General features: G+C 33.3%; 5 protein-coding genes across 6 annotated transcripts; 1 reads left to right on the forward strand and 4 right to left on the reverse strand.

The window, feature by feature from the left end:
• Positions 1-17785: 17785 nt before the first annotated feature.
• On the reverse strand, positions 17786-18553 carry LOC145600509 (protein FAR1-RELATED SEQUENCE 1-like). Its single transcript, XM_081656394.1, has one exon. It carries the CDS (start codon positions 18551-18553, stop codon positions 17786-17788), a length of 768 nt encoding a protein of 255 aa, XP_081512520.1.
• Positions 18554-22402: 3849 nt separating this feature from the next.
• Positions 22403-27998, reverse strand: LOC145602807 (uncharacterized). Its single transcript, XM_081658960.1, has 7 exons — positions 27162-27998; positions 26074-26337; positions 24746-25262; positions 24373-24572; positions 24152-24264; positions 22734-22874; positions 22403-22647 (listed from the first exon to the last, which is right to left on the reverse strand). Exons 1-7 carry the CDS (start codon positions 27723-27725, stop codon positions 22578-22580), a joined length of 1869 nt encoding a protein of 622 aa, XP_081515086.1. The 5' UTR covers positions 27726-27998; the 3' UTR covers positions 22403-22577.
• A 1619-nt stretch (positions 27999-29617) lies between these two features.
• Positions 29618-32435, reverse strand: LOC145602870 (protein C2-DOMAIN ABA-RELATED 7-like). The gene is made up of 3 exons (XM_081659024.1): positions 32325-32435; positions 30694-30789; positions 29618-29990 (listed from the first exon to the last, which is right to left on the reverse strand). Exons 1-3 carry the CDS (start codon positions 32433-32435, stop codon positions 29691-29693), a joined length of 507 nt encoding a protein of 168 aa, XP_081515150.1. The 3' UTR covers positions 29618-29690.
• Positions 32436-33264: 829 nt separating this feature from the next.
• Positions 33265-50369, reverse strand: LOC145603090 (protein C2-DOMAIN ABA-RELATED 7-like). Of its 2 annotated transcripts, none has more exons than XM_081659208.1 (3): positions 50092-50369; positions 34181-34276; positions 33265-33815 (listed from the first exon to the last, which is right to left on the reverse strand). In XM_081659208.1, the coding sequence occupies exons 1-3, from the start codon at positions 50200-50202 to the stop codon at positions 33534-33536; spliced, it is 489 nt and encodes a 162-aa protein (XP_081515334.1). In that variant the 5' UTR covers positions 50203-50369; the 3' UTR covers positions 33265-33533. The 2 variants fall into 2 exon arrangements, with proteins under 2 accessions (XP_081515334.1, XP_081515335.1); XM_081659209.1 differs by lacking the exon at positions 50092-50369 and adding an exon at positions 36756-37801.
• Positions 50370-53392: 3023 nt separating this feature from the next.
• On the forward strand, positions 53393-56056 carry LOC145601641 (uncharacterized protein At4g22758-like). Its single transcript, XM_081657692.1, has 2 exons — positions 53393-54313; positions 55525-56056. The coding sequence occupies exons 1-2, from the start codon at positions 54091-54093 to the stop codon at positions 55737-55739; spliced, it is 438 nt and encodes a 145-aa protein (XP_081513818.1). The 5' UTR covers positions 53393-54090; the 3' UTR covers positions 55740-56056.
• The last annotated feature ends 16033 nt before the right edge of the window (positions 56057-72089 follow it).

The following is a 72089-nucleotide window of genomic DNA, read 5'->3' on the forward strand; positions in this document are numbered from 1 at the left end:
TGGAGTGGCTGTGTTATGGAGGGGCGATGTGTTATGCGCTGAAAAGAGGAATGTGCATTCTCCTTTTGCCAAAGCTGACATATTTTTCAAGGTAACTATTCAATAGTACTCATAACATTTTTCCCATTTTTAGTCCACTATACCTTTTACAAGTTTGTTATTTACAAGTCCAAATTCACTGTCCTGCTCTTAAATCAGGGTCATCCAGTGGCAAGGCGTTCTTTGTTTTGAAGATTATGAAGGTTGTTGTTGAACTAATCAAGGACTCGATGCTGTTGCTATGGTCCCCATATGTGTTTGCTATAAGAAAATGTTTTCCTAATTCTGTTTTTAAGTTTGGATTTGCTTTTTAACTATGTTGTAATTTTTTAAAGTATGCTGCTTGTTTCTTGTAATTCATAATCCATCCCTGTTGTAAGGAATGTGACATTATGTTAGTTTTTGTAATGTTAAGGTGTACTAGCTGCTTTAAATATGTATGATATTTAATTTATGTACTCTCGTATTAGTAGCACTCTATTATACAACTGCTAAATTATTGTGGGAAGTAATTATTGTCCCAGGGTCGTTAGTTGGCTTACTATTAACAAAAGGACACTTAATCTTTATTCATATTGAACACTAGACCAATACATTTACAAATTTGGATTGTAAACTACTTGCGGAAATAAAATTGGATTACACTGCTACTAAAGTCGATATTACAGCACAAAACTTTAAACAGATACACACTTAACTATCATTAAGACCTTAAATTAAAGGATTAGCAACACTAGCATCACAATTACACACAAAAGCACACAAAGCCATTTGAACTGATTGTTGACTTTATTGTACTCGAGATGCATCCTCTCAAGGTCCCTAACAAAGGATTCAATCTCCCTTGTTAATTGAACATTTTCTTTAGACAGGGCTATGTTGTCCCTTATGAGTACTGCAATTCTCTCTTGAGCATCGATCATGTTACGAGTTACATCATCTTCCCATCTAAAAAACCCACAATCTTGTGTTCTATCCTGCAAAGTACCATCTTAATATTAGTTTCTCCATCAAAAACCAGTTGCATATATGAAATAAAATCTAAGTAAATGAGTTTTGGAAACTATTTATTAATTACCTTCCAGTAAGGACACCCAAAGAATCGTCTACCGCTATTAGGACCACGACGAACAATAGATATCTTAGCTTGGATGCCATGTCCGCAACTTACATGAGTTCCGTATGCCGGCGACGAGCTAGAGTGTGAACTCATTACACCTATCTATGTTCCTAAAACAATATGTTTTTTTATTTAACAATAGGAAACATGATAGTATGACCCGAAAGCAATCCTATAAATAATATAAGAATTACTGTGTAGGTATACAAAAAAAAAAATAAACAAATTGAAAGGGGAAAAAAATCATTTAATAAAGAATTTATAACTCCACCATATTTTTTTCTAATCAGACTCTTATTGAACAAGCAATGGTCCTGTACTCAATCCAACAATTGCAGTGTAGCCTCCAAGTAAAAACACTCTTAGTCTTGAATGACATATATCTAATCATGTATAGTGTGTCACAACTTTTGATAATTACTAACTTACCAATATAAAAAATTACTTAACTCACTAACTTAAACTATATATGAAATCTAGGCTGTCTTTATATAAGCAAAACGCTTATTAATTACTTTATTGTACACCTTATTAATAATTACAAACACAAACCTTAATTAGTGATCGTCATTTTAAAACCTTGTTTAATTCATCAACATATCACAAACCTTTGATTGTGGAATTTGGTGCAAAATTATTTTGGTAAAATAACCTTATGAAGACACACTCGTTTTAGCTATCTTAATGAAGATATACTTTGGAATCTATATTTGCGAGACGACTGTAACAATATATTGATACACGTTAGCACAGAATGGAACCAATACATTGCATCAATGCGCCATTGATCACTTCAATCGAGTTTTTCTTTCCTACTAGAGTCAATAGTTAACAAATTGGACAACACAAGTAATTTGACATGCTAAAGTAATATATGACTCATGTCAAATCATATCAAAAAATTCTGACTCCTATTTTGTTTTATTGCGGATTTATTACTCCAAACCATTAATATCTTTCCTGCCCTCCTATTTTTTTTCCCTCTTTTCACAATATAATTCTCTAACTCACAACAATTATACTTTCAGCTAACGTGTGGTTGATGGTTATGGTTATGGCGCTTTTGTTCTATGGGTGCGTATGAAACACAATATTTGGTGTGTCGTCTTAGTCCAAGTTATGCTTACATTTTTTGGATAATTTACACTTATGATTCTTTATTTCTTAGACTGAGATTTACGATCGACCATGTAAATTTAAATCACGAATACATAAACTATAATGTACAAGATGAATGTTTTTGAAATAGCTGTAGAATTATAAAACAAAGTTATGAATTCAACTTTCATCGGAATTATTCCTGATAGCTTTTATTACACATTTACATGGTCGTACAAAGTATTCAGGAGCGCAAATTAGATATTAATAGGCTAATAGGGTATACACGAAGTGTCATTAAAATCCCTTATTTGACAATTAAGCTCTTATTGTATTTAGGTTTAAGGTTACTCATTAACTTAATCAACATCCATATGTTGAAAATTCATCCGTTGTTAATGCTATTGAACTAAACGTGCTGGAAATGTAATAGCTATTATTAGTATCTTATAGATCCACATTTATTGATCATTTGATGATACCTTGATTACTATTGCGGAGAACATTTTATGAAACTTGATTATTGGTTTGACATCATATCACAACTCAAAGTAATTCTGCATTACTGTTGTCTTATAGTAAATCAATCAACATTGTAACATTCTATAATTTTTTTCAGGAGAAAATTGCAAAAATTATGTGCAACGCTTATTAGTCAATCCCAAAAATGTTGACCAACGCTTATTAGTCAATCTATGAAATTCATCTATAAAACAAGACTTAGTAGTAAGATATATTCAACATATTGTACATTTTGTGATCTTGTTACTTATTAAACCACTATCTATGTTGCTGATAAAAGCTTTACAAAAACTTCTTGAACATTTTTTTACTAGAATGGGTTCTTTTTCATCGCCTTGGTTTCAATGCATGATATCGAATTCTACTCGTCAGCGCTTGGTAATAGTCCTATACCTTTTACTAAATATTACGATACTTGTCACAAACACTTACTTATCATCGATTAATCTTTATTTGTATTGTCCAGTTTGTACCGGATAGGATTATGAACCCAATTAGTTATAGGGGTGACAAGTTCCATTTGTTTAGATGTTACTGTGGAAAAGCGTTTCCAATTATGATCAACTTAATCAAGATTGGAAGGAAGTCTGGCTACTGCATTGAGGATGGTTGGAAAATGTTTCTAGTTGCTAATGACATTAGGAATGGAGATGTAGTTGAAATGTATTATGTTGGTAATCATTGTTTTAGAACTAGGGTTTTTCGTGCAGGATGGCAAATCCTTACTAATATTCCTAAAATTAATGTTCTGCCTACTCCATGGGAGATTGGGGGGCCTAAAACCCTCGGTGGTGAGCCTTTATGTGAGCTCGGGGGATCTAAAAACCTCGAAAATGACCCTCCAAAGTTCTTTGCTAGATTTACAAAACCTTACATTAAAGTAGGAAGACTGGTAAGTTATTCATATTCATTTGTATCTTTATATTGCAGTGCACTATATACATTGATATATGCATAATCTGTATTCAATACAGTATGTTCCAGTTGAATTTGCAAGGGAGACCATGAATGGTTATCCTTAGTCATCACCTGTGCAATTGTTTACGTCAAACCGCATGTGGAAGGCAGTGATGAGGATAAAGTACAATCTGGATACAACAATTCAGACTTGTACAATTGATGAGGGAATAATCGCGTCGTCAAACGACTATCCCTCGATCAAATACAATTTATACAACCTAAACAAACCTAATACGAGTATAAGGCAAGCATAGGGGTCGAACCACAGAGAACGATTAAACACTACCAAATGCTATCAACAATTAAGCTAGTCCGGAATAAGGGAAGGTAAACTAAAGGTCTAAACAAACTAAAACTAGAGATAAAACATTAAGGGAAATGGTTTAGGTATAGCATTCACTTGAACATAAACAAAAGCATAGAAGTTGAATTAATTATGAACTAAACATGCTCAAATATCGAAATAAAAGATCCAATCTAGCCGCCTTCCGGGGTCAATTGGCTTCTCCTAACATAGCCTCTATGTTTCCACATTAGAACCATATACTAGGAGGTACTATTAAATAACAATCGATACTAATGAACCTTAACTAAGTCAACTTCCGTTCCTTGTTAGCAAAGATTCACCTTTAATCAACTAACAACATGCATTTTGCAAGTAGATTAAAGAATATCAAGCATATAAAGACTTTAATCACAAATAAATCAACTCTAAACCTAGAACATGCTCAAGATCCAACTACACCACAACCATCCCCTCAATGGGGAAAATTACTCACTAATCATGATAATAACAAGATTAATCAACAAATAATCAAGAATCAACATGATCAACAAGCAATGAAGGAAAATCAAAATAAGCAATTAAAACTAAATACAAAAACAAAGAAAGAGAGTAAGAGATTGCTCATTAATTAAAGATGAAGATTTGCAAAGATTCAATCAAGCTCCTTCTTCAATATCCAAGTTCATCAATGGAAAAACCCTTACTTTCTCTCTCTAAACTACTCTAATTCTAATCTAAACCTAGAGAGAGAAGCTCTCCTAAAACTAATTAGAGAGTAGAATAAAGGATAATAACCTAAACACTACCCCTAGGAGTGACATAAATATCACTTATCAACAATCAAACGAGGTGTTAAGGTAGTGATGAAAAGGGAAGACATAAAAGAAGGGCAACAAGTGCAAGTTGAGTTTTTTGGTGATGTTAATCCACCCATATTCTCGATGGTGCTAGTTGGGTGATGATAATGTGAAGGGGATTGGTCTCCTGTTTGAATTTTTAATTTTCTATTTTGGACCAATTGAACTGCTTAATTTTAAAATATCTAGTGTTTAAGTTTTTTAGTATTCATGGAAATGTGATTTATATTTCGAACAACCAGTATTTCCGCGTAAATTGCAAATAGTTTATGCAAATTAGTTAGAATATCAGTGTACCGTGTTTTCATCAATTACCAACGGACCCTATGTGAGATTTAAAATGATTTGTACCAAAAGATATCTAGGGAAGCCAAGTAAATAGACTAATTCGCTAAACAAGAGGTCATAGTAAGGATCTAAGTTTTTCGAAGTAACTGTAAACACTTATTTACCATGAAATTCCCAATTGCAATAAAACATTAAAAAATAATTCTCTGTCACTCAAAATATCTATTACGCATAGCCTCAAAGACAGATAATAGTTACATCCATATTGTAGCCTTATGTTAAGATTGATACTCAATTGCTTGCCCTTCTCATTAATTATGATCAATATTTATACAAGTGATCTCTTTGAGAAATAAGGAAGATAATATCAAAGATAAAATTAAACTAGGAAACTAATTATCCTAGCCTAAGATAATAACATAAATAGAGCAAGGAATTATATCTTGCCTAACCATAAGATCTTGAAAATATTCAATCATATCTTTCCTAACACCTTATCTTTGCACTATTTGCATATTTTGTACATCCAAACGAAATGGTTCTATGTTGTCATTAAAAAGTAATCAGACAATACATGAAAGGACTGCAATATTATTTGTAAAGGCTTTTTTATTTTTATTTTTTTTTTGTGGAGAAAATCAATGCAAATTAACATAGACTGCAATATTAGTTGCAAATAGACATTATGCTTGTAATTTTTGATAACATACCGAACGCTTAGGTAATGATTATTTCAGTGGAGGTGCCTAATAATTAAATTGTTTGATCATAATACAAATAATTCATAAAAATATGCAAAATTCGTTAAAATTGAAAAAATTGCTTGATGGACACAATAAGATAAATAAAAAAATATATATAATAATTTACAAATTGACCTCTAAATATCATTTATTACCATGATAGGACAGCATGCATAAAAATTGTATTAGGAATTTAATATTTTTGGTAACAAATTTGACGTGTACATTGAAATTCCGACCCTATATTGCTCTTGCAGTTCCTCTGTTGAAACAGCTAAATTTGACTCTATACAAATACATTTGAGATAGAAATTTTCAGGTTTCACTGAAACTTTCTTTTAATTATTTAATAAACTCTAATAACATTAAAAAATAAAACACTTCATATCAACAGCATAGGAATTTAGGGAGTTGCACAGACGGTAGTGGACCATCTGAATATGATATGACAGTACATCTCTGTCTGTTAAAAAAGAGAAAAATTATTACGACTTTACAAAATCCACCGCTGATATAAACTTTTAGGACAGAAACTAGTACTACAAAAAGCCAGTCAAGGACGATTGTCAGTAATAACCTTTTTTGTATGGGATTTTATTCTTGAATTGCTTATTGTTCCTTAGTTACTTTCCTGCACAAAATAGACTATTCATCAAGTGAAACCTCGTTAGGGTTAGGTTTTTTTTTTTTAAGTTGAGAGTGAGTGATTGTAAAACCCAGTGAAATGTACTACAGGCTAATTATGGGACATGTGTTTTAACAACTTTAGTAATCAAATCGTACATTACCTAAATACGACTAATATATATTTATAGTTATTATTAATCCTTACAAGGTGATCAATAATAGTTGTTCCAAATTTAAGCGGAACGCGTTAACATGTAACCAAAATAGGGCTTTACACCCTAGAGCAAAAGTAATGTAATCTTGTATATAGTATGGCCTAAATCGTTGTTTAAGGATATTTCATGATTGTTTAATTTTTTGCATAGTAATTCTTTTTGATAGATTGTTAGATTACAGTGTTAATTCTGTATAATTCCTATACTAAACGTGGTTACTCTTACAATTGAGTTACGAGATAATCAAGTATAATATGATTATTAATGAATGATTGTAAATACACTTTACACCTTAAAAAACCCTATGTACAATCAACCTTACCACTCTAGACTCCCATAAAAAAAACAAGGAAAACAAGGGTAAAGGAAAAAAAAAATAATAATCCATGTTAGAGGATTTCATTTTCATTTATTTACGACTGCTGTTTATAAATCCAAATTTAAGTATTACGAATTTTTTATGATATTCATCCAAAAAAAAATATTAATATAAAAATAGTGAACTATTACACACGTTATATAAAAAGATCGATTCTTAGGTTGCGAATTGACTGCAGGACGTTGGTGAATCATTAATTTTGGTAATTGATGACTATATCCAAGGGAGTATATTATTTGCCACCTTTAAAAAAACTTCTTATAGTGAGATGTCATACGTATTATATTATGAGATTGGTTACAAAATCAACCAACGATCTCAATTAATAGTATTATATTATGATAATTAGATAACAAGTCCTTTGGATAAAATATGTGAAAGGAATGGTGTCCTTCGAACAAGTGTATTATTCTGATAGCGGGTTCAGAATTATTAGAAAAGCTAATATATTCAGTAAGGTCAAGTGATCGGAATGCCTGGGTGGAGGCCGCTTCCGATCAGTAATATTAATATAATTAATATTACAGCTTAATCTTGACTGAACCCTTCGGGTCACACCCAAGCAAATATATGCGAACCAACTCGACGAATTAATTCGGAAGAAATTAATTCGTCGCCTGAGTGTTAAATATTTAGACGTCGGTAATTCGAGCTTAGAGCGTCGAAACCGATCGTCGGAAGTCGAGTCTAAATGATAAAAGACGAGATGCGCAAAATAATAATAAATCGACCATATTCCCGAAAATACCCCTAGCATCGGAGTGCCCCGGGCATCCGAATGTTAGGGGCAAGACGAGCTAGCACACCGTGCTAGCAGCCACGGCCAGCCGCGGCTAGGCACAGCAGCAGTCGCGCCGCGCCACGGCAGCAGCCGCACCAAGCCACAGCAGCAGCTGGTGCGGGCTGGTGCGGGCCGGGCTCGGGCTTGGCTCGTGGCTTGGCTCGGGCCATAGGGTCGTGAATAAGGGGAAGCTTGGATTATGGGAGTAAGTGGGAGAGGACATGTGGCACAAGGAGAGTATTGAGTGGGGAGCAAGTATGGTCCCCTACTCTCCATGTGGTCCTCACCAACCCATCTCACATGGTAATGCCACTTGTAGATTTATTATTAGTTTGCAATTTTAATTTAATTTAGCTTTAAATTAATTTGTGGAATTTCATGATCCCACATTGATGGGATAGAAATTCCCACTCATACTTTCCTCTATAAATACTAACCTTGGGATTTGGAGTAAAGTGCTTGAGTGGGAGTTAAAAAGAGCATTCCATAATTTTTGGGAAAACTCTTAAACTCACATAACACTCGGGTTTAGGTCGGACCTTGCTAACCCCAAGGTAATAGACCTTAAAGTTGTGTTCGCCCATTTGTGGGTGGATACCGTCGGAGGCGCGGCGCTTGACGTGCTAGTAGCTTTCAAGTAAGAGCCCCAGGTTTTGGGCGAAGCTCGCTTCGAGGGTAAGATTCGTTATCTTTTCTTTGTGAATATTTATTTATGCTTTGTGATTTTAATTATTGCGAGTGGTTCCTCGGGTGGGGGTTGTTTCCGCGGTGAGTGGGACTCATCAAACCCCAACAATATGGTAATTGAATTGAACAATATACACATTATTGTCTATCTTTTCAATCGGGTTTAAGTTTAAACTGCATGTATTGTCGTCCATAAAAGGCATGGTCTAAATGCGTATGTCTTAAGTAAATACATTAGGATTATGTTGGTTTCATTAGGTTAAATCCAAAACCTGTTTTGGTGGGCTTTATAAAATTAACTAGGCATAATGTACAAATTTCACTTATAACTAGATTTATGTGGAATGTACTGACTGCAACTTGATGACATTACTGCCATGAACAAATTTTATAACTTATATAATGCATTTACTACATGTCACTTGGTGATTACAAATCAAATAAGTTAATTACTAATACCTAATGATGATTTATGTTGTAATTTAATGTTACATTTTAATTATATCTTCAATAAATGATTTTTTTTGAATGATTTCGTATGTAACTACTATTATGAAATGAAACGAGTACATACACGTTACTAATTTCGGATAACTTTAACAAAAGCATATACAACAAATGGCCTAATAGTGTACAATAGATTTAGTATAACTTAATTATCCTAATTAAGTCAAATCGTGTTACATTGATCAATTGACGAGAGATATGATAAGGGACCACATTGCATGTGTTTAAGGACATGTTCCTTCCCTTTACCTACACTTCCCTTTTATAAGTAGTATTCCTATGTGAGAAGCCATCCTTGCCAATTGAAGCTCATCCCATTTCCAAAAAGAATTTCATTATTAGAACAACCTTGGAAAATATGTCTTCTTCATCATCCCCGGTATCCTTTACAACCCCAAGAGCAGTTCGACCTTCGTCATCTGCTCTTCAAGTTAAGCAACGAAGAACCTACATTCTCGAAAGCATCCAAGAACTAAGACATCCTTTCTACTTGGCAAAACTGTAGAAAGGCAAATCTTTCTACAACCACTAAACAATAACATCAAGCCCATTAACCAAAACTTTCTACTTCTTTTTTTTTAAAAAAAAACCCATACAACTAAAAATTTGAGTACTATGTAACTAGGCAAATCTCACAACCAAAACTTTCTACTTCTTTTATTAAAAAAAACCCCTTACAACTAAAAATTGGTCAAAATAATATGTCCTCTTCAACTCCTATTAGCCACAAAGCAGTTCGACCTTCGTCCTCTGCTGCCGTGAACCACAAACGATACTGTTCTATTGATTTACTAGATTTAGAGTACATTGACCCACAAATTGAGAAACTTTCACAAATGCCTGAAATAGAAAATCAGCCACCACTTAATTTACCAAGGCCTCATGGTGGTTTTTCCATGATAAAAGTTATTCCTCCATCTCAATTCCAGGATCCTGATATGCCTCCTATTGAGAAATGGAATCGTAGTTGAAATAGATGATGGTCCCTTGATGCCACTATACACTATCCATTTGTCAAGCCTAGATGATGATGATGTCGGTGTCACATACTACCTACGCGGCAATGAGACCTTCGAAAGGGTCTATAAGGACTACGCGCAAAAGTGCGATCACTTTGTTACTTATTTTGTGATTGATAGAATGGGGACTATGATCGAACAGGAGCATACACCCATTGCCCTCAATCTCAATCCTTTTGAGAGAGTTGTTGCTCGTAGTGAGGTAAGTATGTTAATATATACTCATTTAAAAGTTTTATTTTGTATTAGTATTTGTATTTAAAGGGTTTTAACATTTTAATTATAACCTTACAAGAAATTGTTAACTGATATATATAAATTTGTTTATTTTCACATTAACTTGCTTGGGGGTCTGTATAACTAATATTATTCTTGATTTATAGAACCATGCCTTCAACTTGAAAACACGTGTAAAAGTGTTCTATGTTAGGGAGCACGTCACTAGTCCAACGCGGGTGAAGGTACGTTGTGAACTTGAGGCTCAAATGAGGGGTTTGTATGATCTATGGGGGTTGTACAATGGACATGACCCGTCAAGGCTCGTAATGACTTGCATGAATAAGTTCATATCTAAGTATGAGACCCTTGCCAAATCACCAATAAGAAATGAGGACGAAGTTTACATGTTGCCGGATATTTAACAACGGAGATTGTTAAATGTGGAGACTTGAATATCATCAGTTTTCCTTTATAATGGATAAAAGCTAATATGTGACGGCTATGGTTTAGATTAATTTATCATCGCATATTTATTTTTTTTAAAATTTGGACGCATGTGTGCGTGAACCTATAAAATGTATTGTAAGATATTGTCTTGTAATCAAGTAAGTTTGAGGGCCCTTCTAGGCTCCTATTAATGTAATTTAAGTTCGTATTAAACTAGTTGCAAACTAATGATGTAGTAGATTTATATAAATATTTTTTTACTTAAGTGACGTGATTACAAGTCATCTAAATCAATTATTATAGTAATGGAAAATTGATTGAGTAATATCATCCCCTTGTTCACCGCAATTGATTACTTTAAAAAATCATTAACTTGTAACAAGCAAAAAAGGTACCAAACAAAGAAAGGAGATGACCTCACCTTTTTCTGATGTTGTTTGACAATAACTATATTGTGTCCAAAACCTAATTAGTAAAGTTGTATTGGTTAAATTCATGTAATAAAATTAGGAGAAGTGTATAAAGTCACAAATATTTTGCCATTGTATTTAAAAATAAAAGATGAATACAACTAGGATTATTACATATTAACTAAAGGTAACTTAAAAAATAAAATAAAAAAAAAAAACAAAACAAAAATGTGTAAAATGCAAAAACGTGATTAGTTGGCAGATGAGATGATGAACTACTTCAAATTACTGGCAAAAATTATAATAGTCGCTTTATTTAATTTTTTTCTTTTTTTTTAGTATTTGTTTGGATGAATTTTAGTTTTCCCTATCAGTTTTTTTTTTCCCAAAAACTAAATAGTAGAGATTATAGAGAGGAAGGCCAATCTATATTGCACGCGTGCAGTTGTTAGATTCAAAGCAGAAGAAATCTAGAATAGTTAAATGTGTAACCTATTTTTTTCGTTTTTCTCTTTTAGTTGAATCATTTGAATGTGTTACTTAAAAATAAAGCATTTAAATTTTCTAAATGAATTAAAAACATACACATGAATTGATAATGAGAAGTGTACCGAGTAGATTTAATACTTGGAATGGCTCCAAGGGTAAATGTAAGTGTCACAAAATTAACTTACGTGATTACTAATTGAGTGGTATTTTTTAGTATATATGAAGCAATCCATGAATAACGCAATCCATGCGTATGATAATCTAATTGATTATTCAGTAAAAAATACTATTCAAGAACAAGAAATTAATAAATTGTAGAGTAGATAAGTTATATTTTAAAGGTTAACCATATTTTTTTTGTTTATCTATGTACAATCATGTTAAAAAAATTAAAATAAAATGACTTAGGTGTTCATTGTGTACTCCTTTTTACTTGACAAAAACACTTCAAGAGTTTTTTACATAAGTCCACCAGTAGCACCACATAAAAGAATTCTTAATAATAATAAGTGGGGCCCTAAGAATAGTTGACCCTAAAAAATGACACAAAGAGTCATTGCCATTATTATTAAAGTAGAGAAAGGAGGCCAACTTTATATTTTCTTACTACAGAAACTTATAACTCAACAAGAAATTCTCTCCCCTTTTGCAAACTTTATTTCAATATTAAAATCTTGAATCCTTAAACAATGGAAACTCTTTGTGGTGCAACCAAACACCTAAACGAGCATGGGGATTCATCTTCCATGGAGGTGGAAGATGGGTTATCTTCTACAATTGAAAGAGATCCTAGCTTTACATTTTCGATATTATATCCGACTGTTTTTTCTAGCCCCGGTTTAAGGGGGATCATGCTTACTCCACCTCACTCTTGTTGTGGCTCAGAGGTTGAAGAAGAGAGCACTACGTTGATGGAGTACATTTGGCTTGAGGCATACCTTGAAGAACGGGTTGGAAGGAAAACACCGAAGGCATCAATGGAGACCGGGGTGTTGCTAGTTACTGATATGGACAAGGAGGAGGTTGTTCATGGTGTTGGGGGGAAAAGGAAGATTAGTTTCTTTTGAAAACTAGCCATGAAGCTAAGTTGCTTCGTGTTCCCCGAGGAGGCAAATTAGCATTTTATGTTAGTCTTTCTCATGAACTCCACGACCTTTAGAACAAAAGTATTTTATTTATGTCTCCCTAAAACCACAGTTACACACACACACACATATATGTGTGTGTGTGTGTGTGTGTGTGTGTGTGTGTGGGGTTTTATGTGTGGCTTAGTAATATTTTATCCGAATGATTAAGGTAATGTAGTAAGATCTACAATGTCGAAAAAGTGTTTCATGTCTACTATTATTTCTTTTTTTGTTAATGTTTAACTGATCACATGAAGTTTGATTGTAGAGAAATATTGTAATGCGAAATGGGAATATTAGTTAAGAATCGCCAGGAATATACCATTATATTATAATATAAATTCGTATCACAGTGTATGTGTAAAAATCATTCTATAGTTCAAAACTATTTATTGATATAGTTTTACATAAAAAGAAGGAAAATATTTTTTTAAAAAAAGAGAGTAGATGTGAACGAATGGTGGTAATTTCAGTTCATGTAATGTGTTGGAGTGAGAAAGGTTGTAATTACTTTATTGTAAAAATGAGATTGAAAATATACCAATTCTCAAATTATTGACAGTTATTAGATCAAAGTGTAGATCAAATCATATATAAATGGCTAGTAATTAGATGTACAAACACATTTAAAGGGACTAAAAAAAACAACTTTTGTGGAGGTAGAAAATTGATTTATTTTAATTTTAAGATACACTGTGGTGGAACAGGCTTAAAATTGGAAAGAATGCTGATGGTTGTTTTATTATTAGTGTTGTACTAACAATATGAAGGGAAAATTATAAAAAAAAAAATGAATGCTATGAGTAGGGTTCGAGTCCACATGACCATGTTCTAGTTCGTATAAAGGTCCTGAATTAGGACCACTGATATTGTAACAATGGCTTAAACACCCTCGGGTTGCAAATTTAAATAATGAATTTCACTCAAAGAATTGAGTATTTCGGTTTGACACTTACATACTAGCTTGTTAATAGTGAAACAAGTCGTACTTATGGAGTTGGAGGTTGTATATCTCATAACCTCAACATTGTACTTGAGGGATTAATATGACCCTCAAACTGTGTCTATGAATAAATGTAATAAGTATATAGAAATAACTTATTAAAAATGAATTATTTGGTTACGAGGTTATGGAGAAAATATTCAATAGGCGTAAATGTTACTTTTATACTATTGAAGATTTTAGTTAATAAAAATTAGGTGTTTAATCATTAAAACAAAATTTGAACAAAACATTGTGAAATAAATAATATTAGTACAACAGATATATTTGATAATTACTGTATAATGAGATATAAATACAAATCTCCAGTCCATTGCTTGTAAAATACATAATATGTTAGGTTTTGGGTTAGGGAGTGATTTTAATTTCTTTTTTGATTATAATATCCTTGTATAGTGTTGTTATGGTCCCACAAGTCTGATTATCATATGAAAATGTATGTAGGTTATTTGCTACAACTTTAGCAAAACATAGCCGTGCCTCGGTTATAAATATACTTCAATGTTGGTAGACAAAATTCAGCCAACTAGCAAAGGATCTATTTCCCTCTTCTATAAAATATAGTGTAACCATAGATCTATATTTTAAAAAAAAAGGCATTGTTCTACTCACAAATCAAGTGGAAAATGAATTTGATCCCCACTTCTTCAAACACTAATCAAGTGTGGTTAAGGGTCAACCGCCAAGGCTTGGTGACCGGGTATTTCTAATGGTGGTGGTTGGTAAAGTTATCGACAATAGAAGTTTTTCTCAAAGAAGGGTTCGAGAATGGATCAATTCAAGGTGGAGAAAGAATGGCTCAGTAGTTGTGGAGAAAGTTGGTTCTGTGTTTATGATGCACTTCTCCGACATTGGAGATCGTGATCATCTTGTGGATCTAGAGACTGCATCACTAGACAAGGCATTGTATGTGATGGCGCTATGGTATCCCCAGGCGTCGGTCCAGTCATTCACCTTTGAGTACGCATGTTTATGGATCCGGGTGGAAGGGTTACCACTTAATGCATCATCAACGGAGTTCGTGAAGCCCATCTTAAATGAGTAAGGGAAAGTGATTTACTTTGATGAGGAAACTGTAAGCCCAGGAACCAAGGAGTATCTTAGGGTAAAGATTCGTGTTCCGTTAAATTTGTCTCTAATTCCTGGTTTTAATTTTGAGGCAGTTGAAGGGGAATTTGTATGGGTTTATCTTCGATATGAAAATGTTTTCATATATTGTACAAAATGTGGAAGAGTTGGTCACAAAAGTGATGAGTGTAGAGTTACAGTTGGTGAATTGCATATTCTTCTTGGTAAAAGGATAGGTTCGATAGCCAAGAGCCAAGAAAACGTGTTGATCGAAGATTATCATAAAGATATGTTTACATCTAAGCTCATTAGGCTTAAAAGGTCCTACATGTACTACAGTTCTGCTATTAATTTGGTGAACTACCATAGATGGACACCCAAGAGAGTTATTAAGTGGAAAAAGCCCAAAGCATTGAGTAGTGACTCGAGTAGTAGTTTTGAAGGGTCTGATTGTAACACTAAAACACCGAGGAAGAGAAAAGTAAGAGATATTGATTGTGTAAATGTAAGAGAAAATTTCTGGGAATACCCTGCGGAGCAGGGTCAACGTAGGAAAAAGATAAAGATCACATTGCCAATTTACATGCGACGTGGTGTTCCAACTGTTGCACCAATTATTATTGACAAGGGGGATAAGTTAGACTCATCTGAGGAGTCCAAAGAGGCCCACAAAAGGTCTAAGAAAGGTGGTAATAATGCTAGTAAATCATATGACAAATCTCCTAGTATTTAAAAGTAATAAGTTGTTTGTTTTATGTTCTTGATGTTTTATTATTGTTACAATTGTTTTAGGACTAGATTGATTTGCAGTTGGTGTTGTGTGTTTTCAAGTTTTTTTATCAATTATGTGCTCTCAAGTTTGTATTGCAAGTAAAATTATGTTCATTGTGAAATGCTTAGTTTCCACAGTGATATGCATGGTAGGTAGATGACCATTTCTTTTACAGTTAGTGAATAATTAAAGATTGGTACTTGCAGAATTACAATGTATTTGAAATTGCAATAAGATGTAATATCGGAACTTGAAATGATATAATTGAACGTTGTACTAGGCCCAAAAACACATATTACACAGCAGAATTCACTTCGTATACCAACATGGCATAAGATGGTGAACTAGGCCCATAGATTCATGTGTGCAAAAAGTAGATCGAAAAGGCCGGGCCCAATAATCGATGTGGATTAAAAATTTCTCCATATAAGGGGGACTACAGCCTCGTTTGAAGGATAAAAAAAAAGTTGCAATTACCCCCAAATAATTGTGCAGTAGATATTTATTATTTATTGTATAATTTGTGCATCAATGTCATTCTAAGAAAGAATTTATACTATGTTTTATAATATGATTATATATATAGTATAAAATGTATCCTATCCTATATATACAAAGGTGAATAAGATTACCCTCATATAATATATAAATATAAATATATATTACAAATAAACAACTAAGTTGCGTTCATAAAAAAGAATTAAAAAAGGAAAAAAATTACAAGATCAGATAACATTAATTACCACATTGGACTAAATCAGATACGTCTTATCTGAGATTTTTATTTACATCTTGTTTAAATAATGATCGGACATAATCTATTATTTGTTTTTTAACATTATTTTTATGGTTTTTATTTTGACACATAATATGAGTAAGATATAAACCATAGTATTTTCCTAAATTCAATTAAAATATGCACTTGAACCAAGACCCAAATTTGTTTTTATGTTCGTCAATTTTGACTATAATCAACCACTGAATGAAAATGAAAACTTAGAATAAGATAATTGTTATCAATGTTAAATAATGAAACATTAAGATTGAAATCAAAAAGTACCTAACATCAACAATAATGAGGAACTGAACTTGTGTAATGTGTACTATGGTTGAAGCAAGCTGAACCTCTGAAAGATTTGAGATTCCCTTAAAGTTATTTCCAATCAATTCATGCTTATTAGCATAGGTTTGCTTATCAGTCCGACCATTTTTGTAGTTAAATAATTACAAGTGCAAACAGTTCCGACACATACTTAAATTTAAAAGTACGAAATAATAATCCAAATGAATTGTAGACATGCATCACAAGTCTTAAGAACATACAATGAAACTAACTTGAAATGTTCTGAAGGCAAAACACATAGTTAACACAAACACCATTTAGTAAACAAGCTCCATATCCAAAGTCCTTGCATCCCGCCATAGGGTATTATGCGTAGAGCAGTCAAACTTTTCAGGCCCGCTTCTTTCTCTCTCGACACGAAATCTTGGTAGGACGATTGTTTGGAATATCAGATGCAGCTTTTCGTTTTTCCTAAGAACGGTCATGCAATTAATTTACAAACTTAACTTAGCCATCAAAAGAGTATTGTAACGAGATATTCGTATCCAAACGTACCTTATTTGTCAATGACATTAGTGGGACCAAATCTTCTAGCATTTTAACCTTTTGTGCCTACATCAACAGAAATGTCATCAGCGGGTATTTGATACACAATGTTGAAGTCTACAATGATAATAAAAAACATGTGTTAGAGGTACCTTGTTTGAATTTGCCGAAGATTTCCATGTTGCTGATCGTGTGGCTGTACCACTGCCTCTCCGGTGTACTACTTTGTTATTGTTTGCACCACAGATTCCTTTGGTAAACTGTCTTGGTGGCTTTTGTGCTGGAGTTTTACCTTTGACCTTTGGTTTCGCTTTGACCGGAACAGCTATTTTAGTTGAATCCTCAGTGGTGGTCTGCTTTTTCTTACCGAGTTTCTTGAAACCCATCTCTGCCAATGTCTTATTTCGAGATCCAGCAGGTCTTCCCTGACGTTTTTTAGTAACAATTGGATCCTTCACTAGAGTGCTACCACACAGTGGGACTAATTCTGGGCAGTCAGTGTCCAAAACAATTTCAATTGACTCCTTCGTCTTCTCGATGAAGAGGCCCATTAGTAGTCGACACGGTATTCCTGCTTGTGTGTGGTTGCAAATTCGGATCAGTAGCCTCATCAGGAAAAGATAAGTTCAAACTCTCTGCTACCTTTTTATTCCTACACTGTAGAACTTCATTCCTAATGTTCATTAGTGCATTGCTAACCAAGGAAACAACATCTTCATTCACCATAGCGGCTTGGTCGCATAACTCTTCAAACTCAGACATCAGCTTATTGTACCTTTGTACAGCCGCATATTTGTTTGGGTCGTGATATGACACCGCTACCCGTGTGTGTTTCCTGAGTATATCCTTTCGCCATCTCCTTAGAACATATCGTTCAGGAATGTCAACAACATGATTCTTATCAAGTATTTGCATCATGTGTTTGCACATTATACCATGTGTAACGAATTTCGGACATTGACATTCAACCTCTAACGTGTCTTTGTTGAATGTGGCTGTGAAATACCTTCGACGATCGGTTATTACTTCCTCACTCCTACCTTCTGGAACAATCCACACATGGTCTTCTACATCAAACTCTATTATATTTTCAGCTAACATTTTGCTTTCTCTGCAGTAGCAATACATCATTCTAGTACATTCAGTCTGCACCTCCTGAAACTTGGTGTCTGTGTACAGACTTTGAAAAAATTTCTCAACCTTAAAACCAGTCACTAGTCTCCTCACATACTTAACACAATTTGCATCTGCCACTGTCTCGTCATGCACACGCTTCTCCATGGCCTTAGCATATTTAATTGGAAATTCAAAGCGCTTAGTGGTACGATTCACAAAACCATAAAAAAAAACTATTTATACTTTCCACCCGTTGCGTTGTCTTCATACCCGCCCAGATTTAGTCTCTCAAATACGCCAGAACCCACATATGCCTTTCGGTATAAAGGCTTGACAACCAATCATTGTTTTCTAGGTTGTAGTCTCTTATTAACTTTGTCCAATCATTCTCAAACTCATCAACAGTCAAACGTTCATACACAATTGCTTTCAACACAGGTTTGAAATCTTTGTACCTGCAAATAGTGACATGTTGTGATTTATATTAGTTGTAAATTACATATTCATTACTGTATAGTAAACCATAGGCCCTAAAAAAAGTATTACTAACCCTTTGCATTTGCCTAATTTTTCAGGAATTTTCCTCATAATGTGCCAGATGCACCATCGATGACGCATCGCGGGCATCACCTCCTCTAAGGGCTTCCTCATGGCCGCTGCCTGATGAGTAAGAATTGCTGCTGGGGCTTTGTTATTCATGCATAACAACCACTCCTGGAATATCCATCTGAAGGTATCACAGTCCTCATGAGAAACCAATGCACAACCCAACAATTTGGTTTGGCCATGATGGTTTACACCCACAAAATTAACAAATGGTAATTCATACGCATTCGTTAGGTTAGTGGCATCAAAACATACAACATCACCAAATTCTTCGTATGCTGCCCGACATCGCCCATCAACCCAAATAACATCTTTCAACATATCCTCCGGGTCTAGACGTATAGAATGAAAGAAATTCTTGTTCCCTTGTTGCATTTTCTTAAAATATGTCATCAATGTTCTTGAATCACCCCCTAACATTTTCAATCTTCTAGCCTTGTACACCTCATGAGCCAAGTCTTTCACGGTAAAACGGAGGTTGTTAAAGCCATCAAGTTCAGCAGAAAAACACCCGTGAATTTGTGAAACAGGCACACCTTCTTCGAAAAAGTCTAACAACCTCTTCCTAGCCCTAGATGTTAATCCCTTCATTCTATACTCTTTCACTAAACTTGCCTTACGTGGGGTAGCATCGTGCGTATGTTCCAACTCAACTTTCTTGATCTCCCATTCCCCACCACGGTTAATACTAGCATAGACCTTTGCCTGACACTCACATTTTTTGGACTTCCGCTTACGTTGGCTCAACTCATCCACACACACGACACCACCAACTACGCCTCCTGAACCTGATACATCCATTGCCTTTGCCCTCTTCTTTGCTTCCCTCATCGCTATCATGTCTGGTCTACCCCAACATTCACACCTCCATGTTGTTGCAGTAAGGTCTCTCACCTCCCCTTTTGAATACACACCTTGAGCCCTAGTAACTCCAAAACCCTGTTGTTCAGCATATGATTTGTAATAAGCCTCGACATCTTGCCAACTCTTAAAAATCATTCCAATTTTTGGAGGTTCAACATGGTTGACTACACTGACATTATTACTACCAACAACAGTTCCTCCTGTGCCATTCGTGGTATTTGGAGATAAAAACATTTCTCCATTCTGCTCCCCACACCCAACTTCACTCCCAATGTCATGACCTTCAATTATTTCACATTCAGATTTTACACTATCGCACACATCATCACCCACACTATCACTCATACCATCACCCACACTATCACCCATATTATATGACAATCCGATTCTAAGACAATAATAATAACCTGCATGAAATACCAATCGTAACACAATACATTAGTTTCATTGTCTACCACGTTTGATCACCCAGTCACAACCATTTTCAAAGGGATTCATTGAGTTGTTAGTGTCACATGTGTTATAGCTTAAAAATTGAAATACTTGGGAGCTAGACTGGAAATGGAAAGAATCTCACACCCTCTACAACACAACTATTAATACATGTATTAATTTAAAGAAAAAAAATAATTTGAACAAAAGAGACATCAGTAACTTCCGATTACTACCAAAATTAACACTTTTTAAATCATCCAACAACACGCATCAATATAATAAAAACATTTTCTACATAGAGCCTATGAAATAGCGGTGAATCTTAAGATTATGTATGCAAAGTACTGTACATAGATTTGCAAACTCATTACGGAGCATTTAAATGTCCACACTAACCTTTCAAACATACAGAGCATTCCCTATTACATTAGATCTGGTATTTTGTATCTTTACGTAATACATGAACGCGTGAACAGATCCAAATTGGTGATAATTTTCTGGATCAGACACTTCGTTTTGAGAGCAGCCAGAATTTTTCTACATATTTGCAAGAGAATGATGTTTCGGAAGGACAGAAATATCAGTCAAACACTGAAATTTGACTGAAGTTATTTACCAACTACCAATATTAATACAGTTCAATAATATCTACCCTCAACCATGGTTACCTGACTAACTCATGCACTAACTGAATATAGCAACAACCGTTTACATGAGGTGTCCCACGTGTACATTTCATTTTGCTGAATCATATTCTAGTCACCTAAACTGCTGATGTGGACCATTTGATTGACAAAGTTTGTCAATTATAAAGATCAACTGGGCAGCCCCCTAAAAGTATATAACTCCATCAACAAAAGCAATTTGACCGACCCAAACTCCGTCGAAATTCTCAACGAGGCATTCCCAGGTACCATCATCAGCATGGTAGTAGGCGTATATTGAAGGAACAAAGGGGACGAAAAGGTCCACGTGAACGAGGATACGATCGTGCAAAGGATCAGACACAAGAGGAGAAAAAACTTTAAAATTCCTCCCAGTAAAAGGAACCGGCATTGGCAAGGGATCCCATGTTTTAGTCATGGGATCAAAAACCTCGCCGAAGCAAACCCATTTTGCACATCTAAAGACATATAGCTTGCCGCTTAACGCGGCGCAATTTGGGAAATTATTATCCTCCATGAAAAGAGGGCCTTTCTTCCAACCCATCTGAGGGTTGGATAAATCGAAATAAGACATGCCCTCATGGAATTGAACTATATCGTTTATTCCTTTACAATGGGAAAAATAATACGAGTAATCTGGGTCTAGACTTTCGGTTCGGGGCTTGCCGAGGGTGTAAATTACTGAACCTGTTGATAAAATTGTACCGATTCCAGCATCCCCTAAGAGTGTGAAAGGAGTTTTTGACAATTCACCAGTATCTACATCCGATATCTGGAATTCACTATAGGAGCAAACACAAATTAAGACTGATTTGGTTTTCTTCGCATTGTGCACCGCCCGTAATAAAAGGGAAATGATTTTGGCACACCCTAAATTGATTTTGGCACACCCCTATGTGAGAAAAGTATAGAAAATTGTGCTCTCATATAGGGGTGTGCCAAAATCAATTTAGGGTGTGCCAAAATCAATTTCCTTAATAAAACCTTCTTCTTTGACGAACACTTTTGCACATACTCATCAGAGTCATCACCCATTATTTCTCTTAATAGTCTGTCAGAGAGAGGAGGAGAAGAGAGAAAGAGCACAAGTGTTTTGAAAACTGAGATTAGGGTTTTTACAAACAACGGTTTCCTAGAAATTGTTTTTTTAAACCCCTTATAAATCTATAATTCTATACTATTTAAAACTAAGGTAGCTAATGTGCGCAGTGCGGTATATATAGCTAGTCATGTCAAGTAAGCTCTTTTGATTTAGTCTTATGTATAACTTTAGTTTTGGTAGGATTAATGAGGAAATTTATAAAAACAAATATTTGTAGGGATATAATGTAAGCATACTTCTCTTACGAGTTAAAAAATGAGTCAATTAACATTAATAAGGGCAAAATAAGTGAATCAACATTTTAGAGACTATAATTATCCAAACACTATTTATAAGAGTTAATTCAAACTTTTTTAAAGGTAAATAACATTTATGTTATTCTTGTGGCAATACTACATCTTAATTAGGTTCATATGTACAAATACATTGGGTGAATGCTATATACACCAATTCACCATAACCATTTAATCTCATCTATGTTCTAAGCTTCTAACTATTGTTTCTTTTGAATAAGGTTTTATCTCCTTATATAAGAGTCAATCTGAGATAAATCAACAATTTTACTTAATCCGCTGTCAACAAGAAACCTGAAAGAAAAAAATAAACTATATTACTAAATAGTTTATAATGAGGCAAAGAGAAGTGAAAATGTTTGTCAAGTAAGGTTTCATACTTATCCATAAAGATCTTGGTCATGGATCGGCAACCTCCAGGAATAGTCGATTGCATGTTCACTGCAATGTTTGGATTATGAACACTCTGCCTCAAGTGCACCCAACCCTGTTCATTTTCCTCCTTATCCAAAACCTTCACCCTGTAATATATATTTATTAGTCATTTATTTGTTTTATAAAAGTTCTTTAAAGTAGAAATGTTGTACTTCAAATATAATTAAGGTACTTGTACTCTTTATATACATTAATTAGGAATTTTTGCAAAAAAAAACCACCTTTTATAAGCAATTTTTTGCACAAAACCACCTTTTTTTTTGGCAATTACACACCATATTCCAATTTTTTTGCAAATCAATACCTTTATGTCGGAAAATGAGCTTTGACCCCATTTTCCGGCATTGACTACCCCAATCCACCCACGAAATCACCTCTCCCCAGCCTAATTCACGAAATCACCACCTCCTTTGCTTCACCCAAGAAACCGCCTCTCCTCATCCCCACCAATGAAATCGAACTCCCTTCTTTCCACCACCCCGCAAACTCTGGATTTAGGGTGGTGCGAGTGTTAATTAAGGCTTGGGGGAGTGCATGCGACTAGGGGTGTCGGCGCTAACAATGGAGTGGAGAAGGGTGGCTAGGGCTATAGAGAGGGTTTAGGGTGGTCAACGTTGTTAAAGGGGTGTGTTTAGGGTGGTCAGCGCCGTTAAAGAGGTGTGTTTAGGATGGTCAACGCCATGAAAGGGTGGTTTTGTAGGTGGGGTTGGGGAGGGAGGTGGTTTCGTGGGTGGGGCTAGGGAGATAGGTGGTTTTGTGGGTGGATTGGGGTAGTCAACGCCTAAAAATGAGGTCAAACCTCATTTTCTGGTATAAAGGTATTGATTTGCAAAAAAAAATCGATTAAGGTGTGTCATTGCAAAAAAAAATTTATAAGGTGGTTTTATGCAAACAATCTAATATATATATTTAAAGGGGACGGAGTTTTTTCCCGAGTTTTAAAGAGCCATGTAGGATCTAATTTTCTTAGCGCGCCATGTAAGATTATAAATTTTAGTTTTAGCCAATTAAATAAGAGATTATTAATTTCTTTTATAATTAAATAATTCAAATACCACGTAAGCAAAATTGACGAATGAGATTTTTAAGTTTAAATTAATTATATATAAAATATTATCTTTTGATAGTATGAATTTTATCTAAATATATAACAAATTTTCTTGTCAAAAAAAAAATATATATATATATATAACAAATTTTAGCACATAAATTTAAAAAAAAAAAAAAATATTTTCAAAAAAAAAAAAAAAAAAAAAAAAAGTGCATCGCACAGGCTTCATCTAGTTGTTTATAAAAGGTGGTTTTTTGTAAAATTTACTATACATTATGCCATAAATTCGACAACGAGAGTAAAAAGTAATACCTGTACATATGAGCATCAATAGCTGTTGGATTTTCGTTCAAGTCTACAAGGCAACCTTCGCCGACCCAACAATCTCCACACGAATCAAGCACCCAACCCTCTATTTTATCATCCTGATTCCATGTTCATATATATTGGACATCAATTAGTATTGGTTAAAATCATCACTAACAAGTTCTTGTGGAAAAGAATGCTTTTTATTTTGTTACTTCAATTCATACCTCCACATATTCTCGAAAAGTTTCAATGACTTCAACTGCCTTTGCCTTGGCATATCTTGGCTCTGAAAGAACATCCATTCTTAGCTCCACAGAATCTACAGGATCTTCAAGGTCTTCGATGAGGCTTCCTATTCCTTCACTTGATCCCGAAAGCCTCATACGAACCATCTCAATAATGATCTTTACAACCATATAAGCGCCTAATATACAAATAATGTTAGTTGTCATGCAGAACAATAACTAACTGTTAATGGACCAACTCAACCAAAAGCTTAAGCTGATAGCCAGGTTGAAGCCCAGGAATATGTTTTATACTCTGTCACTAACAAATAATGCTCAAGTTATTATATTAAGCAATACAACAGTCAGTTACCATCGTCGAGAAAGAAGTTCTCCTTAAGAGCACCATGGCCGGAGGTCTCCATCATAAGATGAGTCTCAATGCCGTCTTTATTCAACTGAACACCCTTATCAATAACATTCCTATACCCGACTCTATATAAATAATGCTTTCCTCCACGATTAGTGATGAACCTCGACAGCCCAATGCTAGTCCGAGCATCAGTCACAATGGTTGTTTCAGGATGCTCTTTAAGTACAATAGCAGACATAAGTGCTATCAACTTGTCACCATTAATCGGGTTTCCTTTGTTGTCAACCAAACCACTACGATCAACATCAGTGTCAAAGACAATTCCGATGTCAGCCGAGTTGTCTAAGACTGCTGCTCTTGTGAAGGCCATGGCTGTTTTGTCCTCGGGGTTAGGAATGTGGTTAGGGAACATTCCATCAGGGTTGAGATGTAGTGATCCAAATGTGTCTGCTCCAAGTTTGTCTAGCACATCATATGTGAAAAATCCTCCTGAACCATTTCCAGCATTTACAATGATCTGCAATATATTCAAGTGTTTTCATGTGTTATTGATTTCATGATTTGGAATATTCATTCTCTTAATGCACATTTTTTTATGAAATACACTGTAATGTATATATATACTCGTTCACTTTTGGTTTAATTTTTGTAGATGACTATACAAAATAATCACTTTTGGCTTATGTAACCAACCTCAGTAAAGGAATTAATTAAGGCTTTAGTCAATTGATACTCGTTTAAAATTGGATTATTGTACTTCTATACAACCATGGAGTAATGAAAATAAAATTGAATAATGGCATGGGACTGTGTTCTACATCCTTATATCATGTGAAGAAAACAAGTCCTTAGTCCTTCAATTTCTTATAGTAAAATAGTTGACTCAAATTAAGATAAGGACACGATATAGACATGTATGTGAAAAGGGCCTATTATAAATTCTTTCTTGTAATGAGCTAGAGGACCATGTACCATATAAATTGTGTGGTCCGTATTCCTAAACTATCATGTGTAAAACTTGCATTATCTACAATAATCAACAATACCATGCAAATGTGCGAACCAAATAAATTGTCATATCCATAAACACCAAATAAATTGTCATGTATCCGATACAAACACTTGCAATAGCAAGGCAATGTATCATGTTTAGCTCATTTTAAAACTAACTTATATATATGTAACTTTTGGTAAAGTGAAAGGACCCACCCGAGATAACAAGGGAAAATATCCCAAGTGAACTTGACAATATTTTGAACTCCGACCAATTAAATGTTTGGAAGTTGGAGAGCTAGCTAACGAAAAATGAACAGGTTGAAAGTACGTACCTGAAAGCCTTGGAGGGGTGTCTCGTAATGAGTAGGATGGTTAATTCTCTCCTTGATAATGTCTCGGAGATGGCTAGCATAAGCACTCATGAGATTTACTTTTTTGGGAGGATTGTTTAGAGTCAAGGAAACCTTGGCTTGCCTATTAGCATACTTCCGGGCAGCTCTGTCACATAGCTCTTCCACCTCTAGAGAAGTAAGCCCTCCTCTTTTTGTGAAAAATTTTAAACCATTTCTTGTGTATGGTAAATGTGATGCTGTCATCTGCAACATAAATAGCATATAGACATGTAATTAAAATTTATGAATGCATCACTTCGATATTCTAGATTATATAAATGGTATATTGAAGGATAGGTTAATCTATCCCAGGTTAGTAGTTGATAAGGCTTTTAGAAGAGGACCGGATAAGGGAATACTTAAAATGTCACTAGTGGAAATTTGTTGTGAGATACAATCTTTAGCTTTAAATTAACCTAGTATTTCTTGTTTTGTTATTTGTTTTTCATCTATGATTCAATGTGAAATAAGATTAGTAGTTATACCAATATGAAAAAAATAAATGGTATAACCTCAATTTATAGACAATATTATCATATCCATACTCTCAAGTTAATAAGTTATTTTGAAATTGTTTCATACAAGATTTATTACCCCTTTGAAAATGATAGCTCCTCTATGTTGAACTAGCTAGAACAAAGTTTACGGTTTAACTTTTAGTTGAAAAAATGAATAAAAAAAATAGAAAAAAATATAGCACTTCATATAAAGAATATTGTTGTAGCTAGCTTATTGAAATATTAATTAATTTTGTAGAAATCAAAAACCCAAGTAGATATATAAGGCTATACCACAAAAAGCAATTTGTACATTTTTTGTCCATTAAAAAAACAACTTCCGTACATAAATTTGCATATAGTTAATACTATAGATTAAATACATGTTGTCAATTAACGTTACAATAAATTCTAGATATCACAACTTACAACTTTTAGTATAATAATATTAATTAAATTAGTAAAAAATTATATAATGGTAATTAACGTGACAATAAATTCCAAATAGAAGATTTATATAATTATTTTTACCATGATAGAGCCATGATAAGAGAAATCAGGCAAAACAGTGCTCATAAAACAAGCTGGTGTAGTAGCAAGACCCATATCAAAACCCAGACAACCAGCTCTAGCAAGACCAGCAAACACAGCTACACTCAACACCGCGCCCGTAACTCGAGGATCTCTTCCTAGTGACACATTAACAACATCCACAACTTCATCCTCCTCCCTATCATCTCTTAACTTTGATATCAACCACTCTCCAAAACTCTCCGCAATGGCCTCCACAGCAGGCGGCGTAAGGTCAACTGTTCGACCTTTCTCACCCTCCATTGCCACCCCTCGAATGTCCGACCCATTCTGAAGCCTCTTTATTTTTTCTATATCCTCATCATTGGTCAACACATCCGACGACAGAGAAGGAGGTGCACTCGATGAAGATTTTACGAAAATGGCATTGCCTCTAGGAGGAAAGGATGGTAAGTTAAGGTTTATTATTGTTTGCAATGGTTTATTCTTCTCTGGTAGCCATGGGAATTGGAGTTTACTCGCGTTGCGATTTAAGATGAGAGTTGGAGAAGATGTACAAGCCATGAATTTTGATTCAAGAAGAGATGTTTATTTAAGTTATGATACTAATATCTTTGAAGAAATCAAATAAGATACTGACCAATTAAACTACAACCTTACAATATTTGAGTAACTATCCATTAAATGTGCAAATATCTTGAAGTAAACTGACAAAAATAATTCAGATTTTTTGCTCTCTTTCATATCCACGGATTTGAATTGTAATAATTTGCAAGCTTATGGCTTTGCTCTTGTTTTTCTTTTTGTTTTCTTCTGAGCAATATGACAAGCACAATTTTGACATATATTTGAAAGCATATACACAAAAGAAGAGACTGGGAGAGAAAAAACGAGCATGTGCTATGTATTTGGGTATTGAAATTTTTTTGGATTTTTTTGTCAGAAACTACCTACTAAAATCCGTTTTAATGAGAAGCTACCTAAGATTTTCTTCATGTTTTATTAAGTGCTACATTTTGACTTTTTTTATTATTCACATGATGATTTTCATTTGATTAATTTACTAATCAATTAACCTATACTAAAAGCGAACCTAAAGTGTCACGATGTCATTAAAAAATTTCCCGCCCTTTTTTTTTGCCAAATTTTAATGACTTTCATTATATATCCTATAATAATACTTATTTCCATTTTAACAACACATATAATCCAATCATACTCAATATATTTTTTTATTATTATTTTAACATATATTTTACATACTAGAAATCTTTTAGTTACAAATATACTAACATAGATTATAATTAAGGTATTGAAATATATCATTATCCAAGATTATTATAATAGTATCAATTTTTTTTTCCTCCAACTTAAAATTTATTTTCATTATAAATAGAAAAAATTACTTTGGTAGCATACTTTGTATAAATCTTATAAGTTATAAGAGTAGTTGGATTTGCACATTTGTCGAGACACAACTTTGACCATCAATACCTTTAATTAGACACTACTATTTTGTTACATATATTTTTTTGATTAAAATATTGTTGAATTAACACCATTCTTTATTATTTTTGTTGTAAAGTTTAATTATGACCGTGCATGGCACGGGACTTAACCTAGTAATATATAAAAACCAAATGTTATTGAATAATATGGAGTACATTTTTGGTTTCGTTATAATGTATACTTTCATAATATTATTTATTTTGACATTTTTGCTTCAATTTTGCTTGCTAGGCATGGTCACCTACATAATGGAAAATTCAGAACATAAAATACTTAAGGACTATTTACATTTACTGAACTGAACTAAACTGATTAGAGCTGAACTGAACTAATTGGAGCTGAGCTGAACTGAATGAAACTGAACTAAATATTTTATGAGAGAAAGAAATTTGGAGCTAAACTGAACTGATTGGAGCTGAACTGAACTGAACTGAACTGAAATTGAGCTTAAGTGATCAGACCCTTTTGGTCATTCATCATTTGCCCACCATTGGACTCTATTTTTATAACTTTTAATTTCCCACGATTTTCCCCATGGTAATTTTTATCTCTTGTGACTCATAAATCTCATATAAAACTCTAAGAATGCTATGCTATGAGCAATTTTTAAAGGAGCAGTAAAAGAGTATATGGCTTAGTTTACATCGGAGAATTGGACATATATAATACATAATTGAGAACTAAGCTCATTAAATTTCAATCAACATTTTAACTAAAGGAGGGTGGTGATAACCTTAAACCAAAACTTTTATCCATCCAAATCATATGTTCTCTACAAATTTTTTCGTTATGTCAAGTATATTACAGCAATATACAAGTTTGAGATGTTCCCTTGTTTACAACGCATAGTTGAGAGTGTGATACAATCATAACACTCTATACAACAACAATACCAAATCATATTTTTCAAATGACTACTGTAGAATTTTCATTATACAATGACAATATCAAAACATTGAATAAAAAGACACAAAGGAGTTCCTCAAAATTCTTGTCGCGCATTAGAGTAGCACACATAGCTCAAGAATGTAATCCTGTATTACCTGGAAGATCAAGCCACTCAAGCTGAATCTGTAATTTTCCCCTCTCTACATGTTGTAGCTTAAGAATCATGTCCTGAACCATTTTACCATTACCTGTCCAAATGACCTTACTTTCATCGGCGAGACAGTTATTCTCATTAGGCTGCAACTTTTTTACAGCAGTTCCAATGGGAAGTTCTCCTAATCCCATTTGTATACACTCGATATATGGTCTAATGTCAATAGTCGCGTCACCCATTCTATCATGTTTCGTGAACGTATCATGGTCGTAAACAGTCTGCAACAAAATGAAGTGCATTAGCAACCATCACCCTTTAAAATTGGGAAAAGTCATCAAACATTCTCAAAGATAGAGCTAATTCAATTCTATCCACCACCCTCCCATGGTTTGATGTATAGCCAAAATTCTCGATCACCCACTGACCCACTAACCATGCACACAATTTAATTAAAAAAAATAAAAAATAAAGTTAAAAAAAAAAAAAATTAAAAACAAGAGATATAATTATCTAGCTAATTGGAAAATCGTTACATGTTTTAACATAGTAACAAAATGTTAAATAGATGTTATATAATCCCAAATTCTTATTACTCTTACCAAAAATTATTTCTTAGGAGGACTTAAAAAAATTGTTTTTGTGAGTATTTTCAAATGACATAGAGACTTAAACACAAGGGAACTAGTCCATTCTTCAAAAGTTTTTTCAACATTATTCCTAATAATAATGTTTTCACCAAAAATTTGATGGTTAAAACAATTAACTAGTATCAGAACATACTAGTTTAAGTCATTAACAAAATAGAGTTATGAATGGTTCGTCATAAGAAGAATTACTTACTAGCTTGCAATTGTAGTTTATTTTATTTCGAACTTGTAATTGGTTCAATTGTATTTGTATTGTTCAATTATGTTTTCTTATGTAAGTGCCGTATGGCTTATTATTAATGAATTTTAATCTCCCCCTCAAAAAAAAACTTACTAGCTTGATGGGTATATTTGGATTCGTCACTGAAAGTGTAAGAACATCATTCCACTCAGGGTTGCAATTCTTTTTTATCACTCGAGTCTTTACACTCTGCACAAACCAAACAAAAGAAATTGATGTGAATATTTTTTGGAGCATCCTAGTGATAACATAAGATACAAAGGTATTTAATCCATATATAGAATACAAACAAATCATCTAAATATTTAATTCATAATTGAAAATATGAGTTTGGCTAGCTAGGTGAAGCTCTTCATATATACTTACTATTGTTACTAGTATATAATTTTCATACTTTAGATTACATTTTTTTTTTTTGGACAAATAGATTACATGTTAGAAAACACACACAAGCTTTACAAAATTACAACATATATACTTCGTATATAGTAGGTGCTGTAACCTATGTTGCACAAGAACGGGTACTGACACGGATACGGGTACGAAACAGATACGAAAAAATGTCTATCTCAAAATAAGGGACATGGGTACAGGATATTAAAATAATTAAATATACTTTAACAAAAGAATTTGACCATACATTTGTCATTCCGTCCTCTCTTTAGATCATCTAGTATCACATTAACAATGACTCAATGAGCTATATATATGAAGGCACCCATATTATTTAATAATTACTCCCTCTGTTGTTTTTATATGCATCACTTTGACAATTGCACTATTCACATACCATGGTTAACTTAATTATTTCACCTCTAAAAAATAAATAAATGTTACTATATTATATATCATTAGATTCGTCATAATGTCTAGTTTCATAATATAATTTTGTTACAATTTTTACTAATACACAATTAAAGATATTTATGGTCAAAGTAGCGTCTCGGCAAATGTGCCGATCAAACTGATGTATATAAAAAAAACGGAGGGAGTACCTTATTTATCTTACTCTACTTAAAATTTCTCATTAAATAAAAGTTGAACCTATAATTATTATAGTAGGATACGGGTTCGAGACGTGTCGTCGTGTGTCCCATATATGTCGGTGTCTGACACGGACACGACAGTTGGATGAAATGTCCATCCATCCTAGACTGTAACCCTATATATATGGGTGTAGACATAGAAACTTTCTTTTACTAATTAATAGGGTAAGCTTGTATACAAGTTAAGTAGTCGCGATAGAGGAATATGTTGGATAGCCAAATAACCTAATTAACTTGTCAATTAGTGTTTGATTTTAGGAAGAAACATCGCATTGCTATATTAAATCAAACACATGGTGTTAAATTTGAAAATTTTGACAAATTAAATTGAACACATGGTGTTAAATTTGCAAAAAGGTTGGATAAATTATTAGAAAAATTAAATCAGTATAACCCAAAAATAAGTTAATGGAAAAGCACATCTTAAATTCAAAAAAAATAAGGGCAAGACACATCTTAACATCAACATTAAGCTTGTAAAAAATTGCTAATTGCTAAATAAATTATAACAAACAATAATAATAGTAAAGGATATTAAGATTTTGAATTTGGAACATGTTAATATTTAGTTGTACGTATCATCCAACTTCACTTATGGGATTAAGGATTAAATTGATCGATTGTTTGTTTTGTACGTATCATCAAATTGGCATAGTAAATTATGAAAAAGTTACAGACCTGCGAACCCATGGTAATGACGACATAAGGATCGCTGCTAGAAGTGTCGCGAATAGCAAGGTTGATGCCTCGACGAACCTTGATTCTTAAGAGCCCTTTAATGCCGTCCATTTTAATATGGGGGATTATTCTCTCCTCAAAATTAATTACAATAATTGAATTGAAAATTGAGGAGAGAAGAATTAAAATGCGAAAGAAAAGAGAAAAAAATGGTGAAATATAATGTAATTAAGCATTTTTGGAAGAGATAGCGAAAATTTCGGATTAGAACAATGGGATATTTGGAGGATAGTCATCACATCATCATCATTTGCTTTTTATTAGGAAGGTTATTAGAGGAGATACTATGGGGATGTTGGTATGTTGTTGTGCAAGTGTGCAACATGTATATAGAGGCTAGTAGATGCTAATGATCAAAAGAGTAAACTAAGGTCATTTTTTACACTATGTAATCATCATTTCTTAGTTTCTACAAATCCATTTAGATAGCGACCCTCGTGTTCTCTATTATCATCCCTCGTGCATATATATAAATCTCAATCTAAGTTTCCACAAACACATATATCTTTTAACCTCGATTCATAGACAGTTCATCTTTTTATTGTCCGATTCTTCCAAAACCTCTCCAAAAACGTTCAAATAAATGTGAAAACTATCTGAAACATTAAGAAAATACAAGCGAAACGTAATAGAACATGCACAAAACAGACAACTTATGAGAATGCTACCTAAAAAGCGACTAAAAAACCTAAATGAAAATACAATATATATTAGCATAAATGTGCCTATAAATCCTATATAAATATGATTCATGAAATTACATATCTACAGAAAGTATATATTAGTAATATTACACAACATAATAAACTAGTAGTGTTAATAACATGTCTACGACTATTCGACTAGCCGGGTCAAAACACTTTGTATAAGACCTTAGACATGGGAGCACAGCGCAATGCATGTGCAATGTTATGCATTTATAATCAATACTGAAGTTCCTGCGCTTATTCGACTAAAGCTAACTAAAAGTTGCAGTTGCACACAAGAATAAAAACTCAGTCTAATTTACAAACTTAACACATAAGAAAAAAGCAAAGGGAGAGAGAAGCACAATCAAGTTACAAACTAAACACTCAAAACCAAGCTATAACTCCACCCCAAAGTCGGAAACAGATGTATAAACTTCTCACATTCTCAAGATACAAGAGTTTAAGATTTTGGAACATCCACCCACTCGATTTGGATTTCTACCTCACCAGTTGCTGCATTTTTTAGCCTGAGAATCATGTCCTGCACTAACTTTCCATCCTTCCAAATGATTTGGCTCACATCAGCTAACGAATTTTCCCTGCTCGGAAGGATCTTATTAACAACTGTGCCATCTGGGAGATCACTTGATCTTGCCTTCAGACATTCTACATATGGTTTAATGTCTATCTGAGCCTCACCCATTAGGTCGTCACTAGTAAATGTGTCTTTGTCGTACACTGTCTACATAAAAAGAAAGATTGATCAAATAACTGCACATTAAACCATCATAAGGCAGTTTGTATAGTTTTTCAGTGTATAGTAATTATCAGTAAAGCTACTGATCTGGAAATAGAAATGTAAGAAAATTTACTATTTAAAAAAATGGTATAATAGATTAAAAAAATAAAAATAAAAAAATAAAAAAAGAAAGGTAATCATCCAAGATTATAAATATTTTTTAAGAGACTGATAAATGACTTCAACAATACTGTAATCTGTTAGCATGACTGAAACGTCTGAAAGACACAATTAAGTTCCTACGCAAGTATAATGGAACAGCATAATGGGGAGTGTGTAGTGGGTTCAAAAGATACAAAGATACTCACTAAGTTGATTGGATCATTTAGATCGTAAATTGCAAGAGTCAGTTCGTCATTCCATTCAGGATTGCAGTCATTTTTCACATGCCGTGTCTTCAATTTCTGCAGTAAATTACAATGAAGTTAATAAAACTGCATCTGCATCTGCATAGCATATAAGCATACAACAGCACCATCCAGCCCCAGGATAACCTAAAATTCTGCTAACTACAGGAAACATACGTGACATATTATGCTGCACAGGAAGTCTTCGAATAAATCTGAAGCAGTATTTGAATGAAAAAAGGTAGGAAATAAATGCAAAAGTTACAATACAAGTCCATGAACTTGAAGAACCAATTCAAACTTTCAAAGGAAATTCACTAAGGGGCAGGATAGACATGATAGTTTTTTATATCTTTTATACAGGAAATTGGCACAGAATTTGAGAGGAAAGAGAAATCGAGAAGCTTAGCATGCATATTAACACACTCACTATTACTATAAAACTTAAAAATTAGATTTTAGACCCTAAAAACGCACGGAGTGTAATGGGAAAGGGAGGGGAAGAAAAAAGTGCAAAGAGAAAGGAGGGCGAAGGGAGGGAGAGGGTGACCTTTCATTTTTATTCCAAATCTCTCCAACAAAGGAGGAATTTTGTTTTATTAAAGAGGAAGGAAAATGGATCCAACCATTTCCCTTTCCTTCCCTTGCTCTATGTCTTACCCAAATAAGGAACATTATATTACTCACTTTTCCTTCCCTCACTTTCCCTCCAAAATTTCCTATCCCAAACATAGTGTATAGCTCGAAACCCAAATTAAATATAGAGCACAATATGATTTTTCAAACATGATCAATTGTTCATGCACTAACGGGTTGCACTTAAAGAGAGAGAACTGTTTTTTGCAGCAGCAAAAGAAAGGGCAAGCTGCAGCAGCATACAAACAGGATGCAACCCAGTCCAACTCCCTAGAAACCCAACTCTGTCCTAGTATGTACTCTATTAACAAGCATATGGATTACAGGGCAATCGACAATTTAAGGGGAACCATAAATTAATAGAATATTATTGGAAAAATACTTAGTTTAAAGGTAACACCATAACCTAATCAATACACCAAAGAAATTGGAGGGCTATTGTGTTCTGCTCTGCAAAATGCTGTGTCTCAAACTTGAATATAAATTCCAGCTCAAAATAATCACTGCAAATCTGACAAATGATGGGTGAAGTCTGAAAATGAAAGGGTGAAGTCTGAAAATGAAAGGGTGAAGTCTGAAAATGAAACTTGTCGATAAAGCCTCCATAACTTTGCATACAGTATAAGGTTAATATTTAAGAGTCCTCGTACTATATGACCATTAGAGTGTTACTCAGAAGATTCAGAAATTGTTTATTAATAGGATACTATTGGGATAATACTTAGTGATATATCAGTATCTAACCAAGAGATATACTTCGGATAAAACAAAACAGTTAGAATTACATAACCAAAGTATTTTGGGTTGCATCAGTAGTAAAACTAATTTTATCAACCTCCTTAAATGTATTTCATTAAGGGAATTAGGAACCTAAGACAATTATGTTATGCATACTGTTTATTCTATATCGAATCAGCAAAACATCCTTGTTCTTAAAGAACTTAAGTGTTGATTCCTATCATGAGAAGATTATGCTACATTTGTGACTATATTTATGTTGGAACTTCACTTTCTAGCTGCCACTATCACACTAAACACATTGATGCACAGAAACTCCATTTGGGGTCAATGCTTTCATTTCCAACACCTTCAAAACTCCGAAACTTTTCCAAAACTTCAACAAAACTTATCCCTTAGAGACATGATTTGTTAACTAGACAAAATGTTTTCCAACAAAGTATTTCAATCATTCAAACAATTATTCAAATATTAAACAAATCTTGTCATGTTGGTTAAAGAGTGATGTATCTTTGTATGGGAGCTGGGTTCGAATCCTATCTCTGACATTTTTATGGGATTAAGGCTTTGATTGATCGATAAAACAATTAATCTCCTAAATATAATCTAATCTAATTAAAATGATTGTTTTGGACAAGTATATGTTCCATTCCATAACAATTCTCACTTTGTACTGCACCTCCTAATTTTGCATTCCTACCAACTTAAATCACTTTTACATCATCCATAAAAAGTTCTTTTACATTGTTGGAAAAACGGATAAATCAAAGCATAACTGAAATTAGACATTGGAAATCAATCTCAAATAACTCAAAAAACAGAACTTGGAATAATAGGAAACAATTGCAAAAGTGCGTCTAACTTATCAACAACTACGGAATATATACTGCAATTTCACCAGATACCATATCATTTCACCGACATTTGTGATTTCGTTTCAAAATTTAAAAATTCTTTTTATAGGCATACAGTGTATCAAGAGATTACATAGGGAATCGAAAAATGATGTAGACGAGATTTCATTCTCATTGGGTATCACCCCAAGACTTTTACCGACTAATCTAGTTAACATCCACTCGAATAACAAAAAATGAAGACAAAGAATGAGTCTTGTTATAAAAAATCAATCTGGGAAATCAAGAAAGTGGAAAGGATAAAATACCTGTGAACCCATAGTGATGATAACATAAGGATCGCTACTGGATGAATCCTTGATTACAAGATTGGTACCTTTAATCACTCTAATCTTGAGAAGACCGATTATATTCGCCATTATTAATTGTTGTTATCTTCAACGTTTTCACTAAAAAATTGTGTTCAATCGTCGCTATGCTTTTGTTGTTATGAAAAAGATGTGTGCGCTCGGAAACTGGAAACTTCAAACTTGTATTGGTGTTGTGGTGCGTTTGACTTTATTTTTTATTTTTTCTTTAAAAAAAAAATAACCAAATTCATGAAAATGTTTATTACCCCTCCATTTTTAAAAAATTGCAAATTTGCAATAATTATTACTCCCTAGTCTCTCCATTTCAATTTGATAGTTTCATTTTAACTTTACACGGTCTTTACTCTTTATACCTTTAACCCTTAATATCTTTAATTTTTTATTACCAGAAATTACAAATATTGAATACTTTTTCCCTGTTATAATAATACTATTTGACTAGCACACTTGTCAATACACAAATCCTTTAACAACACATCATTTCCTTCATAATAGGCATTGTGTCACATCATCACTTAACAACACGCCATCACCATTTAACAAAGCATTCAATCATGCATACAATTATTGAAAGATTAATATAAAAAATAAAATAAAATAAACCTTTTTATTATAGGTTTTGGACACTAAAAATCAGGGAAACAAGAACAAACTCCTTACCACCTTAGGTAATAATAAATCATGTCATCTTTACAAATACATACAACTATAAATGACATGCGCAATTTAAAAAGGAAAACTAGATATGCAACTTGGGAAAAAAATTAAACATTTCCTAGATAATGGAGAGTTAAAAGTTATCTTCCCATACTTTTGGTTAAATAATAGCATTTTTTATACTTAGGGTCTGTTTCATATTTAGTGTACTAAGCTTAACTGAACTGAATTGATTGGAGCTGAAAAGAATATCTCATGAGAGAAGGAAATTAAGAACTGAACTGAACTGAAATTAAGCTGAAGTGAACAAGCCCTAATTAATACTACCTCCGTTTCTTTTTAGTTGACACGTATTCCTTTTTAAGAAGTTTCTTTTTAGTTGATACATTTCCTTTTTGGGTAAATTTTTTACCTTGCATTTACAAGCTACCCCACTTGCTTTTTCATTCTCTATCACTCTCTCTCCTCTCCTTAATATATGTGCCTAAATCAAACGCGTCAACTAAATAGAAACGGAAGAAGTAGCATTTTTATACTTAATTAATAGCATTATTTTAAAAATGTTAAGTAGTAACATTATGTTTGAAATTTGTGCACAACATACTAAAACCTATGCTTTATTATTAATCATAATACCACGATTATAATACATATTTGGCGAAATGAAAAAAAATGATGATAAAATAAATTTCGTAAGGAAAAAAAATTATCAAAGTGGTAACCTAGTGCAACGCCCGAGCCGCAGACTAGTTTGACCAATTAATATGTGTAATTATATGGCAACATTACATTAAGTGACAGCAACTTAATGCATACTATGATTATTGACATAACCATGTCTCAAAAATAAAGTTAGCACCAATTTGGTTTAATCGTTGAAGTTGCATGTACTACCTCTGTTTCATATTATTTGCAACAAAGGGGTAATATTTATGAGATATAAAATAATCCTTTGTTGCAAATAATATGAAACGGAGGTAGTATTAAAGATATTATAAAAAAAAAAAAAAAAAAAAAACTAGCTCTTTATTCATTACTAGGTTAGATCTCGTGACATGCACGGTGATCTAAAATCGTATATAGTTATAGATTATTGATTGAGATGTATTTTAATAATAAATTAGTCGAGGAACAATAAAAGTATGTGATATGTTGATTTGATATTTACAATTTTTAATTGTAGCTTCTAATCAATCGATCAATAATCAAAAACTATATACCAAAAGACACACCAGCAATGATACGTGTCATCTCCCGGTGTATCCTTAGTTTTTAAATTTTATTTAAAAATAAATAAAATCTATTTCGAGAACAAATCTTATACTATGTACATAAATAAAAGATAACTACTTTATACATAAATAAAATATATCAAATGTATATTTAATATAGTAACATTAATAACATATTTTATTTGATGTATCCTTTCATAATATGTATATATTGATTGACAACTACATAAACTTAAGTAAAAAAAAAAAGTAATAAATATATATCTGATTATTTTGACAAGATTATGTTTTATAATGGAAATTTTGCGATGAACTACTATTTAAACTACCATTTAAAATTTTTTTTTGAAAAAGCTACCACAAAAACATAAAAAAGTTTAAGTAGCACTACCTTATCAAGTATTCCGGCTAGAAACTCCGGTCGTGGGGCCCACCAATTAATATTTCCCTCCTAAGTTATTTCTCTTTCCTCTATTTATAGCTGCTAATCTTCGTTTCCCCCTTGTTGCTTATGTTAAAAAAAAAAAATTAAAACCCTAATCTCTTCATGGTGAAATCAGTTAATTGCTAAAAATACATAACAAAAATGAGTAATGAACCTTAGATTGGATAATTTAAAACAATTGCCTCAAATCCCCCTATGTCAAAAACCCCAAATTTCAATTTTTTTTACCATTAACCCTAATTTGAAGATTCAATTGAGAAATTGTGTCAATCATAAGGCAAATTATAAATAAACTATCTCTAATTGAGTTCGCCAAATAGTTTTGCTTCTTCTCTCGTCCTAAATCGATTAAATGAAGATTAGGGCCCCACAACCGGAGATTGTAGCCATAAAATTTGATAAGGTAGTGCTATCCAAACTTTTTATGATTTTGTGGTAGTTTTTTCAAAAAAAAAGTTTTAAATAGTAGTTGTTCCCAAAACTCGTCATTTATATGGTAGTTCTTCGCAAAAAAAATTTTATAATTAAATGTACTACGTAGATGTTAATATAAGAATTGTTATTAAAAATTACCATGCATAACATGGGATCTAAAAAGTAGGCAAAAAAATATGAGCAATATTTTTTCTTATTGTAAGATAAGTCACAAATTATTTTAACATTTTGATTTTTTGTAGAAAGATTTGTGAAATCTTTAAATATAACAATTACAATATGGTTATATGGAATATGTATAAAAAAATATTATTTTTGTAAATTATTTAAGACCTTAATTAATTAATAGAATTTTTATTTTTTGAAAAAAAAAGAATATAATTATGGACACACCAGGAGATGACAAGTATCATTGTTGGTGTGTCTTTTAGTATATATTATTATTATTATTATTATTATTATTATTATTATTATTGATTGATTGATTGATTATATATTTTGTTTATATTTGTTTCAAAAAAATATACTTCGTTAATATTAAATATATATATATATACTTTTTTTTTGCTTTTTGAAATATTTTTTTATTAAATTTTAGTGATTACAATGTACCCTCTAGTCACAAAATGTCAATTGTGGTATTTAGTTATAAGGTTGTGTCAATGAATGTAATGTAACACACCTTAAGAGCAAGTTTAGCCCCAAGTCTTAAGACTTGGATGTAATATCATTTTTGGTGGTTCTCATTGAAAATGATGTTATCAAATTCTTGTTAAGACTCACTAAGACTTGCGGACTTGCCCAAATTTATTACTTTAGCCCTAAGACTCATATATATGACGTATTATATGCAGAAAAGTGTAAAAAGAAAAAAGGATAATAAAATTGAGGTGGGTCTCAATCTCAAGTCTTAAGTCAACTTGAGACTTGTTTGAGATTTAAGAAGAAAAATGAGGAAAGTCTTAAATATATCGACTCAAGGTGATAATATCACCCCAGTCTTAAGAATTTGGGCTAAACTTGTTCTAAATTGGGGTGTAACACTTATTAAAACAAGAATGGAGTGGTTATTTAAGGGCCGCAAAAGAGTAATAATTCAGCAATTAGTATTATGTGCACCATGATGCACCTAGAAATAGGTGCACCTGGCCCAATATGTGCCTAATAGAGGAAGCCCAAATAAAAGAAGCCCTCAAAGTTCAGTTTTTTTTTTATTTTTTTATTTTTTAGTTCCTCCTCTCTCCAACTGTATCTATTTTAAGTTCAAAAAAAAAACTGTCATATCTTATTTTTTTTTCATTTTAAAAATTCTCTCTCTCCTCTCATAAATTAAAAACCTTCCTTAATTGATTCTTTTGTATTTTCTCTCTCCTCTCACCATTTTTCTCTCTTTAAAAACTGCAATCTACCATGACGAAAGACAAAAAATACATGAAAACACATTCAAAAAGATAAACATCACTTAAACTTCTTTGATTTTCCTACATTTATGTTAAATTTGCTAATATAATTCAACAAATTGTAAAATTGAAACTACATTCTACTATATAATTGTCTTTTTGATTTTTAAAATTAATTTTTTTTTTATATATAGAAAATCAAAATTATCTACTCCTACTGAAGAGGATGAAGTTGTGTAAGTAATTTATTGCTTAAAAATTCGCAATTTGATTTTAAATTGTTAATTTGAATACTAACTTGAACCCTAAATTTTTTACATAGTACATGTACAATAATTAGTCAAATGTTCAACGTCTAAACACCAAAAAAGAAGAAATTAGATGATGTATCTAAGGAAAAAATCAATTGTTTTCAAAAAAAAAAAAACAAAACAAAAAAAAAACCAATTGTTAAAATCTTTTGAACCCCAATTACTGACCACTGAACACCCTACAAAAACCTTTGAACCTCCTACAAAACTTTTGAACCCCAACCACAATCCACTGAACACCCTTCAAAAAACTTCTAAACCCCTACAAAAATCTCTGAACCCCAACCGTAAATCAATGAATACCCTACAAAAACCTCTGAACCCCCGATTAAAAATTCTGAACCACAACCACAAACCACTGAACACCTACAAAAACCTCTGAACACCCTACAAAAACTTCTGAACCACAATCACAAACCACTGAACACCCTACAAAAACCTGTGAACCCCCTACAAAAACTTCTGACCCACAACCACAAACCACTAAACACCCTTCAAAAACCTCTGAACCCCTCTACAAAAACTTCTGAACCACAACCACAAACCACTGAACATCCTACAAAAACCTCTGAACCCCCTACCAAAACTTCTGAACCCCAACCACAAACCTCTGAACCCCCAAAAACTTCTAAACCCCAACCACAAACCACTGAACACCCCACAAAAACCTATGAACCCCCTACAAGACTTCTAAACCTCAACCACAAACCACTGAACACCCTTTAAAAACTTTTGAACCCCAATCATAAACCACTGAACAATCTACAAAAACCTCTGAACCCCCTACAAAAATTTCTAAACCCCAATCACAAACCACTGAACACCCTTCAAAAACCTTTGAACCCCCTACAAAAACTTCTGAACCCCAACCACAAACCACTGAACACCCTTCAAAAACTTCTACACTTGAAGACACTGCTCAGAATGCCAAATGTTCAGATTAATAAACTATAAAGTAGACAGTGCCAAATTTTTTTAATAAAATAAAAAATACATAGATCTAAAACAAAAATAAGTTCATAAGTAATGTATCGCATGTTCAGAATTATAATAAAGATGTTCGTAATTCCAAAAATGCATGTTATGTATTTAAAGAAAATGCATCATACGTTCATATTTTTAACTTAAGATGTTCAAAATAATAAAATATAATCAAATACAAAATTGTTCATAACAAAATGCACAATTATCACTAAAAAATCAAAAGAATATGAAAGCTACATATATATTCCGAAACTCAAACCTAGCCATAGTGATTTAGATAATGAAATCTCATCGGTAAATAATCACACCATTGTCTTAACCACCTTCTCCTCGACGACGACGCCATTTTTAGCTTCACTACTTCATTGTACAAACTCCATTAACAAAGCTTCAAATCAAAGGTTGAAGAAAACAAAATTTGAATTTAATCTAGGAAAAATTGGCCGCAACAACACCAACTATGACAAAGGTGCGTGTAGCAGCACAACCTTTCAAGGGTGCACTCAACATCACAAACTATGCACTTGGGTGCACATAACAACATAAATGACATTGGCAAAATGTAGATTTCTTCTAAAAGTGAAATCTTAAATATTTTTAATGCCTTTTTGTTTAAAAATATTTTTGATTAATTTCATTCTACTTAATTTTCCATTTTCCATCACATGTAACTAAATAACCATTAAATTGAATTATTTCAAAAAGTTTTCGCCATTATTTTCTATCGTTTGTTTCTTCAATTACTTTTTTTACATCTCATGTGATGATTGACTTAGTTTCCTCTTCCATTATAATTAATTTTTTCCCTTTAAATTAATTCTCTCTTAACCTCCACAATTTAAGTGTTGTACATCAAAAACAAAAAAATCAATTTGACATATCCTAAAATCCAACTCTAAAATTATTTTTTGAATTAAGTATTTGAAATCACTTTGTGGGTTTTGATATTAGTATTTAGAAAGTTACCTATGTATCCTGAAATCTTGTAGAATAAAGGTATTTAAATGATTTTATTTTTTATTTTTTATTTTATTTATCAATTTAGTATTTAACTAGGTGGAAAGGGATAGGAAACTAAATCAATCATGTGAGATCGATATTAGAAATAGTAATTGGAGAAGCGAACAAAGGAAAATAATAGCACAATTTTTTTTTTTTAAGGAATCCGCTTAATATAATGGTGGAGGTCAAGAAATGCTTAAATGAAAAAAAAAAAAAAAAAAAAAAAAAGGTAAGGCTAATTTAGTTACGCATGATGGAAAATCATATATGTTTAAATAATGTTTAAACAATTATATAAAATAATAAAGATTCCACTTTTTTCCATGCAACCTTAGTTCATTAGTGTCATTTATGCTAATATGTGCACCCAATTACATAGTTTGTGCTGTAAACCGCACCCTTAAAAGGTTGTGCTGCTACACGCACCTTTGTCATAGTTGGTGTTGTTGCGGCCAATTTTTCCTTTAATCTATTGTAATAAAGGAATTCACTCTATGGTGATTAAGAATATGAAGGAATTCAATTTAAAAGATGATGAACGAATTCAAGAAAATGAAAAATAAAATAGAAAGAAAAATAGAGGAGAGAGAAAATAAAAGGGGGAAAAAATCAGAAATTAGGAAAGTAGAGAAGGAAAGAGAAGAGAGAGTATATTTTAATTGGTGGTGCACATAGAACTATATGCACCATGGTGCATCTTATAATTTGTCATAATTCAGGGCGGATCAAGATAGACTGGCAGACTTTTGTTCCCAAGGCCCACTTAATAAACGTAACCAATTAAAATTATCCTTTGACCAATTACATAATATTATAAACACTTAATAAACCTAACCAGTTAGAATTATCCTTTGACCAGTTAAATTTATTAAATATATCTATCACAATATCAAGTCATGGTATAGTGGTATACACATATAGAACTTGAAATACAAGGAAATTAATGCTGAAGTATCTACCCAAGCTTATGACAATTAACAACTACATATACGTAGTATATATATATACGTAGTTAGGGGTGTACATAAACAGGACCGGACCTGAAAACCGACCTGATCCGGACCTGTTGGGACCGGACCTGACCCGGACCTGTAGATTCAGGTCCGGTCCCGGTCCGGATTAGGTCCAAACCCGGGGTTTTCAGGTCTGGACCTAAAACCCGGTAAAAATGCGTTTTTTTATTAAAAAAAAAAATTCCAAAATTTGAAAACAAGTCAGTTGCATTCTTGTAACCCACTAACCCTAACTCACTCCTCACTCACTCACTCTCTCTCTCAGCCGACACCACACCAACACCCACCCCCTCACGCAGCAGATCTGCACACCAGACCACCACACCAACACCCAATCTACCACACCACCCTCGTATTCTCACGAGCAACCACCCTAATCAAGTACCAAGAGGTCACGATCGCCGCCGCCTACCCCTGCTAGCAACCACCTTCAAGCGTGTATGATGAATTCACAAGCAACCATCGTCCTCGCAGATACCCGCTGCTAGTTTCACGCCAAGGAGTATGAAATTGTGCGAGAAATTTAGATCTATTTAATATATTGATAGCCCACCTTTAATTGTTAAATGGTTTATCAAGTTAAAGAGATTGTGATATTACTACTTTTTCTATGCCTTGATCTGGAGTAATATTACTACTTTTTCCTTTCAAAATTTAATGTTGATTGTTGGTGCTTGTTTTTTTTTTTTTTAAATTTTTTTATTTTATTTTTGAAATCACTTTTTCTTTTTTTTGTATTTAATTTTATAATAGGTCCAGCAGATTTTTTATTAGGGAAAAAAAAACACAAATCAAGAATCGGGTCTGTTCAGGTCCAAACTCGGACCGGACCTGATTGTTCAGGTCTGACCCGGAACCAGACCTGTTAATTCAGGTCCGGTCTCCGGTCTTCAAAATTCAATGATTCCGGTCCCGGTCCATTCAGGTCCGGGTCAGGTCCGGTCCGGTTTTGGACCGGTGTACAGCCCTATACGTAGTAACTATTTTATTGGATGTCAAATCAATTGGATATTGTATCATTTCACAATCTTTGTAATATCACTTTTAGAAATCATTTTTGTAATAAAGCAGTACATTAAGGTTATTGTTAAAAATATTTTACTGATGGTAAGATATTTATCAGTGGAGGGATGAAGACAGGAAGTAAGTAGTAGAATGATAGGAAATCTCTTTATTTTCTTTTCAACTACAAGTTCACAATACGTGAACTTCCATTTATATAGCCAAAATAATTGAATAAAATAATATACATTATTGTACCTTATACAAATTATTGTACTTAGTAAAGTCTTCATTGACTTTAATTACCACATGTGAAAAGTTCAATTCAATCATGTTTCTCAACACTCCCCCTTTGAACGTTCACATGGAATGGGGTACAAGTTGCCTCATTAAAAACCTAGTTAGGTAAAACCCTGTGGGATAAAAACCATAGCTAGGGAAAAAGAGTACAACTATATTGTATTATATGTTTTGGTGTACTGCCTCGTTAAAAACCTTGTCAGGAAAAACCCAGTGGGATAAAAACCTGATCGAAGGGAAAAAGAGTGCAGTACATATAATACTCCCCCTGATCTCAGCATAGTTCACGAAGATGTCGCATTCCGATTTTGTGAACTAACTGCTCAAATTTCTTCGAAGGAAGTGATTTGGTGAACAGGTCAGCAAGATTTTCACAAGACTGAATTTGCTGGATATTTATTTCCTCGTCCTTTTGCAGATCATGTGTGAAGAACAGTTTTGGGGCAATATGTTTCGTTTTATCTCCCTTAATATATCCTTCAGTTACTTGAGCGATACATGCTGTATTGTCTTCAAAGATGATGGTTGGGTCTTCTGTTATTGTGTTCATTCCACACTCCTTTTGGATATTACTGATCATCGACCTCAGCCACACACATTCCCGTCCTGCTTCATAGAGGGCTATCAACTCTGCATGATTTGATGATGTCGCGGTCAATGTCTGCTTTGTTGATTTCCATGATATTGCAGTGCCGCCATAAGTGAACACATATCCATTTTGTGACTTGGCATTTTGAGGATCTGATAAGTATCCAGCGTCTGCATACCCAATGAGAGCAGCATCTTGTTTTGGTTGGTAATATAAACCAAGATCTTGTGTCCCTCGTAGGTACCGGAGTAAGTGTCGAACTCCCTTCCAATGCCTATATGTTGGTGCATTGCTGTGCCTAGCTAACAAATTCACAGAGAAAGCTATGTCGGGTCTAGTATTGTTAGCTAAGTACATTAAGGCTCCAATTGCACTTAAGTATGGTACTTCTGGACCCAGAATCTCTTCATTTTCTTCTCGGGGTCTGAATGGATCATTTTTCATATTCAAAGAACGAACAACCATTGGGAAGTTGGTTGGAGTTGCTTTGTCCATGAAGAATCGTTTCAAAACTCTTTCTGTATAGTTTGATTGATGGACAAAAATACCATGACTCAAGTGCTCAATTTGCAGTCCAAGGCAAAATTTAGTTTTCCCAAGGTCTTTCATCTCAAATTCTTTCATCAAGTATTTTGCAGTTTTCTCGAGTTCATTTGGGGTTCCGATGATATTTAAATCATCAACATAAACTGCAATGATAGCGAATCCTGATTGTGATCGCTTTATGAAAACACAGGGACTAACTTGGTTGTTTTTGAATCCTTCTCTCATAAGATATTCACTCAGACGGTTGTACCACATCCTTCCAGATTGCTTCAATCCATAAAGTGACCTTTTTAATTTTATGGAAAGCAGTTGTCTAGGCTTGTGATTTTCTGGTAGTTTTAGTCCTTCGGGGACTTTCATGTAAATGTCCGTATCGAGTGATCCATACAAATACGCAGTCACTACATCCATTAATCGCATTTGTAGTCCTTTTGTGACTGTCAAACTTACCAGAAATCTTAATGTAGTTGCATCAACCACTGGAGAATATGTTTCTTCATAATCAATCCCTGGAATTTGAGAAAATCCTTGGGCTACAAGTCTTGCCTTGTATCTAACTATTTCATTTTTCTCATTACGTTTTCTCACAAATACCCATTTGTATCCAACGGGTTTTACACCTGCTGGTGTAAGGGTTATTTTTCCAAAAACTTCTCGTTTTTCAAGTGACTTTAACTCAGCCAGCATTGCCTCCTTCCACTTTGGCCAATCACTCCTACGTCGACATTCTTCTACAGTTCTAGGTTCAACATCATTTTCATCAGACACAATGTCGATTGCGATGGAATTTGCAAATATTTCATTAACGATAACATCCTTTCTATTCCACTGAGTCTTTGTAGAGACGTAATTCATTGAAATTTCATTGTTATCGATGTTTTGAACATCTTGTTCATTCCCCGTAGGGTTGTCTTCTTGTTCGTCCCCTTTTGGATTATCATCATTTTCTTTACTTTCATCCACATTTGGTCTTTCTTGACCTTCTGACGGGGGAACATCATTAGTCTCATTTCCTATTCCATCCAATCTTTTCAATTTTCTTGGCTTAGAATCTTTTGAACCAAGTGGTCTTCCACGCTTTCTGCGTGCCTGAGATTCATTTTCTATGGCCTTATTACCAGTTGGGATTTCAATACGTGCAGGGGCATTTTCTGCTGGTATATGTGATTTTGTCACCTTCTTTGTGTCTACAAATGCATCAGGCAATTGATTTGCAACACTTTGTAAATGAACAATTTTCTTGACTTCTTGTTCACACATATTTGTTCGTGGATCTAACATCAACAGTTGTGTTGCATTCCAAATAAGTTCAATTTCTTTCTTACGTGGGTCCACTTTCTCTCCCCCTAAGACTGGGAATACTGTTTCATTAAAGTGACAATCCGCAAATCTAGCCGTAAATAAGTCACCAGTCAGTGGTTCAAGATATTTAATTATAGAAGGGGATTCAAACCCGACATAAATTCCCAGTCTTCTTTGTGGACCCATTTTCGTTCGTTGGGGTGGAGCAATGGGAACATATACAGCACAACCAAAGATTTTTAGATGTGAGATACTTGGTTCTCGACCACAAACAAGCTGTAGTGGTGAGAATTTATGATAAGCTGTAGGTCTCAATCTAATTAGCGCTGCTGCATGTATTATAGCATGTCCCCAAGCAGATGGTGGCAATCTTGACCTCATTAATAATGGTCTTGCAATCATTTGTAATCTCTTAATTAGTGATTCAGCCAGACCATTTTGTGTATGAACATGAGCTACTGGGTGTTCGACATCAATTCCAATTGACATACAATAATCATTAAATGTTTGGGATGTAAATTCCCCAGCATTGTCAAGTCTTATTCTCTTTATTGTATGATCTGGGAATTGTGCTCTTAATTTGATGATTTGGGCAAGTAATTTTGCAAAGGCAACATTTCTACTTGAAAGTAGACTAACATGTGACCATCGTGTAGAAGCATCAATTAAAACCATGAAATATCGAAATGGTCCACATGCTGGATTAATTGGCCCACATATATCTCCCTGAATTCTTTCCAAGAATTTTGGAGATTCAGTAGCAATTTTGCTCATGGATGGCCTTATTATTAATTTGCCAAGTGAACATGCAGAGCATGTTAATTCATCTGATCGGGGAATTTTGACATTTCTTATTGAATGTCCAACTGAATGTGCTATTATTCTTTGCATCATCCCAGTTGCTGGATGTCCCAAACGATCATGCCATAAGATAATCAAATGTTTGTCATCTAACTTCTGGTTAGATACCATATTGATTTCCACGGGTCGTATGTTTATACGATATAACCCCGAAGAATATGCTGGCAATTTCTCATATATATGTTTCTTGCCATGTTTTTCTGCCGTGAGACATATATACTCTTTTTGATTTGTCATCATTGTTTCTAGATGATAGCCATTTTGGCGTACGTCTTTAAAGCTTATGAGATTTCTTCGAGATTTACTCGAATATAAAGCATTATTGATTATTAATTTTGTTCCATTTGGAAGCATTATACAAGCCTTTCCAGATCCTTCAATTAATTTAGCTGACCCGGAAATAGTGTTCACATTTGCTTGAAACAACTTTAGTTGTGAAAAATAATTTCTATCCTTTAAAATAGTGTGCGTTGTTCCACTGTCCAAAAGACATTGATATTCGGAACTAACTTCAGGTAGATCCATATCTGACTGGAAACTGGTGCTGATAACGTGTTAAAAATATTTTACTGATGGTAAGATATTTATCAGTGGAGGGATGAAGACAGGAAGTAAGTAGTAGAATGATAGGAAATCTCTTTATTTTCTTTTCAACTACAAGTTCACAATACGTGAACTTCCATTTATATAGCCAAAATAATTGAATAAAATAATATACATTATTGTACCTTATACAAATTATTGTACTTAGTAAAGTCTTCATTGACTTTAATTACCACATGTGAAAAGTTCAATTCAATCATGTTTCTCAACAGTTATCTCTATTTCCCGTCAAAAAAAAAGGTTGTCTCTATTTATATTTTATATACTTACAAGCCAAGAATTGAGGTGATACTGTAATAAACTAATAATGTCTATTTAAAAAGACCATAATAGTATAATACCCCTCATAATTGTTAAAATTGGTAAAAAGTATTACGGAGTATAAAAACTATATATTCAAAGACGGCCGCTTACATTTTGACATTAACTCGATCAATATAATTAACATGTCAATAATTGTTCCCGTAAAAAGAAGGAAAAAAAAATGTCAATTGTTATTTTCTCTATAATGGCTAAAATAAAGAATCAATGTATCACACAATTAAAAGTCAAACTTCAATATCTATGAAGAAAGTGGAAAGGAATAAATACCTGTAAGCCCATAGTTATGATAACATAAGGATCGCTATTGATAAAATCCATGACTACAAGATTGATACCTCTTATCACTCTAATCTTCAATAGACCAATCGTATTCTTCATTTTATTTATTCTTGTTTTCTCCAATCTTAATTTCTTACTATTTCATGTTCAACCGTCACTATGATGTTTTTGTGGTTCTCAGAGAAAATGTGTGCCTGCGGAAATGAGGATTATTCAGTTTTGAAGTTTTGTTAACCAAGAATTTGTGGTGGTCACGTTTGACCTTTATTTTTTTATTTTTTTATTGTTATTATTTTTTATTTTTTTTGGATAATAAATTACTGATCTCTAAGTATCTATCCTCTTATTCATCCACAGACTAAAATGTTTACTCGCTATTTTGGCTTTTTTTTTTCCCCTCAAAGATTTGTGACATCTTGATATGATACGACAACAACAGCTAACAACCACAAATCCCTAATCAAACTATGATTTGTAGTCGACTAATATGAAAAATAATCATTATGAGTCAACAATAACAACAACAAAGCTTTAATCCCAAAATGATTTAGTGTCAGCTAATATGAATCATCAAAAGGAATCGTACAATTTAAAAAAGGAGACATAACCAGATAATCATTTGAAAGAGTTTGAAAAAAAAAAGTGAATAAATTGAGCAAAAGTAAGGGGGTTTTAAAAGAGAACCAATAAAATTCAAAAAAGTTGTAAATGGATGGTTAAAATGTTAGAGTTTAATTAAATCATAAGGATTTGAGAAAACTTTAGTGAAAGAAATCAACATAGTTCATAAAACATTAGTGGGATAAAATATTAAAATTTAATAGGAAATTTTGTTTAGAGAGTATACATATAATCACGACACGTCGTTGATGTGTATTTTCTCCCTTCACGCCGCCCTATCCAACACCGTATTTTCCTCAATCCCCAAAATACTCATGTCATTTTCAACCACCCTCTTCCAAGTTTTCTTAGGTCTTCCACTACCTCTCGCAGGAGATCAAATTCCAATACTTTGTAATTCTTCAAGCCTCCTTACTGACTTGGTCTTCTTTTTACATGGCCAAGTGGCCAACCATCTTAAGCAATCTCTCTCATCTTGTATACAATCGATATAACCCCTATTTTCTTCCTAATTATCTCATTCGTTAATCGATCAATTCTTGTTTGGCTACATATCTATCATGACATACGCATCTCTGCCACATTCATCTTATGCACGTGACAATGCTTTACAATGCAACCCAACATTTGATACCATATAACAAAGCAGGTCTTAACTTATTGTCGTGTAGAATTTCTCCTTTAATCTATGGGGCATGACAAGATCACATAAAACCCGTCGCACGTACTCTTCCACTTCAACCAACCCGCTTTGACCCTATGAGCTACATCTTCATCCAATTCTCTATCATTTTGAATAATAGATCCTATATATGAAAAAACTTCATAACCTTGGACAAATTTCCCACCCAAGGTGATCACTTCCTGCCTCATTACATCTCACATCGCTAAACTTATACTACTCCGTAGTATTTAAAATACTCCGTCTTAACTCCGCTCAACTTCAAGCCACAAGACACCAAATCCCATCCCCACAAGTCAAGCGGGTCAAGTAAAAAAAAAATGGAGAAAGTAGAATTTATACAACAAACTACATGAATAAAACATTTAGAACTTTCCTAATAGAATCCCAGTGCCGGCTAAGAGGCTGTGCAACCAGCCCCTCAGCACAGGGCCTCCAAGGTGTTAGGGCCCCCAAATATGAGCCCAATTGATTTTTTTTTTTTTTTTTTTTTTTTGAAAAAACGTTGCTTCCTCTAATCCTCTCTTCCTCACTCACCTCCATTAAACCAGCAATTATATTCATGATCCATCCTCTAATTAATCACTCTCCCTATTAATATTGCATTTCCCAAAAGGCATTAATATTGCAATTCCCAAAAGGCATTAATATTAATTGGGTTGTTTTAAAAAAAATCCATCAAACACTCATTCTTACCTCATTCGTACTCCCTCAGTCCCTAAATTACATTCCTCCTTTCTATTTTTGGTATTTCAAAATTACATTTCTCCTTTCTATTTTTGGTAAGTTTTTTTTTAGTAAATCAACTCTCTTTTTCTATTTTATATTTAATGCTTTCTCACTCATCCTTACCAAATTTCACTCATAATCTTTGTGTCAAATTACAATGAATATGATTGGTTGAAATTTTTTAATTAGGAGCATGTGATTGGTCCTTTTTTTTTTTGCAAAGGATTGATGACTTGTCATGAGTAATAAATAATCTATCTTTGTACTTCCCATTACATTATCTAATTATTGTTATTTGTCTTATTCTTCCATTCTTAATTCCCGTGTAAATTTCCAAAGAGGAATGTAATTTAGGGACGGAGGGAGTATAAATCAACAATGGCATATTGATAATATTCTTGATCTTTGAACCATCATGCATCCATGGAAGAATACAGTTCTGTTACTTCTCAATTGAGTTTGTGTTTGATTTTTTTTTTTCAATTTTTGCTAGTGGGCTATTACCTAGGTAATTGTTTTTTTTTTTTTTTTTAAGGAGAATTAAAATATGTCTAGACATATTACCCTAAAATAATGTCAAGCCATATCAGACTCATCAAAGTTAACGTTTTTTAATTTGGTCTTTTTTTCAATAATTAGTTTCACTTAAAATATTAGTTTGGAGTTTAGAGTCAAAATCACCTTGTGACTCTTTTTTTGTTGTGTAGAGGGTCATAAGGGTAAATTATGAGAATCGGCAAGCTCTAACCACTTGAAATATCCCTAACTCCCACCTTATGACTATTGTGTAAAGCAATTTACATTTTTGGTGCCTTACATTTACACGGACTAGAAGATTATTGGAATATGTTTTTTAAATCAAAATTTTATTTTTAGGGCCCAATTTTTAAAATTAAAACAGGGCCTCTAAATTGCTTAAGACGACCCTGTAGAATCCTAACTTATTCAAAGCAAAAATAAATGGATTTTTGAGAGGATAGCTCATGTGGTAAAGCTCCCTTCTCGGTTTCAGGTGATCTTGGAATCGATACTCATTTTATGCCTTTGTGGCTCTCTAAACAACAACAAAAAAAAATTGTTTTTTTTTTTTTTTTGGAAAGTTCCCAAATTTTCCAATAAACTTGGCTCCCAAGAATATACAATTGAAAAGAAATAGCAAGGTTACTAAAACACGTGAGAAATTAGCGTTAGAAATTAAATACCGGCTGCTAATAAAAGCACTAACGCATATGCTTCGCTTAGAAATTACGAGAAACGGCGTGCTGCGTGTTTTATTAGATCTCCTCTCTTCTTTAGTCGGCGTATTCTTTCCTAATTTCTTCCTTCTTATTTTTTTTTATTTAAATAACACAATTTCACAACATCATAAATAAATTGTTAATTATACCCTCAATTTTTCCCCATTTCCAAACCCTAACCCTCAATTCTTCTTCCTATATAAATTCCGCCTTCCCCAATTTTCTCATCTACTTCCACTTTCTCTCTCCTCTTGAAAATAATCCTTTGTTTCCGCCATTGTTGGGTTTTTTTTTTTTTTTTTTTTCTTGAATTTGAGCAATCAAAACCCAGAAGAGTAGCTAGATTTCTGGGAAAAACAACAATTGGGAGATTAAATTGGTTGTGAATGGTGGAAATCTTAAGTAAAAATTACATGCGATCTTCCCCCTTCCTCTTTACAAGGGGGATCTTCGTTCATTCATTGTCATCTTCTTCTGCTTTTGCTTTCGGTTCTTGCATGGAAGGCTGGTACTACCGCTGCCTCGGCCTTGACCCTTAAACATTCTACATTCTTTCAATTTTCCAGAAAATTTTTCTGGGTTATAATTTTTTCAATTCAATCATTCGATCTGGGAATTTTGAATTATTGTTTTTGATTTTCGGGAGTTTTTTTTTTGGTTTACAAATCAATTCTTCGATCTGAGAATTTTGAATTATTGTTAAAAAATCGGAAAAAAATGTTGCTAAGCAAGCAAAAAAAGGCAAAGGGAAATCGGGTGTTGATTACGGTGAATGTTCTAGGAAGTGCTGGACCTTTAAGATTTGTTGTGAATGAAGGCGAAGTTGTTGCTGCTGTTATTGATATGGCGTTGAAATCTTATGCTCGTGAAGGTCGTCTTCCTGTTCTTGGTTCTAATCTTAATGATTTCCTCCTTCATTGCCCTTCTGCTGGATCTGATGGTATTGATTTCCTTCCTTTTCTTCGATTTAATTTTATTAAATTCTAATATAATTAATGTCTGTTTTTCTTGATTAATATAATTTTTATTAATTTGTGATTTAGAATTTTGTTTTTTTGTGATTAGGTTAGGTGAAATTTGGTGTATGTAATTAAGTTAGGTGAAATTTAGTTTTTGTTGACTTGGTTAGGTGAACTTGAAAATTTGGTGTTGACTTGGTTAGGGTTTAAATGGAAGTATAAGGAATAGCAATTAGATGAGGTGGTGTTTGCAATGGTGTTTGATCATTGCAATTACATTGGAAAATTAAAGAATTGTTTCCACTATGAATTATGTTATGTTTTTATGGTCTGGACTGATTCCGGAATTCTTAAATTTGGCTTTAGTTTCTGTGTATTATGTGTTTCTTGGTTAGGTGAAATCACAAATTTAGATGGGTGAGATTAACAATGGCTTAGTGTTTCAATTTATTGGAAGAATTCAGCGTTTGTATGATTTGGGTTATTTTCTGGTAGATTTGCCTTTAGTGGTATAGGATTGGCCTATCTTCGAAGTTATATTTTGGGAGAATGACTAAACTGCTATTATTAGAGATTAGTAATTGAAAAACGAAAGCATGAGCTTAGCATTATGGATACACATTTTTAGTGATCCTAGTTTAGGTTGTTGAAGCATCTCCTTTAATCGCAACAATTTTGTATGAAGTTGTCAATGCTTTCGTTTGCATTGTCAATTTGAATATCTAAATTTGTATATTAGATGATGCCCATACAACAAAGAAATCTCTGGTGTTTGTAATGTTGACTTATTGCTCATCACTGCCTTACTGTCAGCATTTTCTTACCATAATATCTACTACTTATGTACCTTTTTGCGCGTTCATTAGTGTCTAAATGATCTGCTTGACAGCCTAACTTTTTAAATCACCACTGGTTAGTAGACATTGCATGTCATCTTGTTTTTTGTTTTTAGATTCTTTTCTAATTTGTATCTATGGCTTGAGGCTTGTGAACATTCTATCTTCCATAATTCACTACCTGTCTAGATTTTGCTTTCTTTTGTCTGCATGACTTGATTGTTAAAACTTGTACTTGCTCTGTAACGTATCTTCAATTTGATTGTCCTGCAACTAAACTTGTTGATTACACTGATGCGTTGATAATTTTCTTGTATCTTTTTTTTGATTGTTCTTTATGTTTCTGGTTTTTGCAGCTCTAAGTCCACTTGAGACAATTGGAGCTCATGGTGCCCGGAATTTTCTTCTGTGCAAGAAGCCACAGCCTGAGAAAGCTGCAAATGTTGAGGTCGGTGCTGAGTCTGCTGCTGCTGCCACTGCCACTGCCACTGCCACTATAACAAGAAGGGGAAACGGAAGCTGGAAGTCATGGATCAATAAGACCATTATTCTTAAAATTGCATCTCATTGAAGATGTAAAATTATACATCTCTGATATTACCACTGTGTTCAGAGATTTAATTATCCCCATTGCTTATGATTATCAAACCCTCTTCATAAGTTGAATCGCAAGGGAAGCAATTTAATTATCCCCATTGCTTATGATTATCAAACCCTTTTCATAAGTTGAATTGCAAGGGAAACGATTTACAGTATACACTTGTTTACTTGAAAAGCTATAGATTGGTTTCATGTTTTTTTTCTTCTGTTTTTTCATGTCATATGAACCTATATAGTTTCTCCTGTCCCTATTGTGGATCTTGAGAATTCAATAAAGTTGTTTCCTTTACAGTTTCTCTTAATTTACACAAACGATTTGAATTTCATTGATTTAATTCATTCATAGTATTTTCTTTGTTGATATTGATTTTACTAGTTAATAGGTAACTCATGAATTCATGATAGTCGTTTTATACGAAGTATATATTTAAAGAGAAGGTATTTGGTCAAGGTTTGAAGGAAATAATTAGTTCTTGTTTATCTAATTAAATATTTAAATGTAAGTGGGTAGCATTATCAAGCTTACTTAAGATGATGACTATTGAGTAGTGCTGTATTTGCGCGTCAAATGGAGTTGAATTGGATAAATATAAGGAAGTAATCAATTTAGAATCTATTTAGATGTGTATTTTAAACAATAAACTAGTTTTGAGGCTCCAGGTGATGCCTCGAGAGACTACATTAATTTCATGATTAAAATTCTTAATTATATCTAATTTTAATAAAATGTCATATAGTAGTAGTATATCAGTGGCTGGGTGAGGAACGCCTTTTACTATATTGTATAGATTTAAAATTTAACAAGGGTTTAAATATTAAACTTGTATTATTGTTATAAATTGAATAGTGCTGTATTTGCTTGTCAAATGGAGTGGAATTGGATAAATATAAGAATGTACTCAATTTAGAAAATACTTAGATGTGTTTTTTGAACTATAAATTTAAAATACTTAGATATAAATAATTAAACTTGTATTATTGTTATAAAAGTTCGTGACAGATGTAAGTTTGACCCTATGAACTACAATGGATCAATCTATACAGAATAGAGGGAAAAGCACCTTATAATAGCCCATCAACACATCATCTATTGAAGCTGTCCCTTTTATTATGTTTTTCTATTCTAGACAATAGTTTTTTCCTTTCCTATTAGTCCCTACACAAATTGCCGTGTTTGAATTTGATGGTTAGTTAGTTTTGGACTTTTGATCATGCACGTATGCTATTAGGTCCTGTTCTTTTGAGCTTATGGGCTGAGTAGAACAGGACAGAACAGAGCAGATTTCAGCAGAGCAGAGCAGGGGTAAGCTTCCACACACTGCGGAGCAGAGCAGAGCAGGGCAGAGTAGAGTAGAGCAGAGCAGGGCAGGGCACAGCAGAGCAGAGCAGTGCAGTGCAGAGCAGGATAGAGTAGAACAGAGCAGCTCTAAAGAACAGAGCCTTACTAGGCTTAGGAAAGTTTGTAACGCAGGAGTTGGGTCTATTTTTTCATTTGCTTCCCCTTTTTTTACTACACTTTTCATTGCAATTATTTGATTAATATTTAAGAGGAAGAAGCCTAGTTTAATCTTTTCTTTATTTATTTATTTATTTTAGACAAAGGATACAAACAAATTACATATTAATACTAAAGCAAATATTTATTTATTCTCCAGCAATCAGATGAGCTCTCTGAACACGTCGACGACCCGCCTTATGAATATTACAAACCCGAAAGGTTGAGCCAAGTTGTAAAATCCTCCGAAGGAGCCAAATGTAAGCGACATTACCTTGCCCCTCCCCACGAATCAGGGAAACAAGATTGTATGAGTCAGTAAAAACCATGAGAGACAGATTCCCTCAATCCAAAGCCCACTATAGCCCATACATGCATGCCAACGCCTCTGCATGTAAAGCTGAGGAACAAACCCCAAAGTTACTACCACCGCTGATACGATCATTTAGTGGGTCATCATTATCCAAGCACCAACCCATTCCTTCTTGTTGAGAATCTTTAAACCAAGATCCATGTTTTTGAAGAGCAGGCAAAGCGTTCCCATGGGAAGTCAGGCCAAGCTGAGCAAAGTAAAAACCCGACGGAAAAGGCACCACCATCTGCCGCCGCAATATTAGGGGAACTCGCAGGGCCGTCCAAGTTGACAAAGATTGTATGATGATCCATAGCCTCCGCAAACAGAGAATCAAAGGGATGGGACGCAGAAGAACCCCTAAAGATTCTAGAGTCACGACATAACCACAAACTCCAAAGCGTACCGACAAAGGTACCTAAGAGAACACTAGAAAGTCCATCATGACTAATAAAAAGTCGGATATAATCTTAGATCCAATCTAAGAGAGAAAGATCTCCATTAAATTCTGAGCATGCCAAGGCATCCACCCCTCCAAATTGATCGTGCACCACAGCACATTATGAAGAGATGCTGTAAATCCTCTGGTTCAGAACGATAGAGATCACAAAACACGTCTTGAATCGGAACCCCTCTATGATCGAGTTCCACCTTAACCGCTAGAGCACGATGTAGAAGCTTTCAAAGAACCTTTCATTCCAGAAAGAGTTAGTCGTGGAGAGTATAGAACCAGGGGAAAGTTGTTGTTGAAGCATTGCTTAACTGGTTTTAACCAAGTACTTTCCAAAAGGGGTACTTGCCCAATAAGGAAAATTATCCTAAGTCGTATCAGGAACCTTCATTGCCAGGATTATTGAGCATCCGCAGGTACGGACCAATCGACAACTTTAGTAGTATTCCACCCCGTGGTCTAAAGATTGATGAATAAACTGACAGTATGAGGAGCCGAATTTGTCAAAAGGATTCATGGTTTGAACTCAAGAATGCAGCCATTGACCCACTTAGCTGACCTAACTAGAATGGACTTGCCATTACCAATTATCCAGTTGCAACCGTGATTCTACAGAGTGTCCGCCTTGAGCAAACCCCGAAGGCCATAAGAATGGCGACCAGAATAACGCGGCTGAGTATTAGGGTTATTGGAGAGAAAGGTCGTGCGAGCACTGAAAACTTTAGAAACTAGCAACTGCGGGTTGGTAAAGAGTCTCCAAACCTGTTTCATGAGCAATGCCTTGTTTAAGGAAGACAAGCAGCGAATGCCTAAACCACCGAGGCCACGAGGAAGGTGCATGGTATCCTTATTTACCTAGTGCATACTTTTAGTAGAATGTACCCAGAAGAAGCGCAATAGTAAGGAGTCGATTTTCCCAGTCACAGAGACGGGTAACTCATAACAAGCAAGAACATGGGAAGCCATAACTATAAGGATAGAGTTAATAAAAATTTACTTCTGCGATTGTGAGAGGCGGATGGCATTTAAACAATTTATCCGCCCAATAATTTTGTCGATGATAAATTAAAAGTGATCTTTCTTTTTTCCAACAAAAACAATTGGAGCCCCCAGATGATGATCGAACACCTGAACATGCTTCATTTGAAATATAGATTTGAAGCCTTCTTGAGCAGAGCTACAAATATTCGGGCTAAACTTGATCAACGTTTTGGATAAGTTAAGTTGTTCGCATGATATCTTAGTAAACCGCTGAATGATCTACATGATATTTGTATAGGCTGTAGACGAAGCCCGAAAAAAGATGAGGGTGTCATCCGCGAAGAATAAATGCGAGACAGTAGGACTCATTCTAGACAGCTTAATACCTTGAAAAAGCTTCAAATCCTGTCCCAGATGCAACATACAAGAGAAAATATCCATGTAGAATAGGAAAAGGTACGTGGAGATGGGGTCACCCTGGCGAAGACCACATTGTGGTTTAAAGGTGTCCGAAGTAGAACCATTGATCAAGGATTTGTAAGAAACCGTGGCAAGGCATTGTTAGATCATTTGTAACCAACGGTCCGGAAACCCATAGGCTTTAAAGACCTGCAAAAGAAAACTCCAGTGAATTCTGTCATAAGCTTTGCTCATATCAATTTTGATCGACGCAAGCCAATTAGTGCCAGTTTTTGAACAAATGATTTTTTCCATTAACTATGACTCAACAAAATTTTATCCATCATAAGGCGTCCTTGAACAAAGGCATGCTGAGTATCTGAGATGAGAAGAGGAAGATACTACGCAAACCTGGCCACCAAACATTTGGAAGCACATTTATACACTGTTAAAAAGGCTGATCGGTCATAAATGCCCCATCTCTGTCGGTGTACCAATCTTAGGAATCATAACAAAAAGGGAGTGGTTCCACTCCTTCAGTAGATACACTGTGTGGAAGAAACTTTGAATGCCAGAAACAACCGAGTCGCCCACAACATCCCTGTAAGATTTGAAGAATTCGACTGTAATTCCATCCGGACCCGGAGACTTACGATTCCCTTAAAAAACATTGCAATTCGAATCTCATCAGCAGGGAAGGGACGATCGAAGTTTGCAAGTTGAGAAGAATTGAATCGGGATAGATCTAATTCACGAAGAACAACGTCAATTTCCGGATCACAAGGAGGCATGCTATCACAGTGGAAGGTCTTTTTTAGGGATTGCACCACCACACGCTGGACATCCGTCTGGCCATGCTGAAGGGTCCCTTGGTCGTCAAGTACGGAACTAATCTCATTCTTCTTCTACTGACTTTTGACCTTAGAGAACAAAAGTTTAGATGGACAATCACCTTCAAGTATCCAGTTAATCTTACAACATTCTCTCCAGAATTGCAGCTGCAATAAAATACGATCTATTATCTCCTCTCACAATTTCTAGCATCAGTTTATCTCCTCTTACATTTTTTAACAATTGCAACTGTGTTACTTGATTAAAAAGTTTTTATTATTTAAAAATAAAAGAAAAAGATTATATTATGAGAGTATATATATGTATATATATATATATATGTATATGTATATGTATATATATATGTATGTATATGTATATGTATATGTATATGTCCAAAAAAATCTCTACAAACCACCATTAATGGACCAAAATCAAGCTTTGATCACATATTTCGCTCAAACTTTCGGTCACAATCAACTATTATTGTTCATAAACTTGCACTAAACAAGTATAATTTGGAATTTTGAGTACATTTTTTGCAAACCCCTAGATCGACGCGATTCGTCAGATTCAGGTACTTTATATTTTAAGATTCATTAGATGATCATTGCTTACGTTTATTATATGTTTGAATTCTTTGTTTTTGTCTAATCGTGGTTTAAATTTGTCATTTTTATTGTTCTAATTTGAGTTTGAGTATATAGTACGTTGTTTATGTGATTTGAATTCAATAAATTTGTTGTTTTTGTTTTTTCACCCTAAATGTCTTTTGTGTTGTTCTGAATCTGAATTAAATACATATTCGCTATTTGTGGGGATTTAACTATTTTTGTGGTTAGTATAATGTTAGAGATTCTGTACTTGGAGTAAAGGTGTAGAACATAGGATAAATAATTCAGAACATAAAAGAAAATTTAGAACATAGGGTTAAAATATTTAGAACATATGAAAAATAATTTAGAACATGTATTTAGAGCTTAGACAGAAAATTTAGAACATAGATGGAAAATTTTAGAATATAGGAAAAAATTTAGAACACAGATAAAAAATGTCGAATATGAAAAAAAAAAGTTTAGAACATAGTCAAAAAGTTTAGAACATAGGGTGAAAATATTTAGAACATAAGGTGAAAAATATTTAGAACATAGGAAAAAGGTTTAGAACATAAGGCGAAAAAATTTAGTACATAGGAAAAAAGTTTAGAACATAGGGAAAAAGTTTAGAACATAGGGTGAAAAAATTTAGTATACAGGAAAAAAGTTTAGAACATAGGATGAAAAAATTTAGAAATGAGAAATTTTAAGATTATAGATAGAAAAATTTTAGAACATAGGGTGAAAATTTTCAGAAATATGCAAAAAATTCAGAGCATAGACAGAAAATTTAAAGTAATGGATTAAAAATTTTAGATGATAGGAAAATAATTTAGAACATATAAAAAGGCGTAGACGAAAAAAATTAAAGTATTAGCAAAAAAAACCTTTTGAAAAATTAAAGTATTAGCAAAAAACTTTTGAACATTTACGATATATGAAAAAATAGAATATATGCTAAAACCTATTAGCTCAATTGGTAGAGCATTATGCAAATGCATAGAGGATGTAGGTTCGATTCCTACATATGTTATCTCTATAAAAAAAACTTTCGAAAGTAAACCATAATAACTTAATAGTAAAACATGAAAATAAATCAAATTATTTTTTCAACTTATGTTCTAAATTATTTTTCTTATGTTCTAAATGATTCTTTAGTAATGGCATTTCTGTAATTTTGAAGAGTTTATATTTAAAACATAGAAAATAAATTTAGAACATAGGAAAAATTTTAGAACATAAGCTGAAAAAATTTAGAACATAAGCAGAATAAATTTAGAACATATATAGATAAAAAATTTAGAACATAAGCAAAAATTTAGGACATAAGTAAACAAAAGTTTAGAACATAAGAAAAATAATTTAGAACATAAGTTGAAAAAATAATTTAATTTATTTTCATGTTTTACCATTAAGTTATTATGGTTTACTTTCGAAAGTTTTTTTTATACAGATAACCTATGTAGGAATCGAACCTACATCTTCTATGCATTTGCATAGTGCTCTACCAATTGAGCTAATAGGTTTTAGCATATGTTTTTTTTTTCATATTCTGTAAATATTCAAAAGTTTTTTGCTAATACTTTAACTTTTAAAAAGTTTTTTTTGCTAATACTTTAATTTTTTCTGCCTATACATTTTTATATCTTCTAAATTATTTTCCTATCTAAACTTTTTCATCAATTTCTCTAAATTTTTCTGTCTATGCTCTGAATTTTTCGTATATTTCTGAAAATTTTCACCTTATGTTTTAAATTTTTTCTATCTATAATCTTAAAATTTCTCACTTCTAAATTTTTTCACCCTATGTTCTAAATTTTTTTCTTATGTTCTAAATTTTTTCACCCTATAATCTAATATACTAAATTTTTTCACCCTATAATCTAATATACTAAATTTTTTCACCCTACGTTCTAAACTTTTTTTGTTTTGGCCTATGATCTAAATTATTTTGTTCATGTTCTAATTTTAATTTCCTATGCTATGTTACTTGGACTCGGGTACCCATGTCCGACACGGGTATGTGTCCAAGCGTCCGACTCGGCTATTTTGTGAAAAATTTCAATGATTTTGAACTAAAAGTGAAGTGTACGGGTGTCATACCCATGTCCGAGTGTCGAGGGTCCGATACGGATACGTGAGTTGAAATGAAGAGTTTGAGTAACACAATTCTTATGTTCTAATTTTTTTTTGTTGTGTTCTAAACTTTTTTTTTTTAATGATCTAAACTTTTATCCTATGTTCTAAACTCTTATACCTATATTCTAAATTTTTATACCTATGTTCTAAACTTTTCTCTAATAATCTAAATATATGTTCTAAAATATTGACTATGTTCCAAATTTTTTCTCCTATGTTCTAAATTTTTCTGTCTATGTTCTAAACATTTTTGCCTATGTTCTAATCTTATATTATGAGCCTATGTTCTAATTTTTTCCTCTATGCTCTAAAATCATTTTCTATATTCTTAGTTCTTCGTGTATGTTCTAAATTTTTCTGTGTGTTCTAAATTTCTTTCTATGTTCTAAACCTATCTTTTGAACCTATGTTCTAATTTTTTTTCTATGTTCTAAATTTAGATTTATGCTTGATTTTCGATTTATGTTCAATTTTATATTTTCATGTTCTAAATTTTTTTTGTCTATGTTCAACAAAATTTTTTATATGTCCCAAACTTTTGCCTATGTTCTAAACGTATATTATGAGCCTAGGTTCTAATTTTTCCCCCTATGCTCTAAAATCATTTCCTATATTCTTAGTTTTTCGTGTATGTTCTAAATTTTTATGTGTGTTCTAAATTTCTTCCTATGTTCTAAACCTTTGAACCTATGTTCTAATTTTTTCCCTATGTTCTAATTTTTTTTCTATGTTCTAAATTTAGATTTATGCTTGATTTTCGATTTATGTTCAATTTTATATTTTCATGTTCTAAATTTTTTTTTGTCTATGTTCAACAAAAATTTTTATATGTCCCAAACTTTTGCCTATGTTCTAAACTTATATTGTGAGCCTAGGTTCTAATTTTTCCCCGTATGCTCTAAAATCATTTCCTATATTCTTAGTTTTTTCGTCTATGTTCTAAATATTTATGTACGGTATAAATTTCTTCCTATGTTTTAAACCTATCTTATGAGCCTATGTTCTAACTGATAGTAAATTCTTCAATATTATTTGCCATCTAATATGAACTCTAACAATAAACTATCCAAACCAAACATTCCAGTATTCAATCTCCCCTGCTGCTTAGCACTCCCTCTATTATCCTACACCACATCTCCAATCTACACCCCTCAAATCATTCGTTTGATAATCATATCCAATTAAAAAGCATGTTTCATTTGAGTTTTCCTAGATTACAAGTAATGAAGAAGAGAGAATCTCAAACAAGAAAATCTCAATAATGGCAGACAACTAAATCAGAAATTGTTCACAAAAATTGTAATCAACGGTATTTGGAATCAATAATGTGGCCTTATTACAAACAATCAATGATTACTAGAATTAGTGTGAGTGTGTGACCATACCCTAAAATCACCGAAAAAGCGAAAATTATTGAAAATCAAATCAGAAAAATAAAAAATCAACTTGAACTCGCAAAATTCATGAAAATAAAATCAGAAAAATCGAAAAAAATCAATTTGCAAAAAATCAAAATTCGAAAATTCGCAAAAATTAAATCATGCGAAATTCATGAAATTTGAACAAAATTGAAAAAGAAAACAAACCTGACTTGAGCAATATAGATTGTTTATACGAAAATTGAACAAAAATACTTCAATTTGCAGCAATTTGTGTTCAATTTTGGTATTTGAGGGGAGAGAAAGTCAAGAGGTATGAAAGTGTGAGGAGAGACAAAGCTTTGGATGGTGGAAGAGGGGTTTGAGGGAGGATATGTATTTTAATCTAAACCGTCGAAAGTAACTTAATCCTACGGCTGAGATTGGTTCTTATATAACTAGGGTTCTTATACAAAGAGCGGTTCTTACCGGATCCCTCCCCTATATATATATATATATATGTATACACACATATATATATATATATATATATATATATATATATTGTGACAAGAGAGGATATATGTTTATAATTTAGATTTTTCATATTTTAATATATTTATTATTTAATTTTAAGAATATATTTATGCTTTATCTTATATAAATGTTAGAATTCATTCTTATTGGATGCAAAATAAAATAAAGGAAAAAAAATTGCTTACTTCAACGTTCCTTACTTGAATTTTTACTTTTTACATTTTGTTTAGGCAAATCTTAGTAAGGTAGTTCTAGGAATTTGCTTAAAGTTTTAAGGGTAATAACAATCACTCCTACAATATCAATCACAATAACCAAGAGAAATAATAAAGTAAAGTACGAGTAAATTAAGCGATGAAATAAAAGTTAGCTAGAGATACAATACTGAGTAAGGACAGCCTCCTTGTTCAGAATAGACATAGAATTCGTAAGTAACTTGCAAAATACAACTTTGCATTAATGTATGAACTAGTTTGTAGCTCGGGCGATGCCCCGAGTTGCTAGTTTGTACTTGTTGGGTTCGAGTTTAAGTCTTGCTATAAATATTTTTTAGTTGCGAAACTCAATCATTACATAATGGAAACATATAGTATAATAAAACACCAATTAACTTATCTAATTTAATTATAAATTTGTTAGATAAAAAAAACACAATTAATAAATGGCTAAGATAGTAAGACTTGTAAATTAGGACTTGTTGGTCTTGAGTTCAAGTCTTGTTATAAGCATTTTTTAGATGCAAATCTAATACATGTTGTAAAGGTCACATGTCATGTTTATAGTGACAAGTGACACATATTGCTGACATGTCGAACTTAAAAAGGTGACACGTGTAACATATTCTGGTTTAGGAACGTTTTTTAATATATAGTATAGTATAGATGTGCGTATGAATGTATACAATGTTTTGCCTAACTATTTATACCTAGAGATTGATAGGGTTGACATATATTTCAGAATAATATTCATAAGGTAAGATCTTTTATTTTAATTTGTTGTTCTTTCCTTGCGTGCCTTGTATATTTTTGGTATGTTCCTAGATGATTGATTCTCTGATCTTCTTGCCACTTGTGCAAATCAAGCTGTTTTGAATTGATCTCTTGTTTATTTAGTTTACTTTCGGATCTTCTGGATGTGCCCTACGACTTCTGGGCATACTAGGATATGGGCCCAACACATATCTTCAAAAAAAAAAAAAAAAATTGCATTTTTACTTATCCATCATGGTTTCATAATAATGACCGCGTGAAATCACTCTACATGTACTCATGGACAATTTGGCTTAATTAATAAAATTCTCTAGCATTATGTTAAAAAAAAAAAAAAAGTTTCATAATATACAGGAAAATTTGTTATTATAAATCCTAACTTTTGGCCATTTATTTTCATTAATCCCAACTATCGATTAATTTTGAATAATCCCAACTTTTGGGTGAAATTTTCTTTCATTATGCCGAAACAGGTCAACGAAAGTCAATGACCTGTTATACTAGGATATTGGACACGTGTCAACATGTGATTTGTCCAAAAAAATAAAAAGAATTAAAATCAAAGTTTTAAAAATTAAAAACAAAATAATTAAACTAGCCAGCCAACCCCGCCACCAACGCCACCCTGACCCAGCCCCTCACCCGAAACCACCTCCTCCCTACCCCTGCCAAAAACCAAAATCCTTCCTTAGCAACACCAAGAACCCAACCTCAGCTGCTTGAAAGCTAAAACCCACCCAAAAATCAAGGTTGTGGTGGTTTCGGCACTCGAAAACACCTTGAACCCACCTTGAAAATAAACGGGTGAGGTTGTTTCAAGGTATTAGGCATGAAGATCTGGTGTTTTTGGCGAAGGGGAGTAAAGATGCGATAGTTTCGAACTTTCGGGAGAAGTTAGGTGTGAAAATGGTGGCTTGTAGGTTGTTTAATTTTCGGCGAAGGTGGGTGGGGCTACGAGTGGTTTTGGGGGAAGCTGGTTAGGTTGTGGGTGGTTATGAGGGAAGAGAGTGAAGCAGCGAGTGGTTTTGCGGAAATTCGGTGGTTTTCTGTGGGAGGGAGATGGAGGTTTACGGTGTGTGCTAGGGAGGGAGGCGGTGGGGCTGTAGTGGGATGAAGGTGGCTAGGTTTGGTTTTTTTTTTAATTTATTTTTGTTTTTGCTTTTTTAATTTTTTTGACCAATGAAATTATGGCATGTGGCATTTAAGAAAAAAACTAAAAAAAAAAATTACCTTTTAAACAGGTCACTGTTCACCTGATAAAAGAAACCCCCCTCCCCTAAAATTGGGATTATTAAAAAATAATCGATAGTTGGGATTAATGAAAGTAAATGACCCAAAGTTGAGATTAATAATAACAAATAATTAGTCGGATTAAGAAAATTAAATAATTAAATATGAAACAAGTAAATGATACTTCCTCTGTTTTTTTAGTTGACACTTTTCTATTGTCACGCTTGCCAACGCATGTTTTTAATGCTTAATAACTTCAATTATCAATATTGTAAAATTATAAAAAGTGGATATTAAACATACTTATAGATGATTCAAACAAGATCCCACATGATTCTATTTTATCGTATTCATCAATCACAAAATCGAGTCAAAGGATGGTGTGTGAATAGTGTAAAAGTTAAATGATGCCAACTAAAAGAAAAACGGAGGAAGTACTAAATATTTAAATATGAGACAAGTAAATGATACTAAGAAAATAAGGAATATTAGTCGGATTAAAAAAAAATTGATGAAAAGTCTAGGTTGCACCTTCACATTCCCTCGTTTCATAATTCATGAAGTAATATTTTAAAAATTGCTATCATTTTTTTTTTTTAATTAATATTATTATATTTATTTCACAACAAAACATAAATGTCGAGAACTATACGATAAACAGATAAAGTATGAGGAACCTTGAAGACGGCTACTCCACCAAACTACTAGGAAGAATTTGTTTTTATTATTATTATTATTATTATTTATTATTTATTTTTACTTTTTTTTAAAAATAAGATACAAAGAGGAGTTTAGGTAATCTTCTCGCATGACCATGACCTAAACTAGTAGAGTAAAAAAATAAGAAAAGCTACTACTAGTAGGGAAGAATTGATGAATCTTCTTTATCAAAACATAATACTTTGAGGTTTAGAAAATGATTTTGTTAGCAGATAGGTATTGTATAAACCAATTTTCGTTAATTGGTCGGCCTTTCTTGAAACATACCAGGGATTAGGTCTCTGAGAGGGTGCCGTGAGTGTGTGATATTGGTAAAAAATATATGTTGATTCCATTAAAAATATCTGGAACAAATTCGATCGCCATACTCGAACCAAATACCTGTTCTTCTTTAGCTGTGCCGTGGTTCGGAACCCACTGATGACTTAGAAGGGAAATATGCCACCATCGGTACAAGTATCTTAGTGACGCTCGCCCCCCAAGTTTTACACAATGACCTCCATAATTCGTGTACCCGAATTCGAAGGTTGGAATTGCTCAAGAACTGTTCAGATCTCAAAAGGGTAGGCTTGTGTTTATGTGTTTAGGGTTCAATAATACTCTGTTATTAATTTTAAAAGAAGAAGACAATGCTCGTATTTATATGTATCCCAAAATTAGGAGACAAATAGACAAATCCACTCAAGCAAATTAGGCGGGCCCGGTCAGCCACAAGTATTCCTTGGAACGTTTAATTCCCCACGAGTGCGGATCGTCAAGCCTTGCAATTATACGATTGCATTACCATTTACAACAATCCCCCACTAATGCAAGCGGATTAACAACATGAAATATGAACAGTAAATGAAAGTCTTAGGACTTAAATGCTAGTATCCTAAGATTTGAACTAACACATTGCATAAGGTATTCAACACTTCCCTAGTGAGTATCCAAAGGTTTGAACTCCTAAGAGCGAAGAAGGGAACTTGGCAACACATACCTTGACTTTAGAGCTCGAGCAACTCCACGATTCTTGGCTACACTTGGGATCTCATGAGTACTTCAGAAGGATCACACCCAATCCTCCCTAGAAAAGCACCACTCTTTGTACTCACGCAAGTTTCTCCGTGTGATCATCACACACTCCTTGCAAATCCAAGAAATATTCATGCAAATATGTGCAACTCACAATACTTTGCAAATTCAAGGACTATTCATGCATCGGTGTTTCAACATTAAGAACACTTAAGTTCATCCTCTTTCAACATTTCGGTGCACCTATCCTGCTCAACGAGCCATGGACTAGGCGTAGCATTAAAGGCTAAACCCAACCTCATCTCTTCGGTACCTCTATCATATATTCCCTACTTAAGTAGTATCCGGGCTTGTGATTCTAGGTGCATTTAACAATCACTATTGTTCCCAACTCTTGAGCCACTGGGCCAGATATATTAAGAGTATGCTCAACCTGTACATTCGATTTCAATATCAGTCCTATTCTTGAAGTATCTGGGCTAGAGATTCTAGGTACATTTGAGAATCACTATTTTCTCCCTAATGAAAGAATATTTGGACAAGTGACATTATAAGAGCCACACTCAGCCTGTCTTTGAATCACCTCGTCAGATCCCACTCAAAAGAGTTAGATTCAAAATACACCAACAATGTAAAATAATGATGAGTCAACCAAACTAGGCTCCAAACTCAATTAGAACAAAAGTTCAAGTTAAAAGCACATCGGTGCATCCATGTAAGTTGTCTCACCAGACCACCCAACCCGAGCCATGGACACATTAAGAGCACTAAAACTCAACCTGTTAATATCAAGCTGCATGTCTAGCAAGACATCTTATAACCATAAAATTAGAGGGTTACAGAACCAGATACCTCAACAACGTAGACTCATTATTGACACTTCGTCACTAGAATGAAACACGACATGGGGTTTTAAACACATTCCACTACAAAAATTTGGCCTTTTCACAACGAGTGAAATCCGTTGCTAATTACTAAAAATCCGTTGCTAATTACTAAAAATCCGTCGTTGGACATAGCTAGCTACAGATATATCGATAGATCACTACGTTGGTAAAAACTTTGTCGCTAAATAAATTTAGAGACGGAAAAAATAAAAAATCCGTCGCTGGACTTAGCAACGGAAAAAAAAAACCATCGCTAGATTAGCAACTGAAAAAATAAATCCGTCACTAGATTTAGCAACGGAAAAATAAATCCGTCGCTGGATTTAGCAACGGAAAAATAAATCTGTCGCTAGCTTTAGCAACAGATTAAAAAAAATCCGTTGCTAGATTCAGCAATGAAAAAAGAAAATCCGTCGCTCAAATCAGCAACATAAAAAACATTATGAATCTAAAAAGATATTCTATTTGGTTCGACCTTACTTCGGTCAACCCGACTCGGCTATCCATGTAAGGCTCCTTGAATCCCCAGTCGCAAGAATTGCAATTGGTAGGAGTCGAACCCGTGACCTCAAAGGCACATAGTGAAACTCTTACCAACTATACCAAATATTATTTGTTTACTTCTACGCACATAATTGATAATATATGAAAGAAATATTAGAGACTGATTTAAAAATCCATTTTTAGTTTAGAGACGGATTTGAAAATCCATTTCTAGTTTAGTAACGAATTTAGCTTACATAATTCGTCTCTAACGTAAAATTTTACATACTTAGTTTCAAAAATTATTTAGAGACAAAATTGACAACTGTCACTCATATTAGCAATGGAAAAAAAAAATCCGTCTCTAATTTAGCAATAGGAAAAAAATCCATCTCTAACTTAGCAACGGAAAAAAATAATCCGTCTCTAAATTTAGCAATGGAAAATAAATTCGTTGCTAGATTCAGCAACGGAAAAAAAAATCCGTTTCTAATTTAGCAACGGAAAAATAAAAATCCGTTTCCAATTTAGAGACAAATAATCAATTCCGTTGCTAATTTAGCGACTCCGTCTCTAATTTAGAGACGGATTTTTTAATTCCGTCTCTAAATTAACGGATTTTTTAATTCCGTCTCTAAATTAATTTAGAGACGGATTTTTTGATTTCGTATCTAATTTAGAAACGGATGGAATTTCGTCGCTAGAATTCCGTTTCTATATGGACATTTTTTTGTAGTGTTCGCCCTTAGACAACCAAGCACTTACTTTGTCTTTTTTTTGTGCTCCATCCTTTTTTAAGGAACTGCTTCATTCTTCCTGCTTGTACATACTCACCGGAGAACCATTTCCACAAACTCTGTCTTACTTTGTCACTACGTTCGTAGTTCCTGACAACACACAAAGACACTTGTGAAAATAATGTAGAGAACATGAGGATCAACTTACCCCTCCCCCCACAGTGGACAAACTTCCAGAGTTCATTTTAAAATAGCTTATATTCTTGACACTTATCATCCCTAACTAGCAATGATCTTTGCTTCTACTGAATAGCGAGTCACACTTTGTTTTGCAATTAAATGAAAATAGAGTACAACCCATCAACCTTTAAAAACATACACTTGCAGGGTAATCATAATCTTTGTTGTTTACTTAACCTTTGTCCCCAGCATCGCTCTAACTCCAACAACGATTGACAATGCTATCTAGACAAATTGAGTGAATCAACAAATTCCTTTCTGCAAAGCTACATCATGTCAAGAATAAAATGTTAAATCAATTAACTGGCAAATCATTAGCATATTGAATTAAACATCAAAGTTAATCCACACCCAACAACTCTGGTTTAAACACGATCGACATATTCACCATATTAAATTCTTTACATAGTGAGAATGAGTTCAATACATACATTGGCCGATTCAATGATCTTACAATCCAGATTCACACCACTCATCTCATCATTTCGTACTTTCATCTTGGCGTAGATAAAATTAAGACCTTCAATCTCAATTAACCAATACATGTGTAATCAGTAACATATGATTAGACTAGCATCTGATCAACATCAATGCTCGTCATGATAATCACACAGATGCATTACATCAGTACATCAGCATGCCAAGAATGAAAAACATATAACGTAGTTTAGGTACTTACACGAAACCCCCACATGACTTGTCTAGTTCACTCACCATATTAACTGCAAAAGTTATTAATTTAATATATGAAGCTTATACCTCATACCTTGAATTGTCTCATATGATTGTATCACTAACAAACCCCATGATCATTAGTCAATCATGCTAAGAAGTTTACACAACCTTATTGCAAAACAGAGAAACTCATAACGCAGGTGAGTA

The sequence above is a fragment of the Chenopodium album genome, chromosome 21, assembly GCF_948465745.1.
Source record: "Chenopodium album chromosome 21, dcCheAlbu1.1, whole genome shotgun sequence".
NCBI lineage: Eukaryota > Viridiplantae > Streptophyta > Magnoliopsida > Caryophyllales > Amaranthaceae > Chenopodium > Chenopodium album.

Excerpts from the sequence above, each read along its gene's own strand:
- LOC145600509 (XM_081656394.1), bottom strand. The coding sequence starts at position 18,553 with ATGGAGAAGCGTGTGCATGACGAGACAGTGGCAGATGCAAATTGTGTT.
- LOC145602807 (XM_081658960.1), bottom strand. The coding sequence starts at position 27,725 with ATGGCTTGTACATCTTCTCCAACTCTCATCTTAAATCGCAACGCGAGT. Across the intron at positions 22,875-24,151 it reads ATTGATGCTCATATGTACAG|GGTGAAGGTTTTGGATAAGG; the intron begins GTATTACTTTTT and ends TATATATTACAG. Across the intron at positions 22,648-22,733 it reads ACCAAGATCTTTATGGATAA|GTTTCTTGTTGACAGCGGAT; the intron begins GTATGAAACCTT and ends TTTTTCTTTCAG.
- LOC145602870 (XM_081659024.1), bottom strand. The coding sequence starts at position 32,435 with ATGGACGGCATTAAAGGGCTCTTAAGAATCAAGGTTCGTCGAGGCATC. Across the intron at positions 30,790-32,324 it reads TCATTACCATGGGTTCGCAG|AGTGTAAAGACTCGAGTGAT; the intron begins GTCTGTAACTTT and ends TGGTTTGTGCAG. Across the intron at positions 29,991-30,693 it reads CAAATATACCCATCAAGCTA|ACTGTTTACGACCATGATAC; the intron begins GTAAGTTTTTTT and ends ATTTTGTTGCAG.
- LOC145601641 (XM_081657692.1), top strand. The coding sequence starts at position 54,091 with ATGTTGCTAAGCAAGCAAAAAAAGGCAAAGGGAAATCGGGTGTTGATT. Across the intron at positions 54,314-55,524 it reads CCCTTCTGCTGGATCTGATG|CTCTAAGTCCACTTGAGACA; the intron begins GTATTGATTTCC and ends TGGTTTTTGCAG.
- LOC145603090 (XM_081659208.1), bottom strand. The coding sequence starts at position 50,202 with ATGAAGAATACGATTGGTCTATTGAAGATTAGAGTGATAAGAGGTATC. Across the intron at positions 34,277-50,091 it reads TCATAACTATGGGCTTACAG|AAATTGAAGACACGGCATGT; the intron begins GTATTTATTCCT and ends AATTTACTGCAG. Across the intron at positions 33,816-34,180 it reads TAAATGATCCAATCAACTTA|ACAGTGTACGACAAAGACAC; the intron begins GTGAGTATCTTT and ends CTTTTTATGTAG.